Source organism: Coloeus monedula, assembly GCF_965178545.1.
Source record: "Coloeus monedula genome assembly, chromosome: 13".
Taxonomy (NCBI): domain Eukaryota; kingdom Metazoa; phylum Chordata; class Aves; order Passeriformes; family Corvidae; genus Coloeus; species Coloeus monedula.
The window spans coordinates 2,740,890-2,812,978 of record NC_138793.1 but is presented as its reverse complement, the minus strand read 5'-3'; the positions used below and the strand labels follow the sequence as shown (position 1 = coordinate 2,812,978).

Sequence of the window (72,089 nt, the reverse complement as noted above, 5' to 3'; positions counted from 1 at the left end):
GGTGCAATGAAGATGTTAAAAAAGAGCTCACCATAATCAGGAAAAGCACGGATAATGCTGCCTTTACTTGTCATGGTTAAGCTGATCCCACTATTTACCCTTCCTGCAAAGACAGGGATCTCCCAAGGAGCTGCTGCTGATGCCAGGTGGGCAGATCGTTCTCTGCAGATAAGTAGGTGCTGGAAGCCTTCTTCCAAAACAACGTCTGGAATGCTGGAAAAGGAGAGCTCCACCTGAATGGGAATTAGACACAGCAGGCCCTGCAGGGACATGGGAGATGGAGAACTCAGAACTTCAAAATGATTTCCTGGTCATGCAGAAAGGCTGTTCAGATTTCTTTTATAAGAAGATCAAAGGTTGTAGAGGGAATTGCAATTTGAGCCCAAATAGAAGGGAGTGTGCTGTGTTCAAAGCAGCCATGCTCTGGACTGGGGGGGGTCTTAATTTATGGCTCAGTTGTACTTTGTGTTTTCAGAGGTCCCAGGTTCCACCAGACCTCGGTTCAGACGCTGCTGATTTGTTTCCTGGGCTCACTTTTTGGAGTCTAATCTTGAATCAAGAAAGGGGTGGGCAAGAAAATTAATGGTACCTATGGAAGCAATCAATTCGTATGCTCAGTACTTTGGGTCTAAATTCATAATTGTAGGTGAAGTCAGCCTTTCTGAAGAGCTGCCAGGAGCATTTATATAGGGCATGGACTTTATGCTGGCCTGCAAAGAAAATTCTTATGTTTAATAGTGTTTCTTTGTTTGATTTCTATAGATCATGTAGCCAAACACTTTGTATTTTTAGCTGACATGAAAAGTCTTTCTCAATACAATGTGGTTTAGAAAAATCCATTCAGTCAGGAAAAAAGGTAGTGATGACCCATTAAGGAAACATTCCTTAAACCCCAGCAGTTTAATTTAAAAATGTCTTGTTTCTTCAGTCTGTTAATCCTAAACAAGCCCTGGACATTTTTGAACTATGCAACTAATCCTGAGAATGCTCACCCATGCAAATTGTTGCTTAGAATGGGAATAAAAGATTATGCTGTCAGGTTTCATATCTGGGATATGGAGGGCGTCACATTTTAGATTATAGAAATGTCACTAATCTTCTGAGGGAATGAAACACACTTTAACCTTGCCCAAGTACTTCTTTGCTGTTATTAAGGTAAACAGAATGAATATTAATAGGGCAGTTTGGCCTATTTAGGATCGAAGGCAATATCTGTACCAAAATGCAGTTCACAACACTGAAACTGGCCTACTTGGCTAAAAACCTGTCCTGGGTTGCAGTGTATTCTACTACCATCCTCATGAGCTGTTGAAATCAGGTGGGGCAGTGTTTTCTTGCCTCCTCCCCCCAGACCATCTTTCTGTTCATGGCCCATCATTGTCCTGCCCCATGACTCATAGATAACTCCCTCCGGACCATCTCCTGTTAATGAGCCTAATCAACACTTGGCCTCATGACTCATTACCCCATTGTGAGATGCTCCACCCAGAGGGAGGAACCAAGCATCCCAGCGTGGATATAATCTGAGACTCTGAACACCAGAGACAACCTTTCCCACTGGATTTCTAGAGGACAGGAGCTGCACAGCCACCACTGGACCTTCTGAGGAAGAGCAGACCCTTCTTTTTTCTACAGGATCACCACTTCGGGAGGACTGCAGCCACCATTCTACCAGACTGCCACCACCACCCTGAGTAACAGGGTGCCAGGTTGTATCCTAACTCTGTCAGTTTAACCCAGTGTTATCTGCCTTTATTGGCTTTTTTTCTTTCCCCCTCCTTTTATTTCTCTATTAAATCGTTATTCTGACTTGGTGTCTCCCACTAGTTTGTTTTCAAACTAGTACAAAACCCTATAATGTCTGAACATCCCAAATGCCATGAGGAGCTCATGGGAGTTTTTAAAGGTGTGAGGCTAAAACTTCCTCCAGCATGTTCAGCATTTGCAGAGCAGAGGATGCCTGCAGATGGAAGGGAGAAGGATTGATTTGCTAATAGATGTTTGTCCTTTTACCTCTGTGGATCTTCCAGCCACAAGGTGTGAGACCTGGTGGGAGCTTCCATTTGTTGTGGGAAGAGGAGGAGAGCATGAGATCATAGTCCTGGATGATACAGCCATAGTAAATTATTCATTATTGTGATGTATATATAGTCCCTGCCTTGGGCTGCCTTCAGCAACGTGAAACATGACAGGTTGTTTCTTTCTTTCTAATGGTTAAATAGACAAAAAGCCTGAGACAGCTTCTGTCTTCTATTGCACCTTTTTGGGATTTTTATCTACCTTTTTTATCTACTTCCTGAGTGTGCTCTTTATATAAAATAATGAAAGAGTGGGGAAGGAATGAAGAAGGACGGAGACAGCAGAGAATGGAGACAGAACTCCTTCAAACACTGCTCAAAGCTCCTGACATGCCTTGACATTTCTCCTTTCACACAGATTTAAAATATGTATTTCAAAACTTCCCCATGCCCCTAAGCCATAAATATTTAATTCTCAGTATTACCATCAATCAGGTTAGAGGATCTATGAAAGATATTGGTGGTAAAAGCTTCTTGTGCTGTTTGCTGCAGACCTCCAAAAGCACTCCAGTTTCTCAGAGAGCTTCTGAGGAGCTGATGGCAGAGGGGGGGTGTTGATTAATGGCTCCCTGGGACACTCTGACACCTCTGCCTGGATCAGAAAGATAAGAGACAGCGGAGAGCAGCTCTTGGTACAAGGCAGGCAAAGGTTAGCAGCATGCAAGAATTCCTGCAAGGAACAGGAGATAGGCAGCAGCTCCCTCTGGGGCAGGATAATGGGCTGCAAAGGGGAGCCAGAGAGTAAAGGAGCATTTTGTAGTACTCAGGCAAAAACAAGAGACAAGACAGATGATGTGAGAGGGTTAGAATAAAAGCAAGAATAAGAATCCACTGAGAAATGAAGCTTAAAGTGTGCCAAGGTTTGGGGGTTTTTTGAAGTATGGTTTAATTTATCATCCATAACAGAGGGCTTGTATCAGGAGGGTTTTATTTATTCTTTTATGCTACCAAAATATACCATACTTCAGACAGCAGGTGAGGGAGACGATTCTCCGCCTTTACTCTGCTATCCTGAGGCCTCACCTGGGCTGGGGTGTGGTGCCACCTGTGAACAGGTGCCCCCAGCACAGGAAGGACATGGAACTGTTGGGGAGAGTCCAGAGGAGGCCACGGAGGTGCTGAGGGGACTGGAGCCCCTCCCCTGTGGAGCCAGGCTGGGAGAGCTGGGGCTGCTCAGCCTGGAGAGGAGAAGGTTGTGTGGAGACCTCACAGCACCTCCCAGGGGCTGCAGGGAAACCAGAGAGGGACAATTCCTCAGGGACTGCAGTGCCAGGACACAGGGAATGGCTGCCCAGTGCCAGAGGGCAGGGCTGGATGGGATCTTGGGCAGGAATTGTTCCCTGGCAGGGTGGGCAGGCCCTGGCACAGGGTGCCCAGAGCAGCTGGGGCTGCCCCTGGATCCCTGGCAGTGCCCAAGGCCAGGCTGGACATTGGGGCTTGGAGCAGCCTGGGACAGTGGAAGGTGTCCCTGCCCATGGCAGGGGGTGAGAAGAGATGATTTTTAGGGTCCTTCCCAACCCATTCTATGATTCCATAATTTGCCATCCTGAACAAAGTGCACTTCTCTATCCCAGCAGTGTCACCAGCACGCCCAGTACTCAGTTAAAATAATGCTCACACTACAGAGGTACAAGGAAAACTCAGAGAGATTGGTTAGAATAGCTTGTTCTGCAAATGAGAGCTATTTGTGATAATTGGCACAAAACATCTACTGTAACAAGGCACTCTCTATGACCCAGGAACATTTCTCCCATGTAAAGCAGAACGGAATGCAGGAACTTGCATTGCCCAGTCATCCATTTATCCCAGTGCCAATGCCATATGAAGGGTCCAGAAACACATACTCCACAAAACAGAAAAATTCCATTTTAGGTTAACTTTATCTTCTCCCCAGACTGTGCTTAGAATTCCTAGCAAAGAGCAAGTAGGTTTTTTTCAGTCAGCTTCCACTTGAAGTCATTGGAATACTTTTCTGGAGTAAAATGTCATCACACAGGCTGCCTTCCTGACCAGGCAGGGAGCTTTGTTATTTACAGATCTAACTATTGGTAAATGCCCTGCATAGAAATAAAGGTGGCTTTAAACTTTGCAAATGTCGTTTGCAAGGCAAGGCATGAGACAGCCTGGGGAGAATTCTGTAAACAGGGGTTGATCCACAGAACCTGGGAGCCATTGGAGGGGGAAAATAAATTGGCTTTAACGAGCTTTGACTTAGTCTTCAAAGTAGGAAATTTTGACACATTTGGTAGTACTTTGCTTTAGTGTGAATGAGCCAGGAGCACAAATCCTTGGAATGAGAATTATTTCAAAATTATTTTAGGCTGACATCACTGACTGGCTTAAACTGCATCATTTCCAGTAGGAAAGGTAAGGGGAAGAGGTCCTTCAGGGCATGATAGTATAAAGTTGTGCTTGTCATGGAGTCTGGAGAGGGGAAATACCTACAACCTCTCCCAGATGTGGGTGGGCAAAGCCTAAAGTCCCAGGGGTACTCTCCTCCACAGGAATCTCTATTAATTGTTGGCCATGGAGGGAGAACTGCAGGAAAAGAGCAAAAATTTCAGGGATATCCTGCTTGGCATGGAGGTATGGACACAAGTGAAATCACCTACAGGAACTCAAGAAAAAATGATTTTTTTTTTGGGTCAGGAAGAAGGATTTAGAAAGGTCCTCAAAGAGCTTTTATTGGAAGAGTCATTTGGAGTGATGTTTTGAGGCTACAAGGATGCACCATCCACCTCCTGCAAGTGCGTTATTCCTGAGAGATCCCACACCACCCACGTGTGCAGGGCTCATTTCCTAAATGACAGCAGCAAAACATAAACTTGGGAAGCCACGCAGCTTCACATGGAGTTGGTCTTTCCGGTGAGGATTAGTTACTGTGTAACTCGAGACAAGAGGCAAATAGACAATTCTTTGCTGCTTGAAGCAGCAAAAATAAGAATGTTGCATGTTTTCACTGAAAGAAAATAATTTTTAACATTTTGGTGTCAAATTATGTCCAGAGGGTGCTGAGAGCAATTATCTTATTTGGTGCTGGGCATAACTGGGCATGATTGTTCCATGCTCACTTTCTAGTTACAATGGTTCTGAGAGACTGCACTCTAATCCAAAAGCACAAGATTTTTAATAGGCATTAAAAAATATTTTTATTAGGCAAATGGGCATTTTGGTACCTATAGGTATTTTTAAAAATCCCACTAAATACCCTAGAAGAGTGAAGTACCTTAAGAATTAAGGCTTGTAATTCCTCAAGGAAGAAAAGACAGCTCCTTCTCCCCCACGTTTGTGAGATCTGGCCATGCCTTTCTCATGGACTTGGGCCTTTAATGCCAAGGTTGCTCCACCTGAAAAGCAACTCTGCGAGGGGACTTTTGCTAGTTTAAAAATCTTAAAAGTACCGTCTCACTAGGGAAGAGGTTTGGAAATAAAGGGATAAGCTAATTATTTATAATTAGGTCAGACTGGGTAGGCTGATTGCCATAATTAACACAGCCTAATGACTGGCCTGGGGGAGTTTAGTTGGCTGTACCAGGTGAAATCTGGTCAAGTGGATCTGTGTTGTGCTCTGCTGGTGTGACAGCATTCCCAGCTCAGGCAGACTGGAGGCTGGGAAATGTAGGTGACAGTGCTGGAAGGCTGAGCTGGGATCATGGGGTGCTCCCAGGAGGGAAAGGAAGCAAGTGTGAGTTGGGGAAATGCTCCCGAGCTAGCAGTGAGGAGCTGGGTGAAGGTCTGGAGAGCTGTGCATCAAAGCAAACAGCAGCACTTCTTAACTGAAAAGAGATTTCTGGAAAAGACAGGAGCGTTCCTGTGGCTCAGAGGGCTGAGGGCACGTCTCAGGCTGAGCTAACCCGGGTGCACAGACCGTGCACGTAAATATTTCACACAGCAAGGATGAGTCAGGAACATCCCCCTTCCTACAGCTCCTTGCAGGGGAAGCTCAGAGAGCTCCTGTGGGATCCACACCAAGCCTGTGCTGGTGGCTGTGCCTGACTGTGAGACATCCTCCCACACAGCACTTCACTGCTGCCCTTCCCTCGCTGCAGGAACGGTCCCTTCCCTCGGCCTGGCTGCTTCAATCCTCTCCACAACACAGAAAAGGAGGCTGAACAACAGCCAAGTGCATTCCAGAAATAATTAACAGCAAAGAGAATAGAAAACAGCCAGAGACTGAGCAGCTTCAAGCCCGCTTTGGGAGAGCATCATACACACCTTGGAAGATAGAGAGTGTGAGCAAAAATCCTGACATGGCCCCGTGTAGCTTTCCAAATCCCAAACTGACTCAGAATTCCAGGCTGCATCCAAGCCTTCACAAGCAGTGTCACTAGAAGTGTTGTTGGAGAGTTTTTGTTTCTGTGACACCACCAGGCCTCATTGTAGCACAGGAAAACACCTGCTCAGGTGCTTTGCTCACCAAATAGAAGTTGCCTGAGGAGAGAAGACATAAAAATGACTGATACAAATCATTTCATACGTAATAGGTGACAAGACAGCTGCTTCATGAGACCTTGTGTAGTTCAATAAAAAGATGCTTTTCCATCTCCACTGACCTCAGGCTCAAATGTTTTTAAGAACTCCAGGTCTTTCCCAGGTATTTGGTGGGATGGTGAGGGAAAATAAATGGTCCCCACTCCATTGCTCCAATCTGAGTAATGTTGGTGCCTCTCTGGTGCCCCTTTGGAAATGTGGCTGGGTGTGGGGGGTCTGTTTTCAGGGTTAAAGGGGCTGTCTGAGGAAACAAAATGCTTAGAGGATCTACGAGACCCACAGCTGTCAAATGCACAATGAAAACACGGATTACTGGAAGTGTGTGATGAATACAGACCCTTGACATTGATGGGCATTTTTCAGTCATATATTGCTTTCATTGAAATACTCATGGCCCCCAAAAAAGCCAAACACTACGCTTTACAAAAATCAAAACTTTTAGTTTTGACAGACTTTAAACATATCTCCCTGCTCCTATTTGCATAAGATTTCATTTGGAAGTTTACTTCAAATTCAGGTAAACATTCCCTCTGAACTATACAAGTGTTGTTGAAATACTGAAATCCAAAATGAAGTGCTCATTGCAGATCAAAGTAAAGGCTTTTATCCATTAGTAAGCTGCAAATACATACTTGTCCACACCCCAAACCTTAAAAATATTGTTCTTACAAACCTACCTTTTTTATTTAATTAAAGAAAAGCAAGGCAAAAACTTAATCTGGAGGCAATACGGGCAACCTCCTGATCAAACACAGCCAGATGCTCCCAGTGCCACAGCATTGGATGACCATCTCTCACTAGAATGACTGTTAAAAATTACCTTAGAAATGTAAATTTGGGGAACTCAGTGCAGTTAGGTGCTCGAAGGGCAGTTTTCTCTCTTGCTTCTCTGACAGTCACTCTCCCCAGGCTACCATCAGCGTCTCATTTGTCGAAGTCCCAATTATCCAGTGGGATAAACATTCCCATTCCTGCAGGACTATGGGGTGCAGAGCTTTAATGGCCTCACCCTGGACCCCACGGACAACAACGCTGCATTGTCTTACAGCCACAGAGCGCTTTAAAGAGGGGCATTGTACCCAGCAGTCCTCAGGTAATGTCAGCCTGGAATTCCCCGCTGATGCCAAGGGGGATGGAGCAGCCACGGAGGAACTGGGAACGCAGTGAATGAGTGCCATTGTAACTGATGCTGAAAGAAAAGAGCTTGTAACTAAGAGTGTTCATTATACATATATATAAAAAAGGCACCTCCACACTTTAAACTAATGATGACTTTTAGGCACGGTGTAATTACAGCACCAGTGGGAACCCATATGTCAGTGAGCTTTCAAATGGAAAGGTTGTGCCTACGAAATGAGGCCATATATTCCCATTAATTGAAGCGGTTGATTTCCAGTTACACAATATTAGTTTTAATGGCGGGACTCATAGAAAGTCCATGAATTTCTTTTTTTTTGCTATTGCTCTGCAGTGTTAAGGTGGCACAATTTAAACTGAGCCGGGTGACACTGGTGGCAGCAGGGTTGTGACTATAAGTGACTTTCAGGGTGGTTGTCTGTAAGGTGGCATTAGAATAACCTTGGAGGAATGGTCTGTCAGCACTGCCTACACAGCCAGAGCAGAAAGGATTAGCAAGAGAAATTCTGATGAGGGTATTTACTACTAATGACTGCCTTCAAAATTGCCTTTTATCTACAGCTTTTCAAAGCATTTTCCATTCATTAAGCCTTATAAAACCTTTGTAAAATTGGTAGAAGATATAGAAATGCAGATATCTTTGTGCCAAAACACACAGTAATACTTTGACAGAAAAGGGCAGCGGTACACACTGAACATTATTTAAAATAGGAATTGCACAATGCTACAGTGATGCTATCGCTCTGTTAATTAGAGTTTGACCAGAACAGGGGAACAGTCCTGCTCTTAAGAAAAATGGTGTGGAATAATCAGCAAATAGTCCTTAGGGCTTCTGTTTTGTGTAGTTGCAGTAAGGCAGATGTATGTTATGCAGTGATATTAAAAAAAATGTTAAGGATATGAATGGCACCTGCTCTTTTATTGTAATGAAATCTGCTTCCCAAACTGCCATCCCCAAGAGATAAAAGAGGTGAGTCAGACCTACTAAACTGCTGAGCTGAAAACCCTGAGATTTAAAAAATGATAAATGTAAAGTCTTTTTTATTTTTTTAAAGCCTTTAGAGACAGTTTTCCTTTTTTCTGTGGCCTCAAGAGGAAGGGAAGGGAAGGGAAGGGAAGGGAAGGGAAGGGAAGGGAAGGGAAGGGAAGGGAAGGGAAGGGAAGGGAAGGGAAGGGAAGGGAAGGGAAGGGAAGGGAAGGGAAGGGAAGGGAAGGGAAGGGAAGGGAAGGGAAGGGAAGGGAAGGGAAGGGAAGGGAAGGGAAGGGAGGAGAAAGAAAGAGAGAAAGAGAGAGAGAAAGAAAGAAAGAAAGAAAGCTGAAGACAGATTCACAAAGATGTTCAGTCTGGTGATGTTCAAGAGAGGCCAGAACCAGTCATGCAGCTGCTTCAGAATGTGAGGGATGGGACGAGAAATTGGTATTTGGAGATTCTGTTATGGCAGTCATGATAAACAAAGCTTTAGATATGGGGTTTTTGGTAAGTTCTTTTTCTTTCCTTCCTTCCTGCCTTCCTTCCTTCCTGCCTTCCTTCTTTCCTTCCTTCCTTCCTTCCTCCCTTCCTTCCTTCCTCTCTCCCTCCCTCCCTCCCTCCCTCCCTCTTTCTCTCCACACCAATTCAAACTTTTTCAACAACAGGTTAATTCTCACTGGTGTTTAAATTCCTGCTTCCTTGGAGCACCCCAAAAATTCCACAGTTGCTATAGGAGCAATGTTTAAGGACTATCAATACCATTAGTCTATCCTATAAAAACACAAGCAGTTTAATAGCTGCAGGCTGCCAAAAGATACAGTAATCTGGTGGAAATCTGAAGTTCTGTGCACGTGTCAGAGTGAGTCAATGTACATTAAAAAAAAAAAAAAGAAAAGCAAATTTTTGACTTGGAAATGACTTGTGGAAGAAGCCTCACAGTATCTCTGAGTATTTTTAAAGGGAAAGACGTAACAGATAATGCACAGGATGACTTGCAGATTCAGCCATGCCTGCTCTGAGGGCCACAGGAATTCTGTGCGTCACTGAGTGACAGTTCCTCCCTGCAGGGCTCGGAAGACGTGGTAAGAGTGAAGGGTCATTGTCGCAGTGAGTAAAACGTTGCATCCAATTTGGGTGGCTTCCAGGAAATTCTCTTATTTAGCTCGTTTGCTTGTTGCTTTACCATTTCTGCTCATTAAACCAGCCAGAGTGAGGCTCAATTTACAAATTAATTAATTAATTAGTTAATATTCACTGATGCAGAAGAAGGCTGGATAAGAGCTGGTACACTGAGAGTTGAGGAGGAGGGTGCAAAAAGGCTCTTTTCAGCCCTTCCCCATTGCTTTTCTAATGGCTTGTGGAGGGAACCTATGGAAATTTGCTCTTTGATTTTTGGACACCATGAAAATCCCCACTAAACTTGTGTCAAGGCCTGACCATGTCAATAATGGCTGTAATAAGAATCTTATCAAAAATCAGTGAAGTGTTTTCTAGGTAATTCAGTTTGTAAGCTTATGAAGAAGTCAGACTCTTTGTTTCTCAAGGCTGTAAAGCTGCAGAATTGTTGATTAAGGAATCACTTGATGGGTAAGATGTACCCTCACTCCTGAGTGCAGTTCAGTTTGGTCATGCTGGTTAAAATGTTCCCATCCTGCAGTGTTAAACTATTCTTTAACAGCCTGGCCATGCTGGTTAAAATGTTCCCATCCTGCAGTGTTAAACTATTCTTTAACAGCCTGGCCTTTGGCCACTGGTTTTCTTTCACTGTAGGATTTTTTTCACCCAGTTTATTTGACGGCATTTTGGATTATTTAGATAGAAAACAAACAACAAACAAGCAAACAAAAAATTGCTTCGTTTCACAAGAAGATGGAAACTTGCAGAAAGGTTCATGGAGCACAGATCCTTTTACAAGGAGGATCTTGGGAAATGCTTTGGGGAAAAAAGGACACCAGATTTAGGGTCTTTTGAAGCCTCCACTAAGCACCAAAGAACTTTGAAGTCTTTAAAATGGTTCTTTTATAAGCCACTGGCACCAAGCTCAGTTAAAGCACTCAGCTAATTTTTAATCAGATATATGAAAAAGCATAGAATAAAAATGTGGGTTTCTCTTCTAAGGCTTTTTGGTTATCACAGTAGTGCTGAAAAAAAGGCAGCTCCATTTCAGTGCTTAATGTGCCTTAATACTGCATGACCACAAACCATTAGGTTCTTCATCTCATAGGTGATTAATTTCCAGGGAACATATGTTAAGAGAATAACATATATCCCCAGACTGCCACCCCAAAAGGTTCTCACAAAGCAATGTCAGTGTTTTGTATTCACTGACACAGAAATGAAAAAACAGAGATGAAAAATCAGAATAATAATTTTTTCAGCCACACTAGTTTTAGTCATTAGAGGGAAAACAAACATTTCCCTAATTTCTGGGAAGTTCTGTGAAGTAATACAGTGGTGATGAGGAAAAAAAAATATTGTAGCTAACTTAATGTGAACATGAAATGCATCATCACTGTTCCTTAACTTCTGAAACTGGGTAGTGCAAGTTCATAAAATGACTACTTAGGAAAAAAAACCTATTTAATCTCCTTTCAAATAGGCAGAAATGTCATCATGTTGACCCTTTCCTGTTTTAAACAGACAGCTCAGTGCTCAGGCTCCTTTGTGGGGGCTGATGCTGAGCCTGGGGAGGACAAGGACAGGATGGGAGAATCGCCTGCCCAGACTCCTGAGAGAATTTAGCTGCCAAGTGCTAACAGGTCTTCACTGACCATCTGTAAACTGAGTTTTATTCCCCTCCTCCCCACCCAGGCTTAGGCATCTTCTACACTGGGATGGGTTTTCTTAGGGCAGGATCAGTGACGACATGGACGTGATTGTCCAGGATCCTGCTCCCACAGCCCAGCCCCAAACCTGAGCAATGCTGACATTTCATAACAAAACTACTGTCAGGATTCTCTTCATCTTAGCTCTACCTTTTCGCTGAAACTTTTCACCTGCTTTATTCCTCCAAAACCTGATTTTTTTTTAACTAAACCAGGAAAAAATCAGTCTAAATAATTTATATTTGACAAATTATGAATGTTTGTATGTGTGTGTGTCCAAGCAGATCTTCAGTGTGAGGTTCCAGTGCTGTTTCCAGCTATTGTATAAGGATAGCCCAGCAGGGTTTTCGAGTTATGTCAGTGCAATTGTTTGAAAAATTATGTACAGCTAAATCTGTCTTTAAAGCTCCCTATTTATTGTGTAAGCTTTCAACATATGGACTCAAATATCAGTATTGAAGCAATCTATTTCACCTGTTCATTAGAGAATTATATGTAACAGCCGTAAGAATGTAAGGGTTATATAAAATTGTACCCACTATTTATGTATTATTGTCTCCAACACATATGTCCTTTCCATATGGGATGTTCTCACTGTACAGAACATGGTCGCTTCCAAGTATAACTCAACAGAAGCAGTCAACCTTTGATTTTAAAACTGTGATCATCCCCACTTCAACAGCCCACGTTGGGAGGAAATTCCAGATTGTGGGGGGGGGGGAATGGCTGCCAATCTGAATGAGGAGGAACATCGTCAGATGGCAGGGAAGTATTTGTACGAGTTGTATTAACAGAAGCACTGACCTTTACACACTCCAAAACAAGCCAGATGGGCCTTGGATCACAGCACCCGTTCATCGAGCAAAACTCCTGAATCATCTCAGGCAGTGTTCAAATACAGCCAGGAGAAGCCTGAATGCAAAGATCTCCCCTAAAATACAGCCCTGAAGCAGTGAAGATGCACCAGGTTTTGAGGTAACTGTGATTTAAACCTTCAAATCCTAGGCAAAATTTTTGTTGCATAAATTTTGGTCCATCCATTGTCTGGGATGGAAAACAGATGGGCTGCAGTTTAGCTTTGCAGCAAGAATCCAAATTCAATTCTCTGGCTTGTTCTTGAGAGAGTTAATGAAAGTTGAATAATATGCACTGGCAGCCCCTAAAACCCTCTGTGGTTTTCTTTCTCTTTTCCTTGGCAGGGTGAGGCCATTCTGCATTAAATTTGCATATGGCCACCTTTCTCCCTAGAGTAACTTCAGTGATTCATCTGACCATTTTTCTGCATAAGGGCCCTAAACTTCAGGAACTTTGCCCTCATAGACAATCCCCATGCTCCTCACAGCTCCTGCAAGTGAACCAGAGGGACCTGCAGAAGTGAGCAGTGATTTAGTATTTACCCTGTTTATTCATTAAACTGGTGAGGGTGATATTCTGCTCCTCCATGCCAACAGTGATCTTTAACTGAACCAAATTAAACTTTCTTAAGGGAGAGAATACACTGACTTGTGTATGTTTGTGGCAGGGATATTAATAGAGTGCTCAGGGTGGCAAACAGAACAGGTTTTAAATGAAATCTAAAAGAGATCAAGAAAGAAAACACCATCTTTCAGGGAAAACAACAACAAAAAACCAGACAAAATGAGCATGTGCCCTTTGTTGTGAGTAGCATGAATAGAGTCAAAAAAGCACACTGATTTCTGCTTGGAGAACTGGGAGGAGAGGAGGAGCTCGGGTGTCAGAACTCAAGGCTAATAAAACAACACAAACATTGCAGTCTTCCGAGTTTAAGTGATGATGGGATTCAACCTGACAGACTCATTTTGAAGTTTCTGAGAGAGATGGAAACTCTTTGCCAGATAAATAACTCTGAATTTGGCCCATTAAGAGCAAGAGCCTGTTTCCAGCTGGACGCTGCTTCCCTGCCATTCCACTGTGAGCACAGAAGCTTTCCTGAAGGAAGGACTGGAAGGATTTATCCTGTTTGCTAGCAATGCTCTGACCTGCCTGACTCTGCTCAGTGATGTGCTGAGCCCATGGGGAGCCCTGGAGCACAAGAGGGTTGGGAAGGAACCCAGCAGAGAGTGGATGAAAGTTTCCAGGGGTCTGTCACTCTTCTTAAAGATCAATGGGCTCGTGAGAGAAAGGGATTTTAAGAGCTGCAAAGTAACATTTGAAGTCAGCAGGGATCTGGGTCCTTTCAAATGTTGCACCCTCAACAGACCTGCAGGGCCTTTCCATGGAGCTGGTCCCACTCACCAGGGCGTAGAGCAGCCCTTTCCTGCGGCACAGAAACCAGTCTGCTCCCCACATCCATGTGTCCCCTGTGCTGTGCTCTGGAGCTGGGTGTCCCTCATGGCAGTGCAATCAAAGTGGTGGCTGAGGTGAGCATTGAGGCCTGAGTCCCTCTCACACCCTCACACACACACAGATTATCTTGCTTGCCTTGTAGACTTTGATTTCTCGTCCCATCGGACATTGAACCGATCAGACCAAATGCAGTTTGCCTGGATCTTTTCTCCTCCCACTCTCCTCTGAAAGAGCTTTAAAGACAAAGAGTAAAGCTCAGGGAGAGCAGGAGGGTTTAAGATGAGCTCCTCCTCCTTCTCCTGCTGCCTGGTGTTTCCAGGCAGGCCCCTTTCGTAGAAATGCTTCTATCCCCCATTTCCTGACTCCCTAAAGTAAAAGATGTTTTTTCTGGCTGCAGAGGTGGTGGTTTTGGTGGTGCAGTTACAGCACATCGTTCTCTTGGCAGATGCAGCTCTGCATTGGTTCACCCACACTGCTGCCAGGGCAGCCCAGGTGTCCCATCCACTGGGCAGGGAGCCCTAAATCTCTCATCCATCAGTGGCTATTCCAGCTTCTGGCTCCCAGGAATATCTCATAAATTTTGCCCTCAGACTGTGCAGCCAACACAAACTGGGAGCAGAGAGCGATAACACCTGCAGGGTACGCGGAGGGTCACAGGAAAGGACACAGCCTGGGCTGGCGGGGATGGACCATTCCAGGAACCCCCAGAGCCCCAAGCAAACAGAGCAGCCGACTGTTCCTGGGTCTGGTTCACCTCTGGAACGTGTGATAGGGGCCGTGTCTGCAGTGAATCACTGGCATCTGGCTTCCTACACTGCACGGGAAGGGCTGGTTTAGGCTCTGGGTTTTATAGGTGCACTGGGAGTCTAATGCTCTTTTATTAGCACGACTCCAAGCTGACCTTCATGCTAAAAAAAACCGGAACTTTCATTTCATCTCATAATCCACCAAGGGCAAATAAACAGTCAGAAATTCTACTCTTTCTTTTTCCCCAACTCTCATTAAAACTGTGGTCTCTGTTATTACCATGCAGACATTTTGCACTAGTTTTTTATTACAGTCAAGTACAGATGCCCTTTTTATTTTGAGGTAGAGTTAATAGCAAAGCTTTTTTCACTAAAGTTTCTGATTATCTGTTATGGCTGAGAGCACTTTGCCAGCAATAGTCTCCTTGGAATATTCAGGGTTATGCACAGCTTTTAATTCTTTAAAGAGTTTGGTGGTAAATAGCTTGAGTACACTGTGATCTCACTTGAAAAGCAGCCAGCAGACTTCTGAACGTATCTGTCCACTTCTCCCACCACCCAGCCATTGCTCCAGCATCAGAAACCTGAATCTGCTGTGCAAAAGGCACGTGGAATTAATCCAGTCAGAATCAGGGGGTTTTACAATGCACCGTTGGGCACAGCACAAGCCATGCCCCACATCCATGCTCTTGGTGCTGCTATGGCCCTGTTGTAGGATGGCTCTGTGCTCTGTAGGGTGGCTCTGTGTCCTGCAGGATCGCTCTGTGTCCTGTAGGGTGGCTCTGTGCTCTGTAGGATGGTTCTGTGCCCTGTAGGATGGCACTGTGCCCTGTAGGGTGGCTCTGTGTCCTGTAGGGTGGCTCTGTGCTCTGTAGGATAGCGCTGTGCCCTGTAGGATGGCACTGTGCCCTGTAGGGTGGCTCTGTGTCCTGTAGGACAATGCTGTGCTCTGTAGGAGGGCTCTGTGCTCTATAGGATGGTTCTGTGCTCTGTAGGAGGGCTCTGTACTCTTTAGGATGGCTCTGTGCTCTGTAGGATGCCTCTGTGTCCTGTAGGATGGCTCTGTGTACTTCAGGATGGTTCTGTGTCCTGCAGGATGCCTCTGTGTCCTGTAGGATGGCTCTGTACTCTTTAGGATGGCTCTGTGCTCTGTAGGATGTCTCTGTGTCCTGTAGGATGGCTCTGTACTCTTTAGGATGGCTCTGTGCTCTGTAGGATGCCTCTGTGTCCTGTAGGATGGTTCTGTGCTCTGTAGGATGGCTCTGTACTCTTTAGGATGGCTCTGTGCTCTGTAGTGTGCCTCTGTGTCCTGTAGGATGGCTCTGTACTCTTTAAGATGGCTCTGTACTCTTTAGGATGGCTCTGTGCTCTGTAGGATGCCTCTGTATCCTGTAGGATGCCTCTGTATCCTGTAGGATGCCTCTGTGTACTTCAGGATGGTTCTGTGTCCTGTAGGATGCCTCTGTGTTCTGTAGGATGCCTCTGTGCTCTGTAGGATGGCTCTGTACTCTTTAGGATGGCTCTGTGTTCTGTAGGGTGCCTCTGTGTCCTGTAGGATGGCTCTGTGCTCTGTAGGACTGCACTGTGCTCTGTAGGACGGTGCTGGCCTTACCGCTCTTACTTGGAGGCGGGATAGGAAAGCGGAGGGCAGGGCAGCAAGAAAGAAAAACAACTTCGTGTGCTGGGCGTGTCCAAGGCCAGGCTGGCAGGGGCTCTGAGCAGCCTGGTCTGGGGAAATGTGTCCCTGGCCACGGCAGGGGCTGGGAACTGGAGGATCCTTAAGGCCCCTTCCAGCCCCAGTCATTCTGTGATACTTTGATACAGTGGCTGGACAGTAGTGGCTGAAGTTGCTGGAGATTTACAGTGTCCGTCAATACAATGAATTGTTGCTGTTTTCTTCTTTCTTTTTCAAAATATTGTAAAGCAGCTCCTATGTCTTTATTTATTTTTCTTTTTTTTTACCCTTACTACAGGTGCGTATTTTTACTTGAGTGAGTGAAACAGTCAGTTCTCTTTGGGTGGCCACGACCAAAAATCTGCCTTTCTAGCAGTTCTTAGTGGGGGACTTAGGTGTTTTTGGAGAGATTTTTCTCACAAGAGGAGTGGTTTGTGACATCAGGCACTCCAGAATAGTTGGTGCAGTGCAGCCTGGGTGGGCACACAGTGTCCATATTCCTTCATTTAATGATGTTTAAACACAGTGTGACACTGCAGCCTCCAGGAGTGTGGGAGCACTTGGATTCCAGCAGTGTTACCTCATTACACTGACTGTTCTGAGTGCTACCAGTTACTCACAGGAGTAAACACTGTGCTAAAGAGTGTACACAGGATCCAGGCTTCACAAAATGATACAATTATGGGAACTGAATAATCCTGAGAGACTGTGTTTAGTGAAAAGCGTTTGCTGGAGCATTGTATAAAGCCCCAGAAATGGGGGATGTCAGAATTCTTCTTGGATGTCAGAAGCCTTTTTACCGAGCTAAAATTCTGATAGAAATTAAATGTCTGAGATTAACTATGATTCATTAGTGAACAAAACTGCAGAACTTGGGGCAGTGAGCCATTCTGTACCTGAGCTCCTCTAAGACTCTTAGCAAGGCTGATGGATGGCTGCATGAGGACAGCTTTTGAAGCGCAGATTTCTGCTAAATCAATGGACAAGATTTATCAAATTTCCAGTCATTTCCCAGAGCTTCTGCCAGCCCCCACAAATAGCTACTCTTTCATTCATTCTGTGCTAGAGCCTCATAACAGGAAAGAAAATCATGTTCTCTGAGGTTTTATACTTTAAGGCATCCAACTTTCCATTTTAGAAAGTGAAGAATGTAAACAGTTTTGTTTCTATGTCTGGGCAACGTACAGCAGCTCCAGAATCAATAATGGAAAATGCTCCTGAAAGGCCCAGCAGACCTCAAAGAGATAATGTGGATTGGCCATTAACAGTAAGTCATTATGGAACTTATTAAGTGAAGCCTTGGGACTGTCATAGAGCCTAAAGGTTGACATAAATTTTTCATACACATTGAACTTTGCTAAATGTGCTTGCATTTGATTAATGATGACTTTCTCCAGTGTGCTAATAAGAAGAAGGAAAATATGAGCTCGGGCTGCAGCAGGGAGAATGGGCTCCTGGAAAGAAGGGCAGTGTTGGCAGCAGGAGAACAATGGGGCTTTCTAGAAATGCCCTGCCAAGCGGGAGGGAGTTTATAACTCCGTGAAAAATTGCTCCTTACCACCCAGAGACAGGGCACTGAGCACAGCATGAAAGCCAGTTTTGTAATTGTGGGAGTGAAAACATCATAGCTCCAAAACGCCAGCAGAAAAATCCACCTCCCAACCCCCTAAGGCACTCACAAACCACAAAGAACAACCAAAAACCCAACCTCAGCCCCTAAACCCTCCATATATCAGAAAGATCAACCAAAAACCCCACCATCAACCCCTAAAGCTCCCCCATACATCACAAAGGACAACCAAAAACCCAATCTCAGGCCCTCAAGTCCTCCACGTATTTGTTTGTAATCAACCAAAATCTCATATTCAGCCCCTAAAGCCCCCCCACACATCGCAAAGAACAACCAAAAACCCTCACCCTCAGCCCCAAAAGGCTCCCACACATTCCAAAGACCAACTGAAAAACCCACCCTCAGCCCCAAAAGCCCTCATATATCACAAAGAACAACCAAAACCCAACCTCAGACCCTTAAGTCCTCCATGTATCACAAAGAATAACTAAAAAACCCACCCTCAGCGCCAAAAGCCCTCACATATCACACAGAAAATCCAGAAGAGCTTCATATTCAGCAAGACAGAGAAGTGGTGTGTCTGCAAGTCCTGCTGGAGATAGAGCTGCGGGGAATTTGCCTTGGCAGCCAACGCAGTGAGTCACAGACTCATGGAATGATTTAGGTTGGAAAAGAAGACAACAACAACAACAAAACAAAGCCTTCACTTGCAGCTAGGTCTGGACAACAGCATATGGATTTGTTCAGTTGAAATAAACATGTTTTTCCCTTGTTTGGAAGTAAGTAGAAAAAAAAGGGAAAGCAATCGTTAACCTCAGTCCACAGCAGTCACAAAGTCTAAGGCTCTTTCACTAACCACCAAAAATGCAAGGCATGCCCTAAAATCCAATTAAAATTGAAATCTTAAAAAAACTACAGGGTAAGCTTTTTGGGTTTTTTTTCTCTTTCTAGTTTTAAAGCTGCTAAAGGTCAGATTTCTAAGCTTCTATCTTGTTTTATTTTAAACGAGCACTCTTGTAAACAAGGGTCTGCCAAACAACCCTAGAAAAGAGGACTCAAAGTCTTCTCCTAGCTTAAATAGCTGAGTAATCAGGTATTGGTCCTGATTTTACAAACACTAAAGGAAAAAGAAATGCAGAAAACAAGAGATGTGGCTATTCTACCTCCTGGCAGTGTGGAGTAGAAGACAATGATTGATTCCCCACCACAACCAGCTACAAATTTGCCACTCCAAAGCAGATTGCCCCAGCCATGGAATGCTTTACCCACAAGCCTGGTTGCTGTTTCAGCTGTTGCTGTTCTTGATGCAGTTTTAAACTACTGCAAATGGACAAGAAAAGAGAGAGGAGAGGAGAGGAGAGGAGAGGAGAGGAGAGGAGAGGAGAGGAGAGGAGAGGAGAGGAGAGGAGAGGAGAGGAGAGGAGAGGAGAGGAGAGGAGAGGAGAGGAGAGGAGAGGAGAGGAGAGGAGAGGAGAGGAGAGGAGAGGAGAGGAGAGGAGAGGAGAGGAGAGGAGAGGAGAGGAGAGGAGAGGAGAGGAGAGGAGAGGAGAGGAGAGGAGAGGAGAGGAGAGGAGAGGAGAGGAGAGGAGAGGAGAGGAGAGGAGAGGAGAGGAGAGGAGAGGAGAGGAGAGGAGAGGAGAGGAGAGGAGAGGAGAGGAGAGGAGAGGAGAGGAGAGGAGAGGAGAGGAGAGGAGAGGAGAGGAGAGGAGAGGAGAGGAGAGGAGAGGAGAGGAGAGGAGAGGAGAGGAGAGGAGAGGAGAGGAGAGGAGAGGAGAGGAGAGGAGAGGAGAGGAGAGGAGAGGAGAGGAGAGGAGAGGAGAGGAGAGGAGAGGAGAGGAGAGGAGAGGAGAGGAGAGGAGAGGAGAGGAGAGGAGAGGAGAGGAGAGGAGAGGAGAGGAGAGGAGAGGAGAGGAGAGGAGAGGAGAGGAGAGGAGAGGAGAGGAGAGGAGAGGAGAGGAGAGGAGAGGAGAGGAGAGGAGAGGAGAGGAGAGGAGAGGAGAGGAGAGGAGAGGAGAGGAGAGGAGAGGAGAGGAGAGGAGAGGAGAGGAGAGGAGAGGAGAGGAGAGGAGAGGAGAGGAGAGGAGAGGAGAGGAGAGGAGAGGAGAGGAGAGGAGAGGGAAAAAAGGTATCACATTTTGAGTTTGGCAGTTAGAGAGCTCACAAGGACTTTGAAAATCTCAGGCTCAATTCCCTGCCCTGGATAATATTTATTTATAAAATACAAACTGGCTCCAGTAGAAGGTCTGAAAGACTTGAGAAAGACCCTTCCCTGACCTGGAAGGAGTTCTGAGAGTCACTCACAGTCCAAGCAAGTCTCTCCCTGCTTGTGTTGGGGGTTTTCTTTCCACAGAGAAACAGGAAATGCTCCAGATGCTCTGCAGGCCACCCCCACGGATCAGGAGCTGTCCCTGATGCGTACGTCCAGGAGAAGGAGGTGTGGGGCATCAGCAAAGTCCCCTGTGTGGGCACACACGTGAAGCTCCCGTGGCAGAGCTGCTGCTGCTTCTGCCCCTTCTCTGCTGGGACAGGGCAGGACACCCACTGTGGATGTGGGATTTGCAGCTCAATAAGGGAGGGAAGAGCAGAGGTCTAGAGCTGGTGAGCAGCAAGGCCCAAGATTTCACGCAGAAAGACAAGAAACATGTTTTTCAAATGACTATGAATCCATGAATTGGATTGGGCTAAAATTGTTCTTATGACTTGGGTAATTGTAGCCAGTCCAGCTCAGTCAGGTTTGAAAGAGCCTTTCTTATCAAAGGCAGAGATCAGCGATATTAAATAATGGAAAACTTGTGGACTAGCACACAGGGAATGGAACTAGGTCAAGCTGGTTGATCCCCAGTCTCAGCCTAAAAGAGTGAAAACAACAGAAGAGCTCCAGAGACCTGCAGCTCACTCCCTAACAAACTCACTCAGTCCCTTTCCCAAGCCATTCCTTTTTCTTTTCTCTCTCTCATCTCTTTCTTTTTCTTTTTTTTCCCCCTTAATACAAAATGTGATTCTGCTGCCAGTTAATCGTGTTTGGTTATAGTAGTTCAGTATTTATATCAGTGTCTGAAGGGAAAACCTGCACAAGGCCTACCTGGATTTTTGCTTACTGACCTTTTCATTACACGTGTAATTCTGAAAATGCAGCTGGATGGGGAAGACATACAAGCATTCCAGGCTTTTGGGTCCCTAAGCTCGCCTCTTTGTGAGCCTTATTTAAATTCCTACTCTCCACTTTCCCTCTGAGCTTATCAGCAGCAACATGGAAAACTTCAGCATTTTGTTTTGCAAGTCAGTCAACAACATGGAACCAACAAAACCTGCAAGCTCCTTAAAAAGCTTTTCTCATCTGAGTTGTGGCAGTCTCTGGGGCAGGATCTCGCCTGAGATCACAGAAATGCTGGTGGTGAGCTTGCAGGCTTGTACCCCTTGACACGTTATCAAGGACTGCTTGGCATTGTGGCACGAACACAGCAGAGGCGATCTGAGAATTCCCAAACAAACCCTCCCCTTCCCTATCAGTGCAAGTTTGGAGAGCTCCCCTAGCAACCAGCCCTGCACTTGCACCCCTAATTGCTTCTTGCCAGGATGAGGAATGGTGTTCCAAGGCACTGCAGAGACACAGGAGGGAGAGGCACCTAGCTTGGTGACACCCAGCTAGACCAGGAGCTGAGCAGTTCTGCCAGCGGGAGCACAGAACTCGCTCAGCTCACAAGAAAGTGCCTCTGGTAAGGTCAGGTTGTGTGTTAGTGATGGTGTTTGGAGGGGGTTGCTGTATCCCCTCTAATGACGACAAACCCGCCAAAGCACCACCTGCACTTGCCACCGCCCCTTGCCTTACCTGGCTCAGGCGTGGTGATCCTCCTTGGAATGGGGGTTCTCTCCAAACCCACTGAAGCTGTAATTAACCTTTCAGTTGTCTTCCATGGATGTGAGGCTCGGTCCCTGGAGAAGGCAGAGCCACTATGCTAAAGCAACTCGTGCTGGTGAATCCCTTCCCAGGTCGCTGGGATCATTGGGAATGCTGCAGCAACCTACAGCCCACGGCCTTCTTGGGTGTGCCGGGACTAACTTGGAGCCACCATGCTGGGTTGGGTTTTACCAAACTCAGATTAAAAACCTGAGGCTCCCACGAGGGCCACGGCGAAGTTCAACGCAAAGCAATGTCCTGTTGTGGTGCCAGAACGCGCTGCTCATCCAAGGTGCTGCTGATGGTCCGGAGTGAGGATAATTCCCAGCATTTCAGAGGCAGCCTTGGCTGAGATTAGCAAGCCTGACTTAATAAAATGCTGCGATAATTGCACATCCACTGGGAAGGGGAAAAATAATCAAATGAAAAAGGACAAAACCAGCAGGGAAAGAAAATTTATTTCCAAACATCTACGAGAGTGCTACAAACAATAGAGACTAAAACTCAAAGCACTTGAAACTATTAAAAAATGTACTTGACAATGTCCTTCTTAAAAATTAAACATAAAAATGTAGAAAATGCCGTTATTAATTCTAAAACTTGCTCAAAAGTGAAATAAACCCAGATAGCATCAATGAGGATGGAGTCCTACAAATTACTTCTTTTTTATTTTATTTCAATTTGTTAATTTGTAAAGTGATACTCATTACTTTTCTTTTTTTTGTTGTTTTCAATGTTTATTTAAATTTATAATGGAGAAATGTGCAAATCTAGCAAAATATTCTTTGGATTATAAACAGAGAAAAATCAACAACCAAAGAAATTTGAACCAAGTTAATAATAAACTATAGAATTATATAGAATGCATACAGCTATAATAAAGTGAAATATTACAATAAACATTGTAGAGCAAATCTGCTGATTTAGCAAACTCTGCCTTATAAAACATAGGGATATAATGGGACAAGTGAATACGTTATGGATATAGAGCTGACACATCAGTCATCATTTTAAGAAGTTCAATTTTAACCTAACTACATATATGGGGGGGTCTTCAGAAAAGCAACACACCAACAAATCAGATTTCCTCTCAGATCAAGCAGTTTGGTACCTGACTGCAAATGAAGGACAGGGCCTGTAAAAGGAATGTAGGAAAAGGTAGGTAATTTCTGTTTATTTATTGCCGCTTCCCATATTGCAGCTGCTGATCTCTGACTCTACACAGCCAACTATATTAAATTCAGCAAAGGTACAGCTGTACACAGATGCAGAAAATGTTGATGTGCAGAACATATTCCAATCCCTTGCCCCTTCTGAACTAATATAAAAAAAAAAGTTATAGATCCCTTTTTGGATTAAAAACATACATTACAAGGAACAACCCTGAAAGCACTCTGTATTTCTGTCATCACAAATTAAAATGTCTCCCTATCCGCAGACGATGCTATTCTACTGGAAATTAAAAATAAAAAAAAACAAACAAACAAACAAAAAATTTTAAAAATTAGGAATTAAGTGCCGGAATCTTAATTACTACTCGGGTAAGGTAATTGTCAGGTAGAACAGTCCTTAGGGAAGTCACAGCTAAACTGGGTCAGATTTCAGTCTCTAGAACCCGCAGAAGCTCAGCACAGATACGGAAACTCACAAGCCTGGAGTAAAGTGTAAGTACAGAGTACTCCCATCCACTCACAAAGTCACTCCTGAAACCTCGGGAATCTCTAAGATATAAGATAAATGCATATTACATGGGAAATATTGAAAAGTATTACACTTAATTTAATCCAGGAAACACAGTAGGACTATATGACGGTTCTTACTGCGTTCTGGGAGCAGCCACAAGCTGTAGATAGAGAGGGTACAAAATGTTCACCAGACGTTACATTTGTTTTAATCTAAAAAACATTTGTAAAATGTACTTGATTTTTAAATAATCACTTAACAAGGCAACAAACCAACTACAAACACATAATAAATAAGGCTATTAAAAGGTCACAATTGTAGTAAATTAGTCAGAACTATAAATGGGACATTAGAAACACTATGTTTTTCCTTATATGCTTAATAACCAGAACAAGAATTAAAAAAGAATCAGTTTATTTCAAAGTCTGCTTCTTATATTGAAGCACATATTAAAGCAACAGTACAATGTTCATAAAATATAAGTGTGATGCTGTAACATTTCTTACATGTCAGAATACTGATATTTGTATGTATACTAAAATAAGAATTTTAAAATTGTACAAATAGATACATTAAAAATGACATAGAAATAGGGCGCCTCCCACTGCAACAAGACAGAGTTTTTATATCTGGCACGTATTAGTTCAAGATGAAAGTATAAGCAAAAAGATTTACAAGAATCAGCAGTAACAAGTTTGATGCTCAAGAGACATAATAATTGTACATTGTACTGTACATACATCATATGGGTTTAAGCTGGCTGAATATTATATATTTCAAGTTTAAAAATGCACTACCATATAGAGTGTCCATAGTTTAAGGCGAAATTACAGCTCAGAACTGTTATCTTTTCTAATTTGTGGAAGCTTCTTTGACATAAAAGATTTAGATGTTCGTAACACACAAAAGATTTCCCCTATTTGTAGGTTCGCTTTTAGCATTTTCCTTCATTTAAATATTTCGCATTTCTTAAGTGGGTTTTTTCCTTTAGTGAAGCTGGCAGCCAACTTCCAGATTTGCCTTTTGTAGGAAAAGGTACTTCACAGTATTTACCACTTTCATGTCCTTTTTTATTAAAGGGATCCTCTCTGTCAAACTTAAATGTTTAAATGAGATTTTTCTTGATTTTTAAAAAAATACCTGCTTACATTTCCTCTGGATTCTTCAGAACTTCGGACACAGTTCTTAAGGCCAAATCTTAAACTTTATTGTTAAGAATCATCATCGAAAGTGTCTTTGGAGCCATACAAGTCTGCAAGTTTCTTAAATCGAGGTCCCCAATTTTGTAGATAGTCGTAGTCCAAGTCAGAATCTGTCGTCGCTGACTCCAAGGAGCTGAGGGACCCAGCCACTGAGCCTCTGCCCTCGTAGCCATAGATCTGGATGGAGTCATAGGGAGGGGCAGTGGGGTCATTGTCGGCCTCCTGTATCCTGGTGTTGATGAAATCATCAACGTCCACGCTGTTGGGCGCGGGCCGCAGCCCCGGCCTGGGCAGGTACTGGTACTCGGGCTTGATGTCCTTGCGGGGGATGAAGCCGTTGATGCCGTCGGGGTTCTGCAGCGTGGCGATGTCGAACGCCTCCGTGTCCTCCTCGCCTCCGCCCTCGTCATCGTACGTGATGATGTTCTCCCGGACATCCTCTTCTTCAAAAACGATCAGGGGCTCTTTCTTCTGCCTCTTCAGGGTTACAAACAGCACAACAATGACTGGGGAAAACAAAAACACGAGTTAGGCTGCACTGTCAAACAGCAGCCCCTTTGCTAATAACTGCGGCATCACTGAGCCCTCAGCTTTTGTGCTGGATTGCTGCAAACTTCTGCATTTTTAGGGCTCCTTGTAAGGTAAAAGCGGCGATGTTTGTACACAGAACTGAACACACTGATCTGAGGCTCTCTGTCTGGGCTGCATGCCACTGCTCTTACTAATTGCTCATTACTGCAACACTAATTCAAGGGAAGTGTCTGTGAGGCCCCCAGTGCCGCATGAACACTGTGACACTGCCTTTGAGCAGGCCAAGCACATGAATATCTGCAACAAAACAAAGACGAATCTTTATCCTCTCCTGTATGCCCAAAGCTTAACTCAAGTTCCAAGTGTCATTTCCATTAAAATGGATTTTTTTAAGCAACACCTCCAAACGCGTATTTGTTTTTGTGTTCTCAACTCAAATTTCTGTAAAATAAAGTGTATAAGAAAAGAAACTCTATCAATTACTGCAGGGAAATTAGAAAATATTGTATAATTTTTTTTTTCAAATCATCAGGAAACACTATGCAACACTTTCTTAAAAGCAGGTTTTCCGAGCCACTCATCTGTCTTCAACACAAGATGGGTTTGAGGGAAATAGCTGCCAGGGGCCATTAATCCTGGCTGACCTCAATAAGGAACTTGTCATCCAGGGAAGATCACAAAACTTAGAACTGTATGTCATGACCTCCTTTAAGCAGTGTCCCTGATTAACTGGCACTAGGCCACAAGAGGACATTCTCCAAGCACATCTACACAAATTCACTGGTGTTTGCTATTGAAGATATCACAGAAGCCCAGAATGGTTTAGGATGGAGGAGACCATAACGTTCACGTCATCCCACCCCCTGCCATGGGCAGGGACACCTTCCACTGTCCCAGGCTGCTCCAAGCCCCAATGTCCAGCCTGGCCTTGGACACTGCCAGGGATCCAGGGGCAGCCCCAGCTGCTCTGGGCACCCTGTGCCAGGGCCTGCCCACCCTCCCAGGGAGAAATTACTTCTAAATATCCCATCCAGCCCTGCCCTCTGGCAGTTTGAACCCATTCCCCTTTGTCCTGTCTCCAGGCCCTTGTCAATTGTCTCTCTCCATCTTTCCTGTGGGCTCCCTCCAGGAACTGCAAGGCCACAATCACGTCACCCCAAAGCCTCTCACATCCAGGCATATCAGTACCCCCTATAAAAATAAAAGCTAAAAAATGAAGATTCATTTCTCCATCATGGAGCTGAGGGCAGGATTACTTTTTTAACACAAGTACAGATGAGCAGTAGGGAAAGAACTCTTTTTTTACCTAACAAAATGACGATGCAGGCCAGGATGGCGATGAGGGCGCCGGTGCTGAGCCCTGCGTTGAGGATGTAGGCCTCGGCATTGCAGGACAGCAGGGAGCCGCCGCTGTCGCAGCCGCACACGCGGATGGTCAGCGTGTTGGTGCTGCTCAGCGGGGGCACGCCGCCGTCACTGATCACGATGGGGAGAAGGTACAAATCCTGCTTCTGGCGGCTAAACCCTTCCCGTCTGACCAGCACACTCGCTGTGTTATCTGGTTGAAGAAGAGAGAGAATCATTATCCCACAAAGTCGTCCTCGTAGGCAATGTTGAAAAAGAAATTATCTCGCTGCAATGGCTCTCAGCTTTCAGGGGCTTCAGCATTAATTCTACAATAAACCAGCATAAAGTGTTGCCTTTCTAATGACCCAAGAGAAATTACAGGATTTTATTTAATTCATACAGCACCACACTCAGTTTTAATTCTTTAATTAACACAAGGAACATAGATAATCTCTGTCTGATAGCACCTTTTAGTACCTGTAAGTTTCTGAGAAATTCACAATATTTTTTCAGCCACCCAAATGGATGGACCTTCTTATTGCTGCCTGAACTGGTTTTTTTCTCTCCAGAATTAAAGATTTCAGTGGAGGGATGAAACCCATATCTCCCTTATGTGTTGTTCTTGGAGTCACATCTAAAAGCATGGTAGACAGAGATCTGTCCCAAAATGGGCTGTGATAAAGAGACTCCCACCAAAACAAAAGTCAATATTTGCTGTGTATGAGCAAATTTGAGCCTCACTGTTTCATTAAGAAACCCTGAAGGTAACAGTGTTTTATCAGAATCTGGTTTTCACCCAAGCTTCCAAAGCCAGAACTCAAAGAGCTTGATCATACATGTATAGTATGTCTGGGAACATTATGAATTACATGGGTGTGAGGAAGAGTTAAAGCACAGAACCAAAAATACCCTGAGTTGGAAGGGACCCACAGGGATCCATGGGTCCCACTCCTGACAGTATTTCTGTAACTCTTCCCGTTGTCATCATGAGAGGTGCCCTGCCATGGTTCTCCTGGTGCAGGGGGCAGAAAACAAGCTGCCATCTCAGCACAGGGCATTTTGGATGGTTCTGCACACCTCCTGTGGCTAAAGCCTTGGAAAGGGGACTGTGTGAGGTGACACCCTGAGCTGAGGCAGCCCATGCTTCCCACTCCCAGGGGAACACCAGTAGGGTTTTCTTGTTGTGCTCCTCCTCTCTCAGCTCAGCCTGAACCAAAGTTTATAACAGCTGTAGACATCCCAAAGTAAATAAAGTGAAGCAATCATATCTGTGGATTTCAGACCTTCAAAAGCCAGTTTATATTGAAGATTTATTCCACACAACCTTTCCTGGCTTGCCACATTCTTTATTTTTCACTGTATAATGGAAAGGGGAAAAAAAAAGAACAATTCTTTTATCTCCTGAGGGAGGGCTGTTCACCTCCGAAGGTACCCATTTTACTGCTGCCTCAGGGTACTGCAGATTAATTATTTTCCCATTGAAGAGTCAGCATAAATTCCAGAATTTAATAATGCAAACCATAAAACCTCTCCTAATGATCTAATCCTCACAATTTCCATGGAAATCTGTGAATAAATTATATCCAAAGAGAAGTGTTCTTGTCTTGCCCTAACCACCCTTGTGGGCAGTGCCCCGGATGTAACACAAGGTCTGAAACTGCCCCCAGATTTGGTCAATCTATGGGAGGATGTTTGCACCTCTTATGACTCTCCCAGTAACTTCTGGAGTTCACAGCAGAAAGGATGAATATTTTAGGTAGGATCTGTTATCCACCAGATGAATCCATGCCCCATATCTACCCCTCTCCTGGCAGGCCACACCCCTGATGCCCTGAGTGGTCACCTGGTCATGACTCAACTGTTCCTTTTTGGTGCTGAAGTCTCACAAAAAAAAAATCAATTAGGTAGAAAGCAGCTTGTTAACTTCTTCTTTACACAGTGTAAGGACAGAGACTCTGATAAAGATCTGATTGTTTATTACTTGTGGCTCTTGGAGGTGCCCTTTGTTTCTCTCAGAGTCCCTCTAATCTCCTGAACGTTTACATGCTCCATCTAAACTTTGAGGCACAATTTTTCACAGGACCTTGGTGATCTCAATGTCTGCGTGACAGGTGCCTTATTTTAGGGCTTTAAATTAATGGGCTCATAACAATTTGGTACAAATAGAAATACAACATCTAATATCTATTAACCTATCAACTAACTTGAACTAATATATTGATCCAGGATAAAACTGTTCCACAGAGTCCTCTAAAATGTGCTTAATAATTCATTTCCTCAATAGGAGAACCAAGATCTGTTCCATTAAATGAAAAATCACAATAGGGCAGATTATTCTTGTGGCAAAAAATATGAACATTAACAGGGGGCTGAGCTACAGCTGCCTTGAGACTGCAAAGGCACAGTGGAAGGAATGGCAATACCATATATTAGTATGTTTAGTCTTCAGCTATGCATTTTTTAATCATATATTTTATTTTTCTTGCCTTTTGTCAGCTGAAATAGTATTCCTAATTAGAAATAAGAAAAGGACAGCAAATTATTTATCTATTATACAGACTGGCCTGGTCCACTGCAGTCACCTACACTAAACAAAGCTGATTTTGATCCTATGACTGATTTATCTGTTTTAATGGGAACCAATTTTTAGTTTAATATAAATTTTTAAAAAGAAAAATCCAATCAACAGGCCTGGCTAAAGTTTAAAAAGGACTACAATACATCAAGCCTAAAAGGTCATTTTTTAAACTTTTCCTTTTACTGTTTATGTTCACTTCTCACATTTAGAAGAAACATAATATCCATAAGAGAAAAAACCCTCTCTTTTACCTAGATAAAAGATAACATATAATCCTAGCTAATATTCTCATCCTTGCTTTTTTATTATTTTCAAGGCCCAGGAGTAGAACTATAATCCTGGTAAAATGGCATTTTTTAAGCCAACAGAAGTTAAATGTCAATACCAGCTTAAAACTATTACTTAACACATATGGGAACTACTTGACTGTCAGTCCTAATGAACAGAATGGGGGTTAACACCAGAAGGAAAAGAACAGTCATCTCAAAACAGCCATTCCCAAAATTTCACGTTTTTCCAGCTATTATTGCCTTGGATATCCAACATCCAAAGGTGTTGCAAGTGAAGATTCCCTGTTCTCCCCATGAAATCTTCACAATTAGAAGTTAAAATTGCATTATTTCTTGGTGATCCTTTTACTGATCTCCCTGACCTTTGAGTTTTGTCTTTTTCTCTGGTGATCTTACCGATGATTTCCAATTTTTCCTGTGTGCATAGGCAAATGTAGCTTAGTTTTTGGGGGCTTGTTAACACATAGATTGTGTAAGAAGGATTCTAGATTACAGGAGCTGACTGTAGTGTGAACTTTATAACCTATATCAGGTGTGAGTGCAAATTCAGCCAGAAAACTAAACAGTTTCAGGGGTTCTGCTGTCTAAAATCCTTACCAGGAGTGGCAATTGCTGTGGATAATCCATGGCAAAATCCTGGGACTTTATTGTTCATGTGTTTCAAAATTTTCTTGTTGAAAAAGTGTGAAGCACATGTTTGAGTTTAAAAAGCAGACTTTAGTCACTGATTTTTGGGGGCTCACAAGTTTCATTTCAGGCTCTGTAAAGCACTGTTTTGTGAATTTGGGATTGCAGCCCTTCCAGCAATTCCAGGCTGAGGGAGTCCAAGAAAAGGGCATCTCAGCACAGGACCCAGCAGGATTAAATGCAGGAAATCATTTACTCAAAATCTGCCTCTCTGCTGTGCAGTGCCACGAGCCTGTGCTGCTCTTTTGAAGGCCTGACTTCAGTGGGAGCAGAGTTGAGCAGAGCCTGGGCAGACAGTGCTGTTTGTTTATGAGCTATAATATAAGGAAACAGTGCAAAAGTAATTCCGTGGTTTATCCCAGCGTGGGCTAAGCCATTATCTCATGTTTTCTATGGGAGATGGGCTCAGCTGAGGACTTGGTAACACAGTGGGCTATTAATAGGATGTAGAACATGATTATGCTGCTTTGGATTACTGCAATATGTGATTACTTTCAGGAGTTGCTAAAAAGAAACTCTATTAAATGATAATTATGGGGCTGTATTCACTTCAAAGTTCTGTAATAGGCCCAAACACTGGAGTTTTCATTAACTGTTCTCCACAGTTAATAAAGCCATTTTTCTTTGAAAGTAGCAATTCTGTCTGAAAGCTGTGGCATGGCTTATAGAATACTCAGACTTACAACTGAAAAAAAATGACTTTGAATGACCATGTACATTATTTGACTTGCAAATGGTAACACACTCTCCCTAAGAAGTTTTTTATATGGAAGTACACAGAATTTTAACTTTTTTACTTTGCTGTACTATAACTTACTTAAAAACACCCCACAGAAATAGGTAAATTAACAATATAATTGCACTGAGGATTGAACAAAACGAGGGAAAGAAAGGATGCAAATGAATGAATTTCCTCACACTATTCATTTCCCAAAAAGAAAATTATATGGGAAGATTCAATCCCTTAATAATCCCTTCTTGAAATAACCTTTTGCAGTATTGCCAGGTAGAAACACTACATTAAGGTGACATCATAATTTCAGCTACAAAACATTTTTATCCGGGTTAATTTTGTCAGTAATGAATTTGCTGCATATGGAAATGAAGGATTAATCCCACTAATTGGGAGTCAGGAACCATAATACAACTCAGAGCATCTCCACTCTGACCTACGTTTCCTCTGCTAGATTATAAAATCTGATCTATTTTCAGTTTGATGTGGCGACCATAAAATGTATTTTATAGACAAACTTGGCCTCTGGGTCTCAAGCAAAGAATACACTCTTATTTACTCCTCTCTAGAAATACACCCATTAATTTTTCAAAACTTGTGTTTTACTACTTTAAAGAGAATAAATATATGCCCTGCACTGGCTCCTTTATGAATTGCTTATGTATGTACAAGTGTCAAGCACTAGGCAACAGCATTACTTTGATCAGTCAGGAATAAAGAGATTTTGTTTGGAAGCTCTGATGATAATTACCCTCCCTTCAGATGTGCAGAGATATAAAGTGTGCCTCAACAGAACAGATTTTACTGAAATCCTGTATCTGGATTTTGTTGCCTTTTGTACTTCTGGCACTCTTGGATTCATTATTTAAACCAGTTCAACTGAGTTTTACTTTTCAGAAAACAGTCAAGTTTCCTTCAAACATTAAAGTTTGCTAATCAAAACTAATCCTTTAGAAGCTGAAACAGCTTTTGCCCTGTGCAGGGAAATAAAAAATGAGCATTGAATCAGAATATAATGAAATAAATTGAATAAATATGTATAATGGCCAAACCTGTCTTTGTTTGTTTGTTTGTTTACCCACCTCCTCTGTCTCCCTCAGCCTCTGGCAAGTTAAGGTCACTGATGTCATTATGTTGTGATCAATTGAATTTTGACACTCACCCAGGCCTGAGGTTTTTTGCTTACAAATTTCTTACATCTCACCATCAATCTGAATGCAAAGCTCCACTCTGTTTCATGAATAGCAAATTGGCAAAGGGATCAAGATATCCAGATGCTGAGATACCCAATCCAGGTACGTTCCACAGCACAAATCCCCGTTTCATTTCCTGCACCAGGCAGTGCTTTGATTCCAGTGGGAATCTAGCCCATGTCTCTTGTGATCCATAATTTACAAAAGCTGGCAATCACAGTAGTGAACAAATACAAGCAGCCTAACAATTTGTGCTGTCTCAGCTAACTTGAGGTTTCTCTAAACCAAGGAGATCTGCCAATTCCATTCAGTGAGTGTTTGGCAGTGGTTTTATCCTCTTCCTGGGAGATAAAATGGCAGTGGATTCTTCCTGTTGGGTATTATTACATAACTTAAAATCTGCATTCAAGAAAATTCAAGTGAGTTAACAATCCTTGCATCTCAGCTGTATGTTTTTGCCTTCCTCCCCTAAATCTTGGAGAAAAACTCTGACAAAGTTGATGAAAATGCTGTTACATGACATTGCATAGGCCATTAGCTCTACTTTGCTATTTCTTTGGATTCTGGTAGAATGGGAATCTTCACACAAACCTCTGTTGTCTCTGAGTGTAAAATTTGGATTATGAATAATTTCAGGTGGTAAACTGAAGATAAATCTTGGTCCATTGGCCGAGTCATCCTTGTCATCAGCACTAATTGTAATAAATTGCTGTAAAAGAAAAGCACTCGGTAAACAAACAGCTCCTTCTCTGGGTACATCACATACAGACAGCATTCTGAGACAGCCCTTGAATATAAAGAATTGAAAAATAGCATAACTCCCCTCAAATACAAATATATGCAATTGCAAACACAGAGCAGACTCCAGACTACAGCAGGCAATCCTGATTTTCTATGCATTTAACCACCCCAGGATTACAGCTGTAAAAGCACACACCTTCTACAGTCTTATATACAAATATGTGCTAATGAGAACTCAGCAGAATAAATAAAAGTCTGCAGAAAACTCAGCAGCGGAGAAAGTCCTTTTCAAACAGCTGCACTGACTGCAAAGGCACAGGTCATGTGCAGAGCTGTATTTTTGTATGATCATAACCCCTCTTCCTCACAGATTGCCAGGAATGAATCTGTTGGCTAAATTCTACAAACACTGTACTGGGACTCTTCCCATAAGACACTGAGTATTTCTGTAATATCCAAACCAGTCCAACAACTGGGAAAGCTGCCCCAAACCAGCTCCATTGACCCTGTGCTGGTGGGTACTCCCAGCCAACACCAATCCCACAAAGCACAAAGCACTGGATAACTGCTGGTAGCAGTTCAGAGATAAAGTGCCTTCCTGGGTCCTTGAGGCTTTCTGGCCAAAACCTCTAAACAAATGTTCATTTACTACTTCTCATTGGAGCTGACAAGACAAAACTGGGCTAACGCCCTGAGGGAAGAGAAGTGTGTGCAGGGAGGGTGGGGAGCAGGGACAGTGGTGGGAACAGGGAAGGTGGTGGGGAGAGGAGGGTGGTGGGCATAGCGAGGTAGTGGGAACAGGGAGCACAGTGAGCACAGAGAAGGTGCTGGAAACAGGGAGGGTGGTGGGAACAGGAAATGTGGTGGGCACAGAGAGGTGGTGGGAACAGGGAGGTGGTGGAAACAGAAGAAGGTGATGGGCACAGACAAAGTAGTGGTCAGGGAAGTGGTGGACAGAGGAGGGTGGTGCACAGAGGAAGGTTGTGCGCAGAGGAAGGATGGTGGGCAGAGGGAAGGTGGTAGGAACAGAGAAGGTAGTGAGCAGTGGAGGATGGTGCGCAGAGGAAGGTGGTAGGCACAGGAAGGACGGTGGGAACAGGAAGGTGGTGGGCACAGGGAAGGTTGTGGGCACAGAGCAGTGGTGAGCACAGGGTGGTGGTGGGAAGAGAGAAGGTGATGAGGAGAGAGAGATGGTGAACATAGGGAGGGTGGTGGGCACAGGGTGGTGGTGGGCAGAGGAAGGGGGTGGGAAGAGGGAGGCGGTGAGAACAAGGAAGATGGTGGGCACAGGAGGTGGTGGGTGGCCCATACCTGGTTGCTTCGGGCATTCTCACACACGAAGGCTTCGTAGGCCGCCGCAAACTTGGGAGCATTGTCATTGACATCAACAACCTTGATTGCAACGGGAACTTTGGCTTCCTGGTGCTGTTTGTCTGCGGGAGAGGCAACACCGAGATGAGACAGAAGCAGGAAAACTCCTCAAAACAAACAAATTCCCAGCTGCAACCAGGGGAAGATCAAATATGCTGAGGTATTTCTGTTGAGATTTCTTGCAGTCTATCAAACGGAGACAATTGAGGGTTACAGAATTCGTACCACTGATTCTAAAACACCCCAGTGAAATACTCACGGACTTCAACTGCAAAGACAGAGATATTATGCCAAGCCATTTCTTCCCTATCCAAAGCCTTTATTGTCTTGATATTGCCGTCTTCTGCATTAATAACAAAATATCTTTCAAGGTCGGTGTGTCGATCAATTGAATATCTAAAGAGGATTGAAAGTCAGTAATTAGAGAAAGGAAGGACTTAGGAGTTTCATGCATCCAGATTTGTTCTATATAATTATTATTTCTCAATAATTGTAAGTAGTACACCTATTGCTGCCCTCAATATCATTGTCAAAGGGATGATATGTGCTCTTTTAAAAGGAGAATAACCTGGTTGGTTTCTACATTTAGAAAAACAGTACATCAGAATGTTTGTAATAAGTGAAAATTGCTGCTCTTTGAAGTCTCTATATCAAAGCCCTAATATACTCTTTATTTTCTTCTCTTATAAAACATGATAAAAATATCTACTGAGATATTTTTTCTCTTCTGTTTCACATTAATCATGGTGATCTTTTAAGTCTTCCAATCTTTGGTTTACCAGAATATTAATTGATCATATCAATTTATCAAATATTATCCACTCTGCACATTTGTACATCTTTATACAGCTCTGGCTTTCATAACTTCATGTTGAAATTCTTTGAAATGTTAAGTATACACACAAAAGAGCTTTTCATAATTTAAAGTTACACTGACAACATAACAAATAAAATTAAATTAATAGAAGGTATTATAAGAATTTTTCCTGGGAGGGTGGGCAGGCCCTGGCACAGGGTGCCCAGAGCAGCTGGGGCTGCCCCTGGATCCCTGGCAGTGTCCAAGGCCAGGCTGGACATTGGGGCTTGGAGCAGCCTGGGACAGTGGAAGGTGTCCCTGCCCGTGGCAGGGGTGGCACTGGATGGGCTTTAAGGTGCCTCCCAGTAAGCCCAAACCATTCCACGATTCTGTGATTCCGAGAGGATCCAACACAACTGCAGAAAGCAGGTGTCTGTATGGGCTTGTCTTTAACAATTACCACTTAACAATTACCCAACACAATCTCTAATCTACAGTTTAGAGTTCTATATTTTGAGAAAAATCTACACTGTGATAACAGCACAAGATATTTGTGGAAAATTTAATTTAGAGTGCAGTCTACCAAAGATGCCCTGAAGTATATTTTAATTAGACATAGCTACAGTGTGATACAGGCTTTGAGAAACTGGCAGCTTATGGAACAAAGGCATAAAAACAATGTTGGATGGTTAAAGTTTCGATATTCTGGGTGTCTGTAGATCTGTCACACTGTCTTCAGAACTTGCCTAACAATTCCAAAAGCTAATGCTCAGAAGGAAACAGGAAATGCAGCAAACCTTATAGCACTGTTGGCAGCATCAGGGTCTTTGGCATGTACTTTTCCAACCACAGTACCAGATGCTGCATTTTCCTGTACTTCAAAAATGTAACTTGGTTTCAAAAACACTGGTGGCTCATCAGCATCTTCCACCGCTATTTTCACTGTCACCGTGTCCTTGAAGGGCCCGTTGCTGATGAACTTGGGGTCAATGTGGACATTGGCTGCCTCCACCTTCAGGCTGTAGGACTTTTTGGTTTCATAATCTAAGGTCTGTGAGAAACAAGGAGACAGTGCATTCCAGAGTCAGGAAAACCAGGCTGTAAGAGCAGCAGGCAGTGCCCTAGTGCTCAATGACACCAAACAAATGTGAGCATCTGTCAACAAGCTTGGACTGAAATGTGTGTATTTAAAAACATAAAGACTCAAATGGAAGGAGCTACATTCTATGTATGGAGCAGCATAGGAAGGCACTCAAAATATCCCCACAGAGTCCTGGTCTTGCTGTTTGCTTGCTCTATCACTGAGGAAATCATCTGCACTGGGAAAATTAACCTTGTCTCCATGCAGCCTTCCAGACAGCACAAAAGTGCAAGGGGTAGGAAAGGGGCTCCCACAAGAGACCTGGCTTCATCTGTTCCAGGCTGGCAGGCATTCCGTGTGGATGTGGTTTGAAGTGCTCCTGGGTGCACCATGAGATAGCACACAGAGAATTTAAATTATTTAGGGAGTGGGGAAAACATGAAGATGGTTTGCAGTGCTTTCATTCCTGCAGTTCTCTCCAACCCCAGAACTCATAACACTTTCCAAAGGAGAGGTGGAATAATGCCCCATGGGGGAAGTCCTTTTGGGAGCCTGATCAAAGCCACAGCACCTCTGCACCTTCACTGGCATGAAATGGCTGCAGGGTTGTACCTCAAAATGATCATGCAGGTGACAACCACAATTCACAAAGTATGTTAACACCCTAAACTGAGTGGAGTGACAGCTCACCCACATTTCAAAACACACAAAAAATCCACTCCCACCTCTAGAACAGAGACAGAAATTGAACCAGGGCAGTTTTGAGCAGAGGAGACCTCTGGGTCCCATCCTGAGGGACTGCCCCAAAGGGCAGGGCAGGCCTGCCCAGAAGTTAAGTTGCCCAGGCCTTGTCCTTTGAGTTCTGATTATCTCCAAGAGAGATAAATAGCTCTAAAGATACAAACGGCAAAATGATAATGCTTACATAATAATAAGATTTATGTTTTGTAATTTGCAATTTAAAATTAATTTGATAACGCTTTCAAGGCTCCCACTGATGGGTTGTGTGTGAAATCCCCTCTGCTGCTTTTCCCATAGCCTGTGACTCCTTCAGAACACTATTGTGGACAATGCACAGCTGAAGAATTCAAACTATAGGGCATGAGGCTTTTCAGACTGAACATAAAGCAACAGTGAATGTCTGCTACTTATCAGCACTAGGCAAAACTTCATTAACAATGAAGCTGATGGCATGGTATTTTACCGTGACTTTTTATTATGAATTCATTTAGTTTGTGCAATTAATCCACTGTACAGTATTTATGTAACTCTTCTTGGTTATTTTCTTCCATTCCAATTCAGCTAATGGGGAAATGGAATATTAAGAGTTAATCACACCTCGAGAAACGAATTAAGTGAAATTTGCATTTACTAATATTTTAGCTTAGGTGGTAATCCATTATTACCAAATATTCTGTCAGCAACAAAGAACACTACATAGCAGTAGGCATCACTCACCTTCTTAAGCTTCACAACCCCTTCCTGAGTCTCATAATCCGTTGTGATTTCAAACATGTCCATGCCATCTCCGTCAATGATGCTGTAAGCTACCAAGCCATTTTCCCCAATGTCAGGATCTTTGGCCTTCACTCTCCCCACTTCCTCTCCCGGGACAGCCGCCTCCGACACCGACATCTGGTACACACCTGGGGAGGGAAACAGGCATTTGCCCTGAGTGAGCAGGCTGGTCTCATGTGTGTGCATTTACTCATTGAACTTGGGAGTTCCAAATAAACAGTGATTTTTTTGCATTTTCAACCCCCCTGAAGGAATGTTCTGTTCCCTTATAAAGAGCTCAGAGGAGGAAGTCAGCTGTGAAATCTTAACCCACATGAATAATCTATAAAACATGACCTCCTCCCTGTCACCCTGCTCAGGGAGAGGCTTAAAAGGACAACCAATCACTCAGAATGCAGCAATTTTTGTGGCACCAAGGTTACCATTGATAGCAGAGGTGTTATTACAAAAATGGAAGGAAAACTCTCTCACATGACTCATGGCAAGACCTTCAGCTCTGTTTCTCATTTCTGCCCATTCATTCAGGAGCCATAAATTATGTACAGTGAATTGGATAAATCCTGTCTGCTGTGCTGGCTAAAGTAAAAATCTGCTGCTTTCTGTGGCTTGAATTTGGAGTGTGGATGTAGGGTAACGATGATCATTAAAATTTCACACCACAGAGAGTATGTATCAATTTGTATGTCATTTCATGCCAAACAAAAAATGGCTTTCCCATGGCAAACTCCAGTAGGAAAACCATCCCCAAACATCCCACAGGTGTTTCCCTGAGTATTCAGGGACACCAGAGGAGATCAAAACTGTTCCTGGATAAATCCCTCTCCAAAAGTCATCCTTTAGGCACTATTGATTTCATAACCTGATCCCGAATATATAAATCTATGTCAGCATTTTCTGGCACATCATCAGTAGTAATAAATTGAGGAGAAAAAAAAAAAAAGCCTGATAAAATAAAATAATCTAATTTATTCCCCCTTGTAATTGCTCTTTTTTGCTCCATGAGCACCCTAGGAACATCAGGACACTTACACCAGGCAGGGACTTGGCTCATTACCCATGAAAACAATTGCCACATGTCATTGAAATAGGTCATTAGCTCCAGTCACAAAGAACCCAAAACTTAAGCACATAACTCATTAACAGCTTGAGCAATGAACATTAAAAAAAAAAAAAGAAAAAGAAAGAATGAGAATAAAAATATCAATCATTTGGCTGTTTATACAGACAGGTAAAACCCTGGTTCTGAGTTACAAAGCATTCCCAGTTCAGGTTTAATCTGGAGGTGAATGATTAAGTAGAATAACTGCTTTTGGGCATTTAAAATGTTCTTGCAAAACATTCAGCCAAGGGGCTTGAATTTGTAGAGAAAAATCCATCATTTGATGGAGTTAACAAAATATTGTATCCTGGGGTCCCAGGTTATGATCTGGAGTGAAAAGGCAGGTTTTATGGAATGCAAAACCTGATTTTTTAGGATTTAATATTTCCTTTTCGAAGGGTAGATAATGCTGACACAGATTTTTACATTTAGGGACTGACTGTCACTTCAGCTCTTCCACGAGGAGCCAGGAAGCTGCAGCATTGGAAGCAGAGCTGTCAGAGGGATGGCCATGGCCAGGGCGTGTCAGGGTCAGAACTGCTGCTCAGAGGAGAAACACGGTGGGCTGGGATGGTGTCTGCACTGCACTCAAAAAACCCCAAACCCACGCAGAGATGAGCAGCAGAACAGATGTGTGGGCCCATTAATTTACTTCCACCCAGCTGTGAAGGCTGAGTCTGGTAATGTCAGCCCTGATTAATTTTATACATGAAAAATAAATTGCTCAGGTATAAAATATTGCTGTATTCGACCTCCAATAATACACTTTAACAATTAAAAAATGGAATTGTGCTAAATTTAATTTGTTTTGCCATGGTAAATGTAAGTCTTGAGGAATACATGTGTATGTCTGTCTGCTCACATAAGTTATACAGCATGGCCCAGGAGCTTCAAAAATGAAGTGTAGGGTCAGGAATCTTTGCAATTTAATCCTGACTCTAAAAATGTCTCACTTTGCAACACAAAGTAAATAATCCAGACACTAAATACCCACATGTTACCATTAAAAGATGAGTAACTAATACTTATTTATTCACGTGTGCTGCAATAATCCATCAGTTACTGCTTCTTCAAGCCTTGGGTATGCCTGATACTTCACAAACCTGAGTCCTAGTAGGAAATGCGAGAGGGATTTTGTTGTAACTCACTCTGTGGGAACTTTGGTGGGTTATCATTGACATCTGTAAGTGTAATTGTCACTTTGGTTGTCCCTGAGAGGCCTCCCATGTGTCCTCCCATGTCCTTTGCCTGTATCACCACGTGGTACTCCTCCTTGGCTTCTCTGTCCATGTTGGGAAGGGCAGTTCGGATAATTCCTGTGGACACAAAGGACGTATGGCACATACAGGTTTAATAACAACCTGGCTGGTGTACTTTGAGAGCATTAAACACAGCAATGTTTGCAGTGATGCTGGAGGTTCTGCTTTCCCTGGGCATTGCTGTAAGGAATGCAGCCCCAATATTCCACACAATTACAGCTGAGCACAGAAACAGCCTTTCAATCATCACAGCACATCAGAGCACACAGAAATAGCATCACCTTTCTAGTGGAGAAGCTCCAGCAAATGCCAGGAGACCAAGCTGCAGCAGAGCAGGAAGCCCTGCTCAGACACATCAGTAGCTCCACCCAGTCAGTACGCTTCATTCACTCTAATGCACTCTGGTTATGAGGTCCCATGCAAATAAACTGTTTAATAATACCTGTTTGAGCCTCCACCGAGAAGTAGGGCTGACCTTCAAGGATACTGTAAACCAATTTGGCACTGTTCCCATAGGTAGGGTCATCAGCATCTGAAGCTGTTACCTGAATAACTGATGTACCTAAAAATGGAGAGCAAACACAGGAGGAAGAGTCAGAGGCAAACACATCTGGAAGGACTGTGCAGAGATGCTTTCAGTCACACAGCATAGCTATTCCTGAACTTTTTTATTTCCACATTTGAAAGATGAAAATATAAATTACTTGACAATTTCTATATGACAAAATATACTCATCCGATCCAAAAAGATCTGTCACCAGCTGTGATGTGGATTAATGTTCTACCCAGTGAAGATATAAAAGTCAGCAGTCACTCTGTACCATTATGGTTTTTCCCCTCAGTAGTTTAAGCCTCATATTGCTTTTGTCGTTAGACAGCCAAACAATAGTTTTCTGTTTCATTTTTCTCAGTAAGTTTCAGACAAATCATTCCTGTAGAAATCCCTGAGACAGACACAAGCTCAAACAGGAGATGAAAATGGAATAGATGGTGAGGCAGTAACTTCCCAGCTTTATTACACAGCTCTGCCACAGGAATGATCTTCGTGTTTACCCCAGAGGATTCACACTCCATAAATTCCAGGGGACTCTCACACTCCTCCCTAGGAGGAAATAGTTCTATGCTAGGAATGTCTCCCAGTTAGGAGCTGTGCAGGGTTTGATTTGGTCAGCAAATTAAATACATCAAGTGAATCACTGGCTGAGCTTAAAGTAAATTTTAGTTCCCCAAATCCTTGACAATAAGAATGAAATAAAGCCAAGACATCCTGACAGTGCAACTGCCCCACAAGGGCAGTGCCTTTCAGAGTACTCACCTACATTTGATCTCTCGGGCACATTGGCATGGTAATTCTCATGGAGAAACTCGGGCGGGTTGTCATTTATGTCTTGAACTTTGACAATGAATTCAGAAGGGGGTTCCAAAGGTCTGTTTGTGTTCCTGTCCACAGCCTGAGCTGTGAGCGTGTACTGAGCTCTCTCCTCCCGATCCAGTGTCTTGGTTGCATGGATGTTCCCTGATTTGTCATCAATAACAAAAATGATTCCTGCTCCTTCACCTGAGAGAATGTATTTAATGTTTCCATCTCCAGAATCAATATCTGAATGAAGCTACAAAAGGAGAAACAGACACACCTTAACGTGGGGGCACACATTTCCTGGATGTGCTTATGAAACAAAAAAGTGCAGGAAATTGCTATAATTTCACAGTTTTCAACAACTGTGGCTTCCACCAGGCAATAATCCACATGCAGAGACATGCTGTGACTACATGTACCCTGCATCCAGGGCAGTGCCAGCCCAGACCTTCCTCCTGCCACATGTAGGGTGCTGCTAAACCAAAAATTTCAGATTAAAGGAAGAGAATACACCAGAAGACATTTATAGCAGTTTCTTTATTCACATGAAGTTGGTAGGAGGAGTAATTTTTACAAAGATTTTGTACACTTCAATGAATCACGTTCTACTGGGTTGCATGTAAAACCTGTTAAATGATAAATGGGATGAATTAAATGATAAATGAGTGAGCCCTGCTGTGCCCGGGTGTGCAAGAAGGCCAGAGGGACCCTGGCTTGTAGCAAGTACAATGTGGCCAGCAGGGCCAGTCCGGTGCCCATGCCCTGTACTGGGGGCACTGGTGAGGCCACACCTCAAGGGCCATGTCCTGTTCTGGGCCCCTCAGTCCAGGACAAGAGACCTTGAGGGGCTGGAGCGTGTCCAGGGCAGGGAACGGAGCTGGGAAGGGGCTGGAGCCCCAGGAGAGGCTGAGGGAGCTGGGAAAGGGGCTCAGGCTGGAGCAAAGGAGGCTCAGGGGGGACCTTGTGGCTCTGCACAAGTCCCTGACAGGAGGGGGCAGCCGGGGGGGTCGGGCTCTGCTCGCAGGGAACAGGGACAGGAGGAGAGGGAACGGCCTCAGGCTGGGCCAGGGCAGGCTCAGGGTGGGCAGCAGCAGGAATTTCCCCATGGAAAGGGTGCTCAGGCCTTGGCAGGGGCTGCCCAGGGAGGTTTGGAGTGGCCATCCCTGGAGGTGTCCAAGGAAGGGCTGGAGGTGGCACTCAGAGCTCTGGGCTGGGGACAAGGTGGGGATGGGGCACAGCTTGGACTCCATGGCCTTGGAGGGCTTTTCCAACCTCAGTGATCCTGGGAATCTGGGATTCCATGATTGCCAACTGGCTTTTAATTGCACCCTCTCTAATATAAAAGAAGCAACAAATGCTTGCTAAACATTCTTAATTCCACAACCAGTGCACGCTTCAGTTTGATGAATGAGGGAAACACTGAACCAAATTACAGATTTATTGATTTTATATTGACAGCTACAAATTGCACCATTTTAAATCAGAATACCCAGCATGGTATTTGCTGACATTGATCCTGTTTCTCCACTTGTTTTGTGCTGGGGTTAAGTCAACACAGTTCTGCTGCCCATTTAGAAAAATATACAAATATACAAAGGTTTATTTATCTACTGGTTATATTTTGCTACTGTTAGAGAGTAGCAGAATAGAAAAATCAGTCCAGGATGTCTGTACATATACACGTGCACACAAATATTTACCTCCCTCTCTACATAGCCCTTGATATATTTAATTTTACTGATAATTTGAAAATGAAAGGGTAAAGAGATATCTATTTTATTGAGTTTCTGGGTTAGACATTACGTTTTTAATTGCTTTTTTTAAAGACATGAGAATGATATTCTTGAGACATATTTTTGCTCAAGTTGTTGGTGTGGTTTTTACTCTTTTGCTGGGTAGCAGCCTGTACACCTTCTTTCAAGGACTGCTGATGTCAATGGAAATATTTGTATTGACTTAGGTAGTATTTTGCTTAGCACCTAAACTGAGCTACGAGAAAATGAAGCAGCAGCTTATGCAGCACAAAGGCAACAGCAAAAAAACCCAAAACCCAAAACAAAACACAAACCCCCTCAAAAATAATGAAAACTAAGAATATTAATCAATGGCTGAAAAAGAAATTCTTCCTTACCCTTCCTACTAGCACAGGATCTGGTCCCGTGTACTCTTCTATAACAAAGAACTGATTCCACACCCAGCCTCTTTTGGAGCGATGCAGGACTTGTCCTTCCTTGCCCTTTTCATGGTGCCCGTGGAGCGAGGGCCGGGAGTGGTTGAGCTTCTCCGTGCTCAGGCCGTGGCTGTAGCACAGCACTCCCAGGCAGAGCAGAGCAGCGTGTAAACAATGGTCCTTCTTCATTTTTGGTTACTGTGTAGGCACAGGAGTATCCGAGAATCTCCCCCTTCCACCTTGGAAATCAGAAAGTTTGGGGCTACCGAGGAGTTTCAGACCAACTGTTGTGCACATACGGTGCCACCACACATTAAACACATCACCTTAATGCTCTGCAGCTTCCCAACTCAATTCCTGAAAGAAAGGAAAATGGAAAATGTTGTCAATTCTTGGAGGATTCCGTAGGGTTTCTTATTTAGCAAAGCAAAACTAGGACTTCCATGGTAAATGTCAAATAAGAAGATTAAAATAAATATATCAGTACTGATGAAATACTGAGTAATGAGCAGATTTGGTGTTTTGCTACGTGGAGCTGCCACCTTGCAGAATCTCCTGGCTGTCTGGTTTGGACACTTGGTGGCTGGAAGTTAAGGACAGGAATCACATTCTCTCATGATCCTTTCAAATAGATTTAGCCCAAGATGCAAGGTAACTGTAGAAATACCTAATTTATACCTAATCCCTCTTTGGAGCTTAGATACAAGTCTCAGATATAAGCTGCTAAACCAGAGGTCCAGATATAAGGGAGATACTGAGACTTATCAGGAGTGCAATATTCCTGCACCAGCCCTTTCATGATCAACAGATCCTCATGCTGAACATAACCACCTCTGTTTTTCCTGGGCAGGAGCAGGGGCTGACAGAGCTCTATGGAGCTCCAGTTTGGGTTTAGACCCTGGAAGCACCCCTGAGGATCACAGCAGCATCAGCACTGATTGCCGAGTGTGCTGCTCTGGGCTGGGCACAATAAATGCCACAAACCAATAAAAATGCATTCAGATATTTCTGATAATACAATTGATTTAACTATTCATTTCTACTCCCCCTGGGCATTAACTTACCAGGATTGATTTCCTACTTCCTAATACTTCTTAAAACACTAGGTCAGAATTAATATTTGAGGGGGAAATTGCTTAATACAGTGAAACCTGAGCTAAGCAATCCTTCACAAAGGCCACTTTCACTTATCCCTGGGGTTCCCAACATGTTCTCCTTGAAACTCTACACAGCAACAAATTTTACAAGGTCCCTACGATGTTTATTTTAGTTTTTGGTGTGGTTCACTTTAATCTTCTGTAAATTACTGATAAAAATCTTGATGTTATGTTTATACAGGCAAATGTATAAATACGTGCTACCATCAGCTGCAAAAGAGAATGATTTTTTTAATGAGAAATGAGGAGGTCTTATTTGCATCAGAGAAAATGTAAATATAGGCAAAAGCTTGAACCTACAGCACATTCTGTAACTCCAGCCACAGACAAACATCTCACTAATCCCAAACTCACTCATTTGGGGTTGTCTTTCTCACATCCTGGGCAGTCATGTTCTCCTTCCACATCCTTTTTACAGTTACATAAAAATACATTGGCTGACAGGGGATCATGAATAAGGAATGAAATATTTGGGTTTATTTCCTCAAAAAAGATCAGTTTTCAATTTTCTTTCATTGAAAACTGAAATCACCTCAATTACAGCACCAAACTAGCACCAGCATCATGAGTTAAATGACATTCTCACACATAGATGCAAACATAGGCTGGCTTTCCCAAGCATATTTATTAAATAGATTTGTTGTATCCATTTAACTTCTTCCTATTGTTACATGATGGCACATCACAGATTACTCACACCAGCATGGAAGACATGAAAAGGAGAACAATCCCTATGATTTTTCTGAGAAAAATGTTTTTATTTTGGCACAATGTGTGTGTGTGGAGCATTAGGTCTGTGGTTTCTATTTCATGGCTCCATCTTGTTGAGGGGCAAAAACAATGTAAGACTTAAAGGAGATGAAAACTGAAATTTCAACTAATTTGGACACTTCTTTTTCCACTCAGCTTTGCATAGAAAAAAAGAAAAGCTATGGGATCTGTGCTATAGGGATCACTCATGTGCAGCAGTTAGAGGGGATTGGGCTCCTGGAATGTTTACAGAGCCTACATACTCCAAACATGGAACAGGAAGATATTCCTGGACAGCTGTGCCTTTCTAAACCTGCTGGGGAAAAAAAAAAAAATCTGTAAAAAAACTGCTTATGTTAATAGATTTGGGGTGCATTTGAAAATTAAACTCACTGATAGCCATTCATCATTAGCATCACATAATGATCTCAGCCACCAAAATAAATAAACAAATACCCCCACTCTTCCCCAACTCCTCAATGCTGTTATGTAAACCAGTAAACACTTTATAAAGCTGCTTAACCAGAATGGCAGAGCCAAGCTGATACAGACACTGCTTATTATCAGCTATTCAAGCGTGAAGTGCTGGAAACAGAATGTTAATCACATATCCATGCTTAACTTACTAATAAGGATTAAAAGCAAAAATTGTTTGCTAGCTTTTGTTTTATCCTCTCCATGCGCATGTACAGAGACAAAGCAATAAGGTTCCACATTTCCAAGCTAAAAAAATGTATTATCTCTCATCCACCACTTCAGAGAATCCCAGAATCTCAGCATGGTTTGGGCTGGAATGGACTTTAAAGCCCACCCAGTGCCACCCCTGCCATGCCCAGGGACGCCTCCCACTGTGCCAGGCTGCTCCAAGCCCCAATGTCCAGCCTGGCCTTGGACACTGCCAGGGATCCAGGGGCAGCCCCAGCTGCTCTGGGCACCCTGTGCCAGGGCCTGCCCACCCTCATGGGGAACAATTCCTGCCCAAGATCCCATCCAGCCCTGCCCTCTGGCACTGGGCAGCCATTCCCTGTGTCCTGTCCCTGCAGCCCTTGGCAATTGTCTCTCTCCAGCTTTCCTGCAGCTCCTTCAGGCCCTGCAAGGCCACACTGAGCTCACCCCAAAGCTTCTCCTCTGCAGGCTGAACAATGCCAGCTCTGGCAGCCTTTCCTCCCAGCAGAGCTGCTCCATCCCTCTGCTCATGCTGCTGCCTCCTCTGGGCTCTGTGCAGCAGCTCCAGCTCCTTCCTGTGCTGGCCCCAGGGCTGGGGCAGCTCTGCAGGTGGGCTCTCAGCTGAGGGGCAGAGGGGCAGAATCCCCCCTCCCCTGCTGCCCACGCTGGGGCTCAGCCCAGGGCAGGGGGGTTTGGGGCCAGGGCAGGTCCCACTTGGGTTAAAAACAAATCCCTAAAGCCATTTGTAGTAATTGCTTCTGGTTTGGGTTATAAAGGGAAAGGGCTCCGTGCCAGCAGCAGTTCCAAGCAGGCTCCTTAGGAAGTGACCCACAGGTAAGACAGGCTGCCAGTAAAGCTGGGGCTGCAATAAAGTGTCCCTGGCCTCCTCATGCCCCTTCTCCCTTCCTGGAGTTCATGCTCTGCTCACTCACATCGTGCTCATTCCAGCAGTAAAACCTCTGACTCCTATCCTCAGAAAACCTAAAATAGCATAAATCAACAGGCTTCCACTTAAATTCAACCCAGCTACAGTTTGGCTTTTTATGAACAACTTGTATTCTAAAAGACAAGGTGCACAAGATGCTCTTAAGTTAAAGCTAAAATAAACTTCATTAAAAAATGAAGCAGTAGCACTAACAAAAAAAAAAAGAGTCTCTTTTTTCCTTCCTTTATTTTCCAAACAATCTACTTAAAACATTTCAAACATTTCAACATTAACTTGGCTACTGAAAGCCTGCAGTTTCCTTCTACTTCAAGCAGAAAACATGGAAAAAGAGCGAAATATTTTATAAAGCAATTCCTTTTTCTCTTGGGGAAAAATACCTCATACTCCTGAGAATTTGGAATACAGATGTGAGGATGGCAATTGTTGCAGCTGCTGGGCTGCTGCTCAAGTGAGCATCTGAAAATTCAGTGTGCAGCACCTGGATTCAGGCACTGCACAGATTTGTGAGACTGATTTGCTGTGAATAGTTCCAGTCTTTTTAAAAAAATCACAATCTTTGAGGTATTTTTGTATTTCTGCCCACAGATTATAATCCTCAACTACAGCAAAGCCAATCTCAGTGGGCAGTTGACCAAACTGCAACACTGTGCTGCTTTTGGCCAGAATAGAGTTACTTTCCCTCCTGGTAGCTGCTCCAGAGGTGTGTTTTGGATTTAGGAAGAGGAGCATGCTGATAACACACTGCAGTTTGAGTTGGTGCTGAGCAGTGCTTACACTGAGTCAGGACTTTTCAGCTTCTCATGTTCATGGGGAGGCACAAAGGGCTGGGAGTGGACACAGCTGGGATAGCTGACCCATACTGGCCAGAGGGGTATTCCAGACCTTTCCACACCATGCTCAGCACATAAACTGGGGGGAGCTGGCCAGAGGTCTCTCTCAGGAGCTGGCTAGGGAGAAGTCTGTGAGTGGAGAGCAACTGCAACATGCATCACTTGTTTTGTGTATTCTATTTCTTTCCTCATTATTGTTATCACTGTTTTCTTCCTCTTCTGTCCTATTTAAGTGTCTTTATCTCAACCCATGAGTTTTCTCCCATTTACTCTTCCAAATCTCTCCCCCATCCCTGGGGAGGAGCAGGGAGTTAGCAGTGCCTGTGTGGTGCTCAGCTGCTGGCTGGGGTTAATCCACAACAAACACCCTGATTCTTTTCCATTACTGTTCAGAATTGCGCAACGTATCATTTGAAATCCCCAACTTTCCTAACAACTCTGTCAAAAAAGCTGTTTCCCACTTCCTTGAGCATAGTGGATTCCAAGTTTCATAGAAACATAGAATATCCTGAGTGGGAAGGAATCCCCAAGGATCATCCAGTCCAGCCCCTGGCCCTGCCCAGACACCCCACCAATCCCACCCTGGGCATCCCTGGCAGCGCTGCCCAAACGCTCCTGGAGCTCTGGCAGCCTCGGGCCGTGCCCATTCCCTGGGGAGCCTGGGCAGTGCCCAGCACCCTCTGGGGGAAGCAGAACCTTTCCCTGCTCTGCGAAGAGAGCAGAGCTCTCAGCTGCCCCGTGGAGGAAGTTTCACACTGCTCTGGCTGAACCAAGATGGACTTGTACTCAAAAAGAAGAATTCCATTAATATATTTTAACTATATACAAACAACTGTTGGCAACTTTGGCATTGAATAACAGCTTTATCAGGGATAAAGGGTGAACAAGAGTTAATCAGCCACCACACAAGGTCTGATCTCATCAGCGAGGCACATGAACACAGTGAAATCCCTGAATTTAAGTTGATCAGTTGAGGTATGCAGGACTGAGAAATATTTAAAGTCTAGTCCACACTCTGAAAAACAACCTGCATGGGGAGGTGTATACCAAAATGTCTGCATGGAAATATAATATGTCCCTAAATAACTGTGAGAACAAGCCTGCTGGGCATTTCTAGCTGCACAGACAGCATGGCTGTGCTGTGTACTTGTAGTTGTTAATGCAAACCTCACCAGCTTCAATTTTATCATAAGAAAAGTCTGTTCTTCAGCTGTTAGAAAATAACACCCATCGATATTCCTAATGGAAATATGCTGTTCATTTAAGAATTCAATTAAGGACACATCTTAAAACCTGAAAAATAATATATCCTTGTCCACATGGAAACCATACTGCAACCAGCTACTCTGCAGAGTCAGTGTGCTCCATACAGCTTCACACAGATCTGAATGACTGCTCCAAGATATTAACAGCAAAAAACAAAGAGGCAGCAGAGATGATTTCAATGACAAGAGCCGTGGCGGAAGTGAAGTCTAGCCAACTTTAAATTCCTTTCATTATTTTTATAGCAACAATAATCCCCAGCGTTCATGATGATTTCCTGTGTGCTATTAAATGACCATATGCCAAATTATAATAGACTAAACAATTTTTTCTGATTTGTCTAGGCCATAACTTCTGGATGATGCATTAAAATAGCAATTGTTCTCAGGAATACACTTGGCAGAAGGCAGCCAAGATCACAGTGTTGCAATATAATAATGGATGATTATGTTCTGAAATGTTTTGCAAAAGTATCAAGTAAATATAGCAAACTCCCAGTCTAAATGAGATTTTAGCTGTAATTAGAATTAGCTGAAAAGATGAACGATTTATTTTACCATAATTTCATCACCAGACAAGGAAATGAATAGCTTTTTAATGACAGAATAAATATTGGATCATATTAGTTCTGGAGTTGAGAGTGCCCAAGTTTTGGGCAGAGGGATGGAGCATGGGGCACAGCTGGAGGAGCCCTGGGTGGCAGGGAGGGACCCGCTGTGCCCAGGTGATGTCCCCAGCTGGGCAGGGACCTTCCCCCATGGGATCAGGCACTGCAAAGCTCCCCAGAACCTGGATGGATTCCTGCTTTCAGGATGGGGCTGTTCTGAGCAGCCCCAGAGCTCCCACTCCACAGTTGAACTTCAGTGCTCAGCACGGCGTGTGTCCCTTCCCTGGACACTGCAATCAGGCCACAGAAAACGAGCAGTTCTCATGGAAAGAAGGTAGGGAACAGATCTCCAGATCAAATAATCAGTTGAGTCCCACTGAGCCCATATTGGTTAATCTTCAGGGCATATCACAAATTTAACTGTTTTGGGAGTTTTTAATAAAACACACAAGGTGAGGGATGTGGAATAGTTCATATGTCAAAAATAGACCTTTCCCCAATGACAGAAATAGGCATTTCCTGGGCAAAACCCAGAAAAAACCACTAAATACAGGGATGACCTGAGTGTGCTGGTGGTGGCTGAGATCTGGGAAGGGACTTCTCAGTTCATGGAAGAGAAACTGAAAGAGGGCAAGTTTAGATGGGATCTTGGGCAGGAATTGTTCCCTGGGAGGGTGGGCAGGCCCTGGCACAGGGTGCCCAGAGCAGCTGGGGCTGCCCCTGGATCCCTGGCAGTGCCCAAGGCCAGGCTGGACATTGGGGCTTGGAGCAGCCTGGGACAGTGGAAGGTGTCCCTGCCCATGGCAGGGGTGGCACTGGATGAGCTTTAAGGTGCCACCCCAAACGATTCAGTCATTAAAGGCCAATATGCATCGGTCTCATATAAAACGTTTTGTTCAGATGACAAGAGCTCTGATCTCTGATACAGGAACAGATTTTCCTGCTGTACATGTAACTGGTAAATCTCATTTTTCCCAGTGTGAGATTCCAAACCAGACCAGCAGCCAGTAACTCCCTGTGAGCCCCTCTGCAGCACTGAGTCCCTCTTCTTGCTGAAGCACATTCCAGGTCTCACTGGAGAGAACAGCAAACAACCCTCATCTGAATGCAAATTGCTATAAAGTTTTCTGTGCCATTCACAAAACATAATTAGTCTTATGAGACAAAAGTATTTAGTCCAGAAAAGGAAATTCATATTTAAAGATACTTAGGGGAAAAAATTCTCTTAGTTATTGCACTGAATAATGAGAACCTCACACTCCCCCAGTCCATGTTCTGTGTTTTGCATGGGAGCACTTTACACTGCAGTGTAAAGAATTAGAATTTGAGGCTGCAGTTCTGCAGAGATAAGTATATATATAACTTACATATAACTTTATATTTGGTATGCAAACAACGAAGATTCTAGAGGTGTCCTACCACAGAGGAATTCTAGGTCATGGCAAGATTTGTATGGACTAAATACAGAAGTGAAATCTTTACAGAACTGGTGATTTTCATCTTGTCAATAGAAGTTGTTTCAAAAATGCTAAGCAAGTTTTGTAGAATCCTATTCTGAGTTCTGTAGAACCCTGTGAAAGCAAATCTTAATCCTTTGCATTTTTAAATTATGTTTTATAGCACTGTATTGGATTACTGAGATGTTTAAAGCCAATAATCCCCAGCTGCTCCAAAGAAGAGTTTTTGAAACGTAGCCACGTTTTCCTGTAGCAGACTTTGAGACTATCACGAAACCATAGACAAAGCCATAAAATGATGGCCCTTTGAAAACAGAAGTCATTGTGCAGGGAAGAGGAAGAGAAATTACCTCCTGAACAGTATGATGTGCTATCTGTCAGCATCCACCTCTGAATTCACCATGGAATGAAGGCATTTTCCCCAAGCTTTGATTTAATTCGTGCTCGTTGGAGAAGGGTGAGATTGCTGCTTGCTGTACCTCATATAAAGCAGGGGAAAGCAGGAAGACAACTTAGTACATTATGGAGTGAATGACACAGAAATAAGCCTGAGAGAGTGATATTAAAAGGCTTGGGAAATGAAAAATGGCTGTAAACAGAGTTTTACATTTACTTGCTGCCCTGGGGAGATCCACTTAAGATAAATGTGAGAGAGGCTGTCTGGTTTTAAGCATAAACTCTACAGGAAAACAACCAGCATAAGAAAGGTAGTCTTATTAAAGACCATGGTGATTGATAGAGTCATTTCAAGTAATGACTAAGCTCTTGGTAGAGTTTATTTTAAATAGTAATTGTGTTCTTGTGCTCCTCAGACCAACTGGCATTCTCATAATTCCCCAGATGCTCCAAGGCCAGTGAGGCTGCAGCCCAGCCCACACTAGTCCCAGCCATTTTGGTATTATGTAAGTGGCTATCAGTGACACCCTGAGGAGGAAACAAATGACAACTAAAGTCAACTTACTTGCAGCTACTAATGCTGTATTTACATGCTAAGCCAACCCCCAATATTTTTTCTCCCTAAGAATTGATATGTCTGAATATCTGAATGACACTTGTGCTGTGACTGATGGTCTCTTTGGTTTGTGCCAGAAATGAGACAGAAAGTCAAGATTAAAGAGTGAAAACCTATCAAAAACTAATGATTGCAGGCAGGTCTATTCAGCTCCCAAACTAAGGCAGACAGAATTGCAGCCACCAATCCATTTCTGCTCAGATCTATAACCTCTTGCTGAAGGACTGGCAGCCCCCACACAAGCAGAAATCTAAATTCAGGCTGTGGTTCTGCACTTACAGCTTCATTTCCAGAGGCAGCTTCAGCAGCGCTGCCGAAATGCCAGGCTATTAAAGCATCCTGGGTGGTCTTTGTGTGGCCAATGTGTTCCTCTACAAAACATTTTTCCACTTTGAATTTAATCCTACTGGACTCCTCAATCCCCATGTCCCCTGCAGTTTGGTCTCCCTCAAGCAGGAAAGTTCCTGATGAAGGGCTTCCACATCGTGACTCATTTAGAGAGGTTCACATTACAGCCTCTGTAACATTTATCTTTACAAAACTCGACAGGCTAGGGAATTAGAGAGTCTCCTTTACAAACACATTTGCTAAAGAGAGAAAGGTGAGAGATAAATAACTAATCAATAATCTTCTCCTTTCCCCAGCTTTCTTGGAGCTCCAGAAGGAAGAGCTCAGATCCTTCAGCCATGCCCGTGGAAGGCTCTTTTTTTGATATCTTTCTTAACTATTCCAGTTTAGTGCAAATTTCTTCCATAAAGAGAATAAAAGCCACTTTGAGATTTCTGAATGAAAAATCGAATCAATAATTCATTTTTGCCTAGGCAGAGATTGTCTGTGAGGAGACCAATTTTGGCTCAAAAGCATGAGATAACAACCTCAGAATATTCAAACACATTCCTAAAGCAGCCTCAATTGCCCTAATAAAGGAGACCATCACTGTTTAAATACCTAATGGGAGGCTACAGCTGAAAAGACCAAATCTTCACATTTATATTATTATTTGCAACCCATTACAACACAAGATTATAATTAAAACAATATTTGCATGAGTCTTTTCTGAGATGTCTTGCTGTAATTAGTCACCATAGAATACTTCCATTTAACCTAAAAAAACCCCAAATACACAAACACAAGGAAAGCACCGCCTTCATTAAAACAACTTCCTTTTGGCTTCCTGATATTCTCTGAGCACAAATCAGAGGAATTATCTGGATTTTTAGCATTCATAGGCTGTAAGGACTAAGACATAATTCCCAACTTTATATTACAAACCCAGAAATCCAGCAAGAGGTACTGGGATGATGCAATGAGATGCTAAGCATACAAATAAATACAATAATAGCACACAATAAATACAAAAAATAGCACAAAAAAGACAGGATGGTGTCAGCTTGCAATTAAAATTTATTTATCTTTCAACTGATCCATTTAAAAAAAGAGCAAATGATTCTGCATATTTTTCATGAGCATATCTCATTTTGAGCTAAACCTGTTGATTACGTCTTTCTAACTGATCACATGAAGCACAAACACATTCCAGACCTGGCTTGACCCTATTTCTGACCTGTAATTACAGACAATTGTGGCAAAACCTTTCATTTCTGTTCTTGTGACAGAAGCAGTAACAAGAACAGATTTAAGGCAGTGCCTTGCTACAGCTGGAATGATGTTTGGTGCCGTTGCTATGATGCAGAAGAGGCAAATTTTAAATGCTTCAAACCTACAGCTCTTCTTGCCAAAAAGTATCAGAAATTGATGTTTCACAGAGAGCTTGTCGTGGGAAATTGACCAAAAATGTGTATTTAAAAAATTAGATTAGTGGTATTCATAGCTGAATGTATGAATCAACTTTAATTAGATGTTATTTCGGAAGTGCATTAGGGGTTTTGAGGTTATAAATACCTTTTGTCACCCTTGCCATGGGCAAGTCTTGGCCTTAAGAGTGCAATAATCAGGTCTGGTGGGGTTATCTGCATATCCTAGAACACCAATCTAATTTCTGCATCTTGCACCAGCAATGTCTTTTTTAACCAACAGGACAATCTAAAAGTACTGGAGTGTGAATGAGCCTGTGTCCAGTCAGGTAAAGCATCACCTTCCACACCAATAAACAATTTTCTCATTAATGAAGATCGCTGAAGTGCCCTTAAAAATGAGTTTGGGGAAAAGAAAGAGGAAAACCTAACATTTGGTAGAACTGCTACATTAAGAATAGTTTAATTTTTTGATGAAATGACTTTCCTATGAGGCAAGTAGAGGGGAAAAATTTGCATTTATAGAAGTGAAATAAATCCAAAAAACAATAATAATAAAAAAACCCCAATACATGTGCAAATATATACATAAAAACTACTGAAAGCTCCATTCACCAGAATAGGATTAGGCATTTTTTTCTCCACATTAAACATGCCCTTACATCCAGCATATTTTCTACCGAAATGTTCTTTTCAAAATGTTGCCAGGGTGATATCACTATTTCAATCCAACCAATTTCCTTTGAAGTCTCCCATAACAGTAATTAAATAAATTGCTCTTGGAGTAATTATGTTTTTTTTCTGGAAAAGGAACTATTAGGTTAAAGAGAGATGAGAGAGTCTGTCACCAAACATAATCTTTCTAGAAACACTGGTGCTTGCTACATTTATTGGAGGAAGGATGGAATACTTAAAAACTTTGGACTTCTTTAGTTTTTGTAAAGGAAATGTCGACTTCCCAGCTGAAATAAGCAACAAGCTGAAATGACTGGTGACAGTCCTGGGAGTGCAGAGAGAAAGAAAATGGGAGTTGTGTCAATTGAAAGCTTTTAAATTCTATGTATTAGGCCCAAGAGGGCTGGTGAGAACTGGAAGGCCAAATTACAGTGTTCAAGCAAGTGGATGGTGAACAAGACGAAGGGGATGGAAAGCCCAGGACTGATGATCCAGTGGAGGGTACAAAATGGTTCAGTCCATAAATACATGGTGTTTGAGGCTTTGGAGTCTGGGCTGCTGCATTAAGGAGGTTCTGTGCGTGGCAATCCATCAGCTCCAATGCCTCCCTTCTCTGCTCTGGGAATTTGATCAGCCCTGATAGAGGCAAACGAGGCTTTCACAGCTCCAAGGAGTTTCCAAATACGTAACTTTATGTTCCATCTGTACTTTGGCTTTGGTTCCAAGTCAGGCTAAAATTGTTAGGTGCAGTATGCTGAGCATCCCATGAGTTTTTGGGGTTTTTTCCCAGATTCATTTCTTTTAACTTTGCTAAGGATTTCCCTATTATTTGTGGGAATTTGCCATACACCCAACAAGCAGCACTGATTTAACCCTCAGAACAAGCTGAGCTAACCCTCACCTTGTTCTCTGGCTTAGTGTGATACCTCAGACCTCACAGAATTTAAATTCTGGTGCTTGCTGGGTTTGTTCACATTGCAAAGAACCTAGAGCTTTCCATTTAAAGTTTTCTTTTCATTCCATGGCTGTTTTCCTGTATGTACAATGCTGAGCACCCCCATCCTCCTCTTCCTTTAAATCTCTATGCAAGACACAAGATAATGTTGCATAAGAGTAACCCACGTGGAGCAGTATCTGAATTTCTTTCTGGAGCCTTTATCATATCCCATCCAAGGACAGTGATACAGTGCTTGTCTGCAAAGCTGGCCCTCTTGTTTTCTCACCACTTTGAAGACCCAAACACAGTGTTTTCAACCTAAACACTCACAAGGGTGAGCAAAAGGACAATAAAAAATAGCTTCCTGGAAATCCAGTGGTCAGAGGGAATAAAGCACCAGACAGGCACCAGCTGGAGAAACTGGATCTGGGGATTCATCCAAGAACAGGGAACATCTTTCTGAGCAGACAGACATATTTCTTGTTCCAATGGATGGCTGACAGGGTAAACATTGCTATAAAAAACTTAACATGATCTTTTTTTTTCAAAACTCTTTGTGCAAATTTTGTGAGCCCCTTCTGGCTTAAGCTTCAGCAAGTGAGTTTAGAACCAGACCCAAGGAATGGCAAATCCATATTATAATCAGGAAGAATAATTGCAAAGGTCACACACAGGCACTTGTATTATGTTTGTAAACACAGCTTTAACTAAACCCAGCTCTAATACATGACACGAATGATGGTGTAAGAATAAGATTGCTAATAGGAATGCTTACCTAATGCTTATTTAATAATGGGGTTTAAATAAATAGTGTAAAAAATAATTTTCCACATGTTAGGGTGAACTTGTTAAAATTTCAGAGCCTTGTAAGCCCTTAGGCCAGTGTTGCCACTGTTTGTGACATGCCCGAGCTGCTGTGAGCTGCCAGCACAGGCAGCAGGACCCCTCTGGATTCTTAGGCAGCATCAGCACCACTTTGGGCCTGCCTGGGCCTTGGGGTTGGGTAATTTATTCAGCTCTAACAGATTATCTAAGGACCAAGTGGCCATTGCCTGATTTGCTTCGGCTTTCTGCTCAGCTCAGGATGACTCTGCTGTAAGACAGCTGGTTTATGTTTGTGTTTGAAATGAAGAGGCAGAAAGAACAATGCACTGGTCCACACAGAACGAACTACCCGTGCAGCAGGGAGGCAGCAGAGGATGGGAGAGGAGATGTGAAAGTCAGGGGCAGGAGGATGGTGAGGTTCCCCAGGGCTCAGCTCCTGGCCATGGAAGCACTGCAGCCTGGGAGCTGCACAAAGCTCAGAGATAACACAGGGAACAGAGGGTGCTGTTCCACACCCAGAAAATCCACCTTCCACAGCAACACAGGCTGGCACGTGCCCTACAGGGCTGTGGGGAAAGGGCAGGGTGAGGAGCAGGTCTGCAAACATAACAGTGGCTCTGGAAAAATAACATTACAAACATAACAACGGCTTTGGGTGCAGGGAGAAGGATCCATCCCTGCATTCCCTGGCATAAGGGCCCTCCAACCCCATCCTGCCTCAAGACCTCTGCCTGAGGCAGCTGATGGCGAGGGGGACACCAAGGAAAGGCAGGGACTGGGAAGCTCCTGTGCACCACTGTTAACTGTACATAACTTGTATAAGAGCTCAGTGTGAATGAACTGATAATTCTCTGGATAAACCCTTCAGAATTTAGGCTAAAAGATCATTCTTGTCTTTTAATTTCTGTTCTTTTGGGTTAGATGAGCTCAACAAGCTGCAGCAGAATAAACTGATGGAGACTTCAAGGAGCCTGCACTGAACCCTGGATGTGAGTCCGGTGACTGCTCAGAGGCAAAGCACTCAGCTGGACAAAGGATAATGTGTCAACCTTGAGCTGTCCAGAGGAAACAGGGCGTGCTGAAAGGAGGGAACAGCACGTGGGGAGCAGAGGCAACCTGGATAACCCTAACCCCAACCCAACAGAGAGCAGTGTTGACAGTTATTAAAAAGTCATTACCATTCTATTCTTTGTTGAAAAGTTTTCCTACTTAAAATTTTAATTATCTCTATATTTGTCAAATATAAAGCAAATCAAATCACTCCAGACCTACAAGGAGAAAAATGGTCATTCCATTTGTTTAACACATGACTTTTGTGTCATTCTGCTGATGCTGGGAGCAGCAGAGGGGTGATAACCAGTGGGTCAGTGGCTTTACTGGGAGACAGAACAACACTTTCTTTGTTGAGCTGTGCTTGGAGTGAGCCTGCTCCTGGGATGGGGCTGTTCTCTCCTGGGTCTCACACATGGCAGAGGGGGACAGGAGACACAAGTGGCACCTTTGCCCTCCCAAACAGGGCAGCAGAGCAGTGAAGTCTGCAGTTAATCACCAGCCTTGGGATGAACAGCTCATTAGTGAGAGCTAGATCTTTGTGCAAACACATTCCCTGGAAAAATAGGGAATAGCTTCTTCCCAGAGTGCTGCAACTCACACATGTTGCCTGCAGTAAGAAAGTATGAGAACAGCTCAGGAGGTCAAGGCAGAGCCTTTGGGTTGGTTGGTTATTTTTGCTTCAGTGCAGCCCTGGTTCACAAAACACAGCTGATAGCACGAACCAAGCCAGGAGGGCCAGGAGGCCTCTCACAGTGGCCAGACTGTGGAGGTTACATAACCTGCTTTTCTATTTTGGGGGGAGGGAAGGGAGAATTGGAGGCCAAATGCCCACGCTCTCCTGTAAAAGCAGGGATAAAGCTGTAAAAATACAGGGGGTCAGACTCCACGACCATGAATATTCAGGATTTTAGACTGTTGTTTCTAAAAGAAGATTGTGTTCATAAACAGAACCAGAAAATACCCTTCAGGGTCAGTCCTGCTTTTGATTCCAAATGTTATGTTGGCTCAAACTTCCCCTTTCCTGGCCTCTCCCGTTATCCCATTGAATTCATCAGAAGGCTGTGGCTACTGGCCAAAAGAAACGGGTAATGCATCCCAGGGCCCGTATTCTTTGAAATATCTTCTGAGACAGGAATTTATAACATCAATATAATGAAATTCAGATTATAACATCAAAGGCCAAGTCTGTCTGCTTGCCCCATGTACCAGAACTATACAGAAAATTTGAGCCATGGAACCCTGAGGAAATTGGGAAAAATGTGGAGTCACATCTAGAACGAGGCTTTAGGACTTAGTTGCACCTTCAAGAACAGCCTTAAGCAAGAGATAAATCACATATGATGTCACACCGGTAGCAGCAACAGATCTGAAAGAATTGCCATGGAATCACAAATATTTTGGCTTTGGAGCAATGAATTCAGCAAATTTAGCCTGGTCTAGAGCAGTTACTCCCTCAGACAAGAAAAAATAGGATCAAGTCCTGACTCCATCCTCATTTTGTCCCTCCTGCCCCTGATCACCCTGAGAGGGTTATTTTTTTTTGCTTTAATGCAGCTGTTTAGTGTGTTGTGTTCTATGCCATTCTCTTTTATGTTGTTATTTATTATGTATTCAGTAATTATCAAATGAGATCCCAAAGAGCCCACATTCCTCTTCTGCAGTAATTACAAATATTGCTTTTAAAGACCAGAAACTGGACACCTTTTTCCTGTAAAGGAACAGAAGGAGAGACTTCACCTAAAACCTTGGAACAAACCTTCATTTATGAGACAAGGGAATCATTTTTATTCCACTACATGAATTCAGTGGGCTGCCACAGGCCAGTCATAATCTGTTATTGTTTCCCTACAACCTTGTACTACTAATTTTTCTTTTTAATGAACTGTCCAGTCTCGTTTAGCTGTGGGAACTATGATGGAGCTGCAATAGAAATGGTTTATGTCATGCCTTTGTCAAAAGGCTTTTCCCTACAGCAGCAGAATGTAATTGAAAAACCATTTTAAAATAAAAGTAACTGAGTGGTTGCAAATGCAGGTTGCCAGGAACGGAGAGGGAAAAACCTTTGCATTACATTAGATTTTACCAATCACTACTTGTGTGTCTTTATTAGAGTTTATACAGATGAGGAGAGCCACATAAATTGCATCTGTTGCATGGTTATATCAGCAAGTGTTCCTGAAAATTACTGAGAGCATTTTAAAGAAGTTTTTCTTCAGCTGTGACTAACAAAGCACTAATTGGCTTGGTTAAACACCTCAAAAGAATTAAATACACTAAATTTTGATTTATTTGATAGCATACAGCGTATGTCCATTTTTGAGACAGCAAACTAATGTCTGAGTACAATTCAAAGAGCTTTCATTGCATATGAAGCCTTGAAAGGCTGAGTGCACAGCCATCTTTTCCCATGGAATATTTATATGCAAGACACATGATTCAGTTTTCTCTTGGGTTTATTTTTCTAGCCCTGGCTGTGTGTATTTTTTCTTGGAGACACTAAAGTACAAATTTTAAATATGCTATTATTATCCTTCTCACCATCATTATTTTTAAAGCCCAAAATGAGCAATTATATTTTATATATCTATATGTATACATCCTTCATATTTATGTACTTATTGTTAAATCTGACAGTGGCTCTCTCCATAAAGTCCCATTAAAACTGTTTCAGAAAGACTCTGATTTAGCTTTTGCTTCACACTTTTCACCTTTAAAGTAACTGTGGAAACTTTGCCAGAAGTTCATTTTATCAGAGCACAATGTTCAAGTATTTGAGGTTATTCTGACCCACAAGTGATTGGAGTTTGGGGGAGTTTTTCAGTCAATGGATCAATCTTTAATGCCCTTTCTCCCCTGCTGGCCAATCCCTGCAGCCTGTGCAGTGCAGTCTTGCAGTCTCTCCTTAGGGAATCTCATGCCTGGGGGGAGTTTCAGGAGTTTCCCATTCCTCAGCCCAGCCAGGCTGCTCCAGATCCTGCTCCAGAGCTCCACTCTGCAGCCCAGACAGGGCTGGGATTCCCCAGAAAGCTGGGAAAGTGCAGGGATGAGTCTCTGATGACTCAGTTGTTTCAGGATTTGAGCTGGAACAAACTTTTTGACACCAAGAGACGAATTTCAGCTCAGGTACAAGCTCATTGTTTCCAAAAACAAATCACTCATTTCAGCATTCTTCTACATTCAAGATTCTTTCAAGGCAGCAGTACTTCATGGAAATAATTTTCTATTAAAAAGCAGATAGGAAAATCTGAAATGTCCATGTTAGTAGGTACTGAGACTGTAAGAGAGAGGACAGTAGGAATGTATTTCCTCACTTGATGTCTTTGAAGTCTTTTTAATTTCTAATAAAATAGCCATTCTTCTTCAATATCTGTTTGATCAGAATGTGTCTTACATTATCCTAACAATGTTTCCAAAGGTTTTTCAGCTCAATCAAGTCTTGAAGAGAACCAAGAAGGCAGAAGTAATAAATTCAGGCTCCATCCTATTGCACAGACTCTGTGAAATGACACGTACTCCTCTTAACAGTTCACTCTCAGGCCTTTCTTCAAGAACTGCTGAAGGATTCCCTGTACTTTGGAGTGTCATCCTACTAAAATCAAAGCTTTTACCCTCACATGTGAGCCTATTTCATTTAGATTACTAATATCCACCCCAAAACACACATAATGAGCTGATCCTTCAGGTACACTGAGTGTCTGTTCTGTGGGTTGACACTGAGAATTCAAAATTCAGGTCTTAGAAACCTACAGAAACAGATATTTGTAGAGAAGCAAAGTGAGAGATGTGAGACAGGATAAAACAGGCAGCTGGAGGGGGAACACTGCTCAGACAAGAGGGCCAGGCTGAACATGCAGGACAGGGGGATTCTAAGTGAAAATTAATTTTCTTTCCACATTGCATCTGTGCAGAAACAAAACTGTGGAGGAATTTCCTTCCAGAGGATCTGCTCTGTACATCAGGATCAGCGTGGTTTTCCCATTACAGTCTTTCTACATAAGAATTAAAAGCAAATAATAAAAAGGATATTGCATATGAAAGAGGCAAAGCATGCATTATACAGCACTAATTTATATGTCCAGGAAGTGAGCTTGAGTTTCTCATCCTGTATGATGAACTCATCACAGCCTTCCAGGATCTGAAGGGGCTGCAGGGAACCTGGAGAGGGGCTCTGCAACAGGAACTGGAGGGACAGGACACAGGGAATGGCTGCCCAGTGCCAGAGGGCAGGGCTGGATGGGATCTTGGGCAGGAATTGTTCCCTGGCAGGGTGGGCAGGCCCTGGCACAGGGTGCCCAGAGCAGCTGGGGCTGCCCCTGGATCCCTGGCAGTGCCCAAGGCCAGGCTGGACACTGGGGCTTGGAGCAGCCTGGGACAGTGGAAGGTGTCCCTGCTCATGGCAGGGGTGGCACTGGATGGGCTTTAAGGTCCCTCCCAACCCAAACCAGTCTGGGATTTTATGATTCTGTGGGAGTATTCTTTTCCGGGGTCCTGAGGACCCTTTATTCATGTAGGATGGTTTTCAGAGCAATATAATCAAAGGGAAGTGTGTCTGTTGTGCTTACCCTCAATCTCCCTTGAACTTCAATATAGAAAATCCAAGCAGCACAGGAAGGAAATGTCCAGTCAGGATATTCCCACTCCCTGAAGCTCCTGGTCACCTGCTGTTGTGACTGAGCCAAGGCTGTGTCACAGCCCCCAACAGCTCAGCAGGGCCTTGTTGTCTGCCCTGCTGCTCTTTGTTCCATGAACAATAGTTAAACAAGAATATTTTACCTTCTCAACTCTTGTCATTATCCAGATACTGTAACAGGAAATTTGCATTCCTGAACAGGCACAGCTGGAAGTAATTTAAGAAAGATCCTTCAAAAGAAGGGAAGAGTATTTAGGAAGCATATGGATTCACAGGTTTACATGATAATCAACAAAAGCAGCTCTTGTTCCTCCTCTTTAGAAGGGAGACTCTTCACACTCCAAGCAGAGGGAACATCCCACAGTCTCTCTGCAGGAAGCTTTCTTTCACAAATTATTTGCTTTAACTCTGAAATGCAAAAAAGTCTATGAAAAAAAGGCACAACACTGTCAGATATAACTGGGGTAAGGACCCAGTTAAAATTCACTTATCTCACACATTAGTGAGAGTGATGTGCCTTCACATTTTCCTTTAAGCTTATTCCTCACGTCCTTTAATTTCTAAAAACTAAGTCTATTTGGAAGTAGCTCTGAAGTCAAGAACAAGCAGAGTAGACAGGGGACTGAACTAAACCATGAACTAAGATATTAGCAAAAGCCAAGAGAAGCAAAATAATGGTTAGAAAATTCATGTATCTGTGCATGGAACAGAGACATGAAGAACCAATTTCAGGTATTTTCTCTATGGCTTCTTGATACCCAGAAATGAATTTGAAACCTAGTCAGGAACTCTTCAAACCTAACCCTCTTTAGAATCGTTCTGTTGAGAACCTGGATATGAACAAGAACTGAGCAGTGTTTGCAAAATGTGGCTTTTGTGTTCAGACAGGACAAGAATCTCCCATGCTGAGCTCTGCCCTTGCTCAGAACAGAGGAGCTAAATTAAACTGAGAGCTCCTGGTGTCCCTGTCACACCCAGCCCGGGTGCTGCAGTCCCCCTGCCCAAATCTGAGGACACCACACACACACACATCCCATAGAGCTGCTCACAAGGATGTTTAGGTGTTGGTCCATTCAGCTGCCAGAAATAAGATAATTGTCATTCAAGGACATTTCCAGAGAAATGAAGCATCCTCAAGCAGGACCTGAGTGAATTGAATGTAAAAACTGCGAATGAGTCAGCAAGACAAAGAGCTTTAATATCCTGGCTTGTACTTTTTATCCTACACAATTCAGGGGGGCTCGTGCCTTTGATTCTGTAAAAATGGCAGTCTTGACATATTTATTGTCTATTACACGTAACCTGGTTCTGCAGTTAAACTTAGAGCCAAACAATGGACACTCCTGTAAGTGGGCAATTCTCAGCTCTGTGCAACCACAGCAACAGCAGCAACTGAAAGTCACCAAGGATTTGAAAAATTAAAGGCATCAGAGCAGCAGATACAACAATTTTCAGGTCTAGTTTCTCATACTGCTCTACTTCCACGTTTTCCACCTTCTCTGAAGCCTAAGGGTCACCATGAAATTCCTTTCCCAGCCCAAGTCTGAGCAGTTATATTGAGCTCAATGGTATTGCACAAAATATCAGAGAGGTAGTCCAAACATGGAATTAATCACTTGCTCACTAGAATAAGGAAAGTATGAACCTTTTTGACTGATCACTTCCAGCTGTAAACCTAAATATCAGAAAAATTCCTACATTCCTCTTACTCAGTGCTCCTTTGCTGTGGACTTTCAAGCGATTCTCTGATGTTTTAAACAGGAAATTAAACAAAAGGGATTCAAACCATGTACCTTATCAAAGCATGCTGTATAGAGATAGAAGGATGGTCTGTGTTCTACAGCATCAGCTGAGTGAGATCAGGACTTTCTGTTAAACCCTCTGAGGGATCAGTCCCTGCAGAAATTGTAGACACTACAGAAACCAGCCATGGATACCTGACATCCTCAGGAGATAACAGGTTTGGGTTCAGGACTTACCTTCACCCACTGGAAACCTGCTGCCAGTTGATGTAGCATATTCCACACATTTGCAATGCCACTCCAGGAGCCTGTGACACGCTGCCAGCCCTCTGCTGCTGCTCAGCCACTACTCCAGCTCTGGCTGCAAAGAAGGAAAAAGGTCATTTGAAATCCAAAGCAGTGGTGGCACCATAATAAAAGGAAACTAAAGTCTGGCCTATAAACTACCACAGCAACCTAAAAAGAGTCCAAAGACAAGCAGTTAAATATTACTTATAATTAATAAATAGCCTTTACCTAGAATCACAGACCAGCCAGATTTGGAAAGGACCTTAAAGATAACCCAGTGTCACCCTCTGCCATGAGCAGGGGCACCTCCCACCATCCCAGGCTGCTCCAAGCCCCAGTGTCCAACCTGGAACATTTGACAGACTTACTTTTGCTACAGTGTTCCCATAACTAAAATTCTTGGGGCCATATAAAAATTCTCTCAAATCTCTTTTTTGTTATCTATAGAAAAAATCTGTTCTGGTAACATTATCCAAAACAAGACACACTGTAGTGAAAAAAGTAACAGCTGCAGATGCCATTAACCAGCAAGATGTGCTTTGAACATTTCTAAGAGCTCTAAAGGCATATTAGAAAATTAGTGGGTTTATCATTATGATGGAAAAGGGAGTCGATTATCTTAGGAAGTAGAACTGCCACTACAGTAGTGAAAAAAATACCTAAGGTAACATCTGAAGCAAAAAAAAAAAAACCCCAAGTGCCTCTGCCTGCAAGAAGTTCATCTACAGTTGTTTCAGTGGTTACAATTCTTTCATAAATGGGGCAGGAAGTTGAGCCAGTCTGGACAAAGGGAGCAGAAACAAAAAGAAACCTGCTGAACCATTTCTCATGGGGTGAGAAAATTGGTAAGTTAAGGATGATCACAATTTCACAGAGCAGTCTCTCATCATCCCAGGTGTTTCTGACGATGTCTCCATGCAAGTAAGATATAAATAAAATATAGTTCATGAGACTGAATGCAAAGGAAATACTCAGTGTGATCTGTTGTTACCTAGTGGTGCAGACACTGCATTCCTGAGGTTCATTTGAGACCTTGGTAGACACTTAAACAGCCCTAACTGAATTCTAGGATGAGCCAAGGAAATCAGGCTAGATTCCCCAGTACCTCCAAATTTATTAACTGAAAATTTCTACAACTAATTATTTTAAAACAGCCTAAGTAATTTGGACCGATAGAGCCAAGTCAGCAATTTTCTGCAATGTTTAACTGTTGAAGATGACTCATCTGTATCAATCCTTCATTTTATACCCACTTTTTACCCCCATTAAACCAATCAAGTTTTAATTGCAAAAAACCCAGTTCAGCAGCACTGTTTAAATTTCAGAGTTCCCAGCAGAAGTGTTGAAAAGGAAACAGGCATTGACTATTTTATATTCAATATTGCACAAACATATTTCATCCTTCTCCATCAAAGGAAGAAATAAAGTCATGTGGTTTCTATGGCCCCCAATGACTGCTGATGCATTGACTCCCTTTTAAAAATTTGGGATACCTGTGCTATAAAAGCACATTCCTAGCCAGTGGATTTTGCTAAGGTTAAGCTCTGTGGAGTGGTGAGCTGTGTGATCACTGAGCCACTAATGTAAAAGCACCTGGTTTATACAAGTACTCCACACATTCATGCTATGAAGTACCTATGGCACTTTGAAATATATTCATTGTGCAAGTAATTTTTTTTCATAAAGGACCCTTTTGAACTAATTCACAATTCATATGAATGACTGAAACTGAATAAACTCCCTCATTTTGATCATTTGTTCAATATCTTTACTGGAAACAACATCTTTATGGATGAGTTTGCAGCTCAAGGTTCCTTTACACCCAAGACATTTGAAGTTGCTTGGATAAGGACTTGTCAAAATATCCTCCTAAATATCCCTACCATCTAATTTTTTAAGCTCTTCTTTTGCTTTTAAAAGCCTCAGAGTTTTGATAACAGACACTACTAGTCCCCACCTGACCTGCAGCTCCATTAACTTCTCCCTGTGCATCCACCTGACCACCGGCAAAGGGACCAATCATGGAACCACAGAGTGGGGCAGGCTGGAAGGATCTTAAAGAATAATAGATACTAGATACTAAATAAATAATAAATAATAAATAATAAATAATAAATAATAAATAATAAATAATAAATAATAATTTCACTGCCAATTACAGCCTCTTTCTGTCACACTGCATTTCAATAGACATCAGGGGTTAAAACTGATATTTTTTGCAGCACCAACCATTATTAGAAGTAAATAAATCTTCATACTATCATCAAGCAAGGAGAAACTCCTCCAGATACCAATTTTCATTAAACACATGGTTTGAGACTGCTGCATGATTTCCATCCTTGTGACTGTAGACAGAACAGTTCAGCTGATTAATTGATATTTAGGTATAAGATACCTACTTATTTTCTATTACCATTTCATTTATCAGATGCCCATTATTTACTCTGTAACATGTTTTTATTTTCTAATTTTCTCTGCAGCTGAATATGCTTTCAGTAGTTCTAATAACTTTATAACACTTACAAAAGGGCGAAAAGCCAAAAACCCCCCAACTGCTGTATTTACAGAAGGCTGTTTCAAAGTCCAATTAAAATTACAAGAAAACTAAAAAAAAAAAAAAAAAAAAAAAAATCCATTAAACTGTTCCAATGCTCCAACCAGATTTGCCACAGTGGCTCTTTAAACCACAAGGCCTAACAAGACTTTTTGGGGTAAAAGAAGCTGTGGCTTCAGAGGCAGTTTATGCAAAGTGACAACTGGACCAGTTTGGAAATGTGGCTAGTGAGAGGGGAAGGAGCCCCCAGCCCATTGTCACTATGGTAATTATTGCACAATGCCTGATGTGAAATGGGCAGAGGCAGCAGCTGAATCCGGCATTGTCCTCGCACGATAAAAAGATTTGGAAGTCTGAAAAGCAGAGGAACGGAATCTCACAGCTTCTTAGAGTCCCCTCTGAAAGGGCCATTGTAACATCATCATAAATCCTGGGCTCCCCAGGCACTTGACAACTAAAGCAGTGGACAATAGAATTCTTGTGTTGGACAAAACACTCCTTGTCTGCCAAAGGGCTTATCTGCTTCATTTACAAATGTCTTTCATTGTACCCAAATAATTCCCTATTAGAAAAACTATTAGGAACAGCACTAAATAAATATTCACAGCTTTGTGGGCCGTTTGGCAAAGTGAATAAACCAATACAATCGAGGCGCCTGCAAAATATGAGATTTATGAGGAGGAAACCCAAAGCAATCCCAAACCTCTGTTTATTTTCATTTTCCCTTTTCCTGACACACTGCACACGTTTGTCCCTCTAAAACAGAGCCAGGTACATTATTCTCACCAAAAGAGATTAAAAATACTAGAAATCTGCAAAGATCTTGAATTGGAGCAAGATTGTATCCAATGTGCCCCTAAACTATAAATACTTCCAGAAGAGTAGTTACAGAAATAAACTTGGGAGAGTATCTGAGAGTTTAATGAAATAGAGACAAATTGTTCACAATCATGAGAGGATTTAAACTGTGGGTTTATAACTACATATGCTTAGGTCCCACTTACTGAGAGATCCAAAAGCATCAGGGATGAGTTTCTGGAAGGAAACGGTGCCAGATTTTTTGCAACTCTTTTCAAGCCCAATGAAAATTCTGGTAAATATCACAGAAATGACTGGAAGAGACTAAAATATTCCATACATACAAAACTTCAAAAGGCATTTCTAACACAGTCAGAACTCCATTGCCTCAGGTTTCCACATGAATGGTTATTTGATTACAATTTACTAGAGAAGTGCCTATGGAAAGACAACTGACACCACACACAACGATTAAAGGAAAACCCCAATAATCTAAATTATTGCTCAAGCAAAGAGTGCTGACCATATTCAAAGTGCCAGAGACACCTGTACGGCTGAATTAAAACCTGAAGTCAAAACTAATTGACTGCATTATTGATTATAAACTACTTATTCAAATCTAATATAGAAAGAAGGCTTTTACACAGCCCAGGCAAACGGGCTGAGTGGCCGAAGGGCTTTTTTCCCCCTGTGATTAATTATTACAAGCCTACAAAAATCCAGGTATTCATAACCTGCATATTAAACAGATTACTCATATTAAATATTCAGAATGTACACAATAAACAACAATACTGGTTAAAAAAAAAAATAAAGAAAGCGAACATAATGTAAAATAAAAATGATGCAGTTTTGAGGTCACAATCAGAAAGGTTTAGGAATATGTGAACTTTCCATGGTTCTATCATGAATTTGCAGTCTGCCCTGCCACACATCACTTAACCTTGTAGCCATTGCTGAAAGTGAGCAAAGGCACACTATAAAACATTTCACCTCTGAAAAATGCACTAATCCATATAAAAATCAGAGGAAAGAGGCTGGAATTCAGAGCTCCCACACACCAGCTGAGAATCTCTGCTGTTTGGGTGCAGAGCTTCCCCATTTCTTCTCTCACTTCTCTCCTCAGTGCATAATTTAACTATTCTAAAGATGTAGGTATAAATTCTGTCTTAAAATAAAGTTTAAACTTGACTTCCCCGATGCCGTTTTTTGGTGTTTGCTGTTCTATGTGAGGCACTGCCCAAACTCCCCTCCCTTCTGAAGCTGGATCATCTGTATAAATATAATTTGCATGAATTTATTCTGATCATTTCTGCAATTTGCATTTCAGGAACACAGCCTCAACAAAGTCTGTTTCCTGCCAGCTCTCTGAGTTTTATTCTAGTCCCTACTACATGGCACAGCACCACACCATATTTCTATATAGAGTAGTCTCTGTTTAGGTATAAAAAATGGATCTGCACTGAGGTTTAAGTCTCAGTGTAAAAGAGGGATTATTTAACCCTGCTGGAGAACACAGATCTGGAGGCCTTGACCAGGATGAGTGACCTTGGCTGTGTATAAATTGCTCCTGCAAGCGATTATCTTAGCAACTTAATAATCTCATGCTTGGACTCACCTTGCAGGGGAATCTATCTTTCCCACCAACCTCAGGCAGCTAAGCCAAGCAATGGGAATCCCACAGGCAGCACCCAACAGAGCAGCCCAGGATAATTCAGGTGGGAAGGGGCTCTGGAGGTCACCTGGTCCAACAGCATGGCTGAAAGCGGCTCCAAATTCAAAGTTAATTTAGGTTATTAAAGCTGCCACTTTATTAATGTCCACAGCTGACATCAGCAGCATGACCAAGGTCTCTGTGTGGACGTGGACACTGAAGGACTTCCCATCTTGTGCTGAAAGATGGTCAGGTGCAAAGGGATGGAACAAAGCCAAGGGCAAGAACTGCATCAGAAGGGATAAAACAGCAGTTTGTATAATCTGCCTTACCCGTACACATCCATGGGCAGGGCCTGTTGGCAGGCCGGGGTAGCTAACCCTGATTTCAGAGCTGGGGATGTTCTCACTGTGCTGTGTTCACTCCTGAGCACGCTGAGCAGCAGACAGGGGTGTCCCCCGTGCTGAGCAGCAGAGACAGGAGCACACATTGTCTCTCTCACTGCCCTGCACCACCACAGCACTGCAACACGAGAGTATTTTTGTTGCCTTCTGATTCTGAGGTAGGGAAGTGATGCCTGGATCCGACACACAGAGTTCAGGCCTGGAGGAGCTGTTCTCAACCCAAGAAGCCTGACATAAAATGAGGATTTTGACTGGAAAGGTTGCAATATCCTGTAGCTTTATCCAGAGGGAAAGGCCCTCCCCACTCAAGGGGGACGCCTCGTGCAGGACACACAAGAGAAGGACAAAACACAAGAGCTGCAGAGAAGGTTTCACACAAACGAGGTTCTGTTCTAAGCAGGGTAACAGCCCTTTCCTCTTCCTCATGAACTATTCTGACTTGATACTCTCCCCAAATATTCCCCCTGGTGCTCCCATCCCTTCCCCATCCACGCTGCTGTGCGCTGGTTGCAGTGCCACAGGCAGGGAGCCGGCCGGAGCGGCTGCTGCCAAACCCTGCGCTCCAAAACCCATCCACCGCCCTCAGCAGTCAGCTGGGAGAGCACAAACCAGGGCAGAAAGGAAACTCAGAAGCAGAATAGCTGTGTGCTCTCATGAGAGACAAAAAGACGTCTTAATGCTTTGCAGAATGTTAACAGACTGCAGACTAAAGCCCAAATCTCACCCATCTGAAGCCAAATTAACCAGCAGGACAGAAAGGGGTCATGTGGGCTCACAAGGAAAAAATTAGCCGCCCTCCAAAAAGTCTCTGCAAATCACATGAGTGCCCAGTCCTGTGCTCACCCAGTACAATATGACTTTATCAGCTTTTTCTTGCTTTTGGGTCACAAGGGCCTGGAGGCAAACGATGGGCCCTGGAGGATGAAGTCTGTATTAATTATCCTCATGCTGCTGCAGCCCCGTCCTACCCAGGTACTAGGAATACAAGTGGATTGGGAGGCCTGCAGGCAGGTATGTTCTGTCATTTTAAATATCATAAATCAAGCCCTCTGTTTCAATGTTTCCAACTTCCCTGAGTTTCCTCTAAAATCTAAATTTGGTAGAACTGGATCCACAGCAAGCAGCCCCATACTTTTTCTGCCTACAGGCCTATATAGATATATATGCATGTAAATAAATATGAATTTTAAATTATACAAGTTTTTCATGCTTAAATAAATATTTCTATGTACCACACCACATATAATTCAAACTACATACATGTGGGAGAAACACTTCACTTGTACTCTAAAACTTGACTTTTTATTTTTGTTGTCTGGCAGATTATCTCAAACCTTTGTTCTTGAGCCTCTACAAGTAAAAGGCTTGTATATATTCCCTCTTGGAAAAGCATATTCTGCATGCAGAGCATTCCAAATCAGTTCTTGCCATTGCAGGAGGCACACAGAGCTGCTCTGAATCCTTCTGAGTCACGCTGGAACTCAGCTTCCACCGGCAGCAGATGTCAGACACCACGGATCAGGAGTTGTCAGCACTGAAATATTTTTATGGCAAATTTTCCCTACTGTTTTTTTTTTCCTGGTTTGCTTCCTCCCCTTGCCATTTTCCTATTCTTTGGTGCTTTTCTTCCACCAAACATGAATGGCCAGATCCTTCCTCTAGAGCAAATCCATAGCAGAGGCTGTCTTCCCTAGCCTTTGGTGCTCTATTTATATTATCTTTCAGGAGGCTGTTCTCTATTTCTTTCCTCTGGCTTTCTTCTGCTCTCTTTTATCAATCTCTTCTAGTGACCTCAAAAGAAAACCTAAAAACTGAGAGCCACTGAAGTATATGCTGAATGCCCCCATTAGTCAAGCTGTAGGGGACACTCAGCACAGAAAATAAATTCAACGAACCTTTGGAAAAATCTTTGTATAAATGTTCTACAAAATCATCCTGCTGGTTCCAGGTCCACTGGAGACACCCAAGGAAAAATAATTCTGGGACATCAGAGATACAATAAAGGAGAATAGCTCAGAATCTGTCCAAGAGACTCAAGAGAGACAGAATTCTTTGGTCTCAGGGACATTTTTTCCAACCTTCTTCCTTTTATTAATAAATAAAGAAAAGAGGAGTTGTTCAAAGTCACCACAGAGATCTGATGTTTCTGAATTTCTGTGTGCCTCATTCAACTCACTGAATATCTCTGTCAGCCCAGGAAGATTCATGATTCATTCTGGGGAGCCTATTGCAAACCCTGCAATGACTCTTCAAACATTTGTTAGGCTTTTAAAAAAAGTTTCATTCAGTCTTATTTCAGGACCAACATCATCCCTTTGCCTATTCCTATTCCATTCTCCTCCCAGACTCCCAGAGGTCACAGCTTGTCTAGATCTGGGGAGGGTGGCAGGAAGGGAAAATGGATCATAAATTCATTTTAGGTCACCCAGAAGCCATTCTGTCTCTGTCTTTCCTCCCTGGCTTTTCCTCATTTCCTTTTGTGTTTCCTCAAAGGACATTACACAGTTGGCTTCTCAATCAAGGACAAGGCAATGTCAAACACATTAATTTGTCTATGAAACAGTCTTTAAATGTTGACAAAAGAAAGCCTAAAGAAATGCAGACAGACAAGATAAACACTACTGATTCCAAAAAAAAAGAAACCCAAATCCTCTTTAACTGGTAATTTCAGTTTTCAGAACTGAACAATACTGAGCAACCGGTATCTTGATACTGTCATAGTAGAATATATTCATGTATATATAATATATATAT

General features: G+C 43.0%; 1 protein-coding gene across 1 annotated transcript; it reads right to left on the bottom strand.

The window, feature by feature from the left end:
* Window positions 1-24,224: 24,224 nt before the first annotated feature.
* CDH11 (cadherin 11) lies at window positions 24,225-63,918 on the bottom strand. Its single transcript, XM_082290049.1, has 12 exons — window positions 63,875-63,918; window positions 43,295-43,690; window positions 41,122-41,416; window positions 40,249-40,368; window positions 39,696-39,863; window positions 37,389-37,576; window positions 35,647-35,900; window positions 34,313-34,449; window positions 33,994-34,115; window positions 32,533-32,650; window positions 26,420-26,671; window positions 24,225-25,088 (listed from the first exon to the last, which is right to left on the bottom strand). The coding sequence occupies exons 2-12, from the start codon at window positions 43,520-43,522 to the stop codon at window positions 24,592-24,594; spliced, it is 2,379 nt and encodes a 792-aa protein (XP_082146175.1). The 5' UTR covers window positions 43,523-43,690; window positions 63,875-63,918; the 3' UTR covers window positions 24,225-24,591.
* Between the last annotated feature and the right edge of the window lie 8,171 nt (window positions 63,919-72,089).

Excerpts from the sequence above, each read along its gene's own strand:
- CDH11 (XM_082290049.1), bottom strand. The coding sequence starts at position 43,522 with ATGAAGAAGGACCATTGTTTACACGCTGCTCTGCTCTGCCTGGGAGTG. Across the intron at positions 41,417-43,294 it reads ATCCTGTGCTAGTAGGAAGG|CTTCATTCAGATATTGATTC; the intron begins GTAAGGAAGAAT and ends CTCCTTTTGTAG. Across the intron at positions 40,369-41,121 it reads GCCCGAGAGATCAAATGTAG|GTACATCAGTTATTCAGGTA; the intron begins GTGAGTACTCTG and ends CTCCATTTTTAG.